This window comes from Convolutriloba macropyga, chromosome 3, assembly GCF_964194025.1.
Source record: "Convolutriloba macropyga chromosome 3, txConMacr16.3, whole genome shotgun sequence".
NCBI classification, from domain to species: Eukaryota; Metazoa; Xenacoelomorpha; order Acoela; family Convolutidae; genus Convolutriloba; species Convolutriloba macropyga.
The window spans coordinates 45,586,616-45,642,377 of NC_134470.1; the positions used below are offsets into that span (position 1 = coordinate 45,586,616).

A 55,762-nucleotide genomic window follows, 5' to 3' on the forward strand; every position below is an offset into this window, starting at 1 on the left:
TCAGACGACGTCTTGACCTAAAAGCGAAATTGAGTACAATTGCAATGTGAACTAATTTTTTCTGAGTGAGAAGTTTTTTGATCATGCGCTGTGGTTAATGAATGACTTTTTGACTTTGAAGATTAGTTTTTGACTGAATGCCCTTTATAGATAACCGTTTTTAGAAGTTTTTTCGCCTAAGTGGCCTTTTTTTGCTTGTAATTTGAATTTTTGTATAAATAATTTTTATTCGATGCTATATTGAAATGTAAACCACGGAAATTGATACCACAGTGCTTTGTAGGGCCTGAAAATAATGTGTATGAAATTCAAAATTGGCAAATTTTTCTTGATTTTTTTGTTAATTTTTGGCTTTTTTTCTATTAATTTCTTCATTTTTGAATCTTTCAGCCGTCTTTTTGTCCAAAATCAGTTAACATGGCAACTTCCCTTTGATATTTTATTTATTCAACGCCTCTTTCTACCTCGATGTAACTTTGTTTTATAAAACTGTACATATGCTAATCCAATTTTGGTAGTTTTTTGTTCCATTTTTTCTGTTTTTTGTTCGAATTCTGGTTTTAATTACTAGAAATAGCTTTTTTGTGCAACACGAGGGACTTTAATTTCGTTTCAATAAAAATCAACCACTTTTGGCGTTAAGTTTTTGCTAAACAGTTTAAAAGTTTTTTCGTAACTGCGGTCTCAAATTCTTTGACCATTTTTTGCAAAAAGGTTCAATGTTTCGTATGTTTCAATTCTGCTATATAAGTTTTTTTTGTTCTGTTCAGGAGGATGGTTCTTTGTCTTGGATGACTCGTCGTCTTTTCTATGTCTCGAATGCTGAACAATGAAATATATTCGTTTTTCTTGATTTTTCAATTTGATTTTCAACTTTCAAAAATCGAGAATTAGTCTTTTTGGTACGGTGTTCATTACATTTTGTCCATATTCATCATATTCCAGTTTAAGTCATTCTAGTTTTGTCCTGGCACCTACATTTATATTCGTTATATCGCTTTTTTTCAGTTGTTAAAAAATTGAATAATTTCAGGTTTTTCTTAGATTTTCGTCATTTCTTTAGTTTGCAATTGATTTCATTCAACATAAGGCAGTATAGAGAGTTTTCTGTAAAAACTTTTCCAAAATTTCCACTTGATATTATTTATCGTAATTTTCTTCCGGCCTAGGTATTGTTTTTAAGCGATTTTTTGACTTTGATATTTTTCAGTTGATAAAAAATTGAATAATTTCAGGTTTTTCTTAGATTTTCGTCATTTTTTTGTTTTCCAACTGATTTCATTCAACATTAGGCAGTATGGAGTGTTTTCTGTAAAAACTTTTCCAAAATTTCCACTTAATATTATCTATCGTAATTTTCTTCCGGCCTAGGTATTGTTTTTAAGCGATTTTTTGCCTTTGATAATTTTCAGTTGATAAAAAATTGAATAATTTCAGGTTTTTTTTAGATTTTCGTCATTTTTTTGGTTTCCAACTGATTTCATTCAACATGAGGCAGTACTGAGAGTTTTCTGTAAAACCTTTTCCAAAATTTTGATCTGTTATTATTTATCGTAATTCTCTTCCGGCCTTGGTATTGTTTTTAAACGAATTTTTGCCTTTGAATATTATTCTGTTGCTTATGTCTCTTCTATGAGTAATTTATTTTTGAATTAGTATGAAATCATGTCTAGAATATATATACAACAAAACACTATTTGTTCTTTTTTTTCTTAATTGCAGTGATTAGAAATCTAAATGTAGTGGTTTTCTAATTTTTAAATTTGAGCATTCTTTTTGAAAAATCTAATTTAGTTTCTAAGATTTATCTGCCGTTTGCTTTTGCGAATTTTTTGAGATTAGAATCATGAATTAGTTGAGGGAAACTGATAGACCTGTCAGTTGTTCAACCCATCAGTATTTTGATTATCCTAATTATTTCGGACTTTTTAACGTTACCAAACGTTTTCAATAGAATAAAATTTTGCTGCATTTTGTTTCTCTTGGTGAAAGTGGTTTAACTTTCGCCAATTTTTAGATCAGACCTGGGGAGGTAATGAATTATTCATATAATACACACTTTAATGGCTTCAGCAGACGTTTTGGTTTCTTTGTGAAGTTTTGACGCTTTGAGTTGCTTCAGGAATTCTTCCGACTACGTTTTTTATTTCGTCGTTAAGATTTTTGTTACAACCATATGACGTCACAACCACTTTTTGTTCTTTCGTTTAAGCAATTTCAACTGAAAAGCTTGCCCGACGTCATTTTTTGCTCTTAGTTGAGCGAGTTGTTTTTCATTGGCGTGATTAAATTTTTGATCACACATGACTTACCTCACTCTCAAAAATGATTTCCCTTTGAAATTGACTTTTAATTACTATAATTCAAAGAGATAAAGTCAAGTGAATTTGTGTGACTCTAAATGAAGGTTATTTGAGAGCAGCTAATAGAGTCAGCAAAATTTAATAAAGATTTTTAATTATAATATAACATATCAGCCTTCAATGAAAAGACGATTTTTTTCTGTCTGTCTTTTTTACTGTTTTTTTGAGACTGCAGGTCTACGAAGCTATTGCGGCTATTTTCTGGCAATCTGCCAGCTATGTTTTTATTTGGAGTTCTCGGTGCAAATATAACCAAGTGTCACACGCCTATTTCGTGCCTCATAGTTACGTGATGTTTATCTTATAAATATCCATAATAAGTGCTATAATTTATTTCATATTCAGATAGAACTCAAAGCCATTGATAGCCAGTATTTCTATCTAGGCCTGTTACCCCTTATTTAATTATGTTTACTAAAAAAACCGCAAATTGACAGTTTACTGATAAACATATCAGGTGCCTAAAAGCCTAAGTATTTGCCTTTTTGAGTTCGCTGACGATGAATTTGCATATTTGGTAAAAAACTTCATGAGAAATAATGTAACTGGTGAAGTAATTATCCTGATAAAGCAGGTGCTAATACGGAAACTGCATATGTACTCAACAAACATCAAAAATCGTAAAAAAGCCGGAAATTGCCCAACTTGTAGATCAGTAAATATTTGCGAAGGACCAATACAGCTCAAGGAACGACGACCACCAGAACACCGGAGAACCAAACTGACGATCAGTTGACAACAATCTTTTAGAATTTAACCAAAACTTCTGTAACTTATCTCCGAATATTGTCACTTCATTTCGCTAAAATAATTAAAGATTGAACTGGAAAAATCTTTAAAATTTACTAAGTAAAAGAGTCTTCCTTAGAGCTAATTGCAACAGGCTGAAGCTTTGAATATAATAGGCAAATTAGTGGATATATCACGCATTCGAACCGCTCAATAAAAAGCTATTGCTAGATAATTTTATTCAAATTATATCTGCTAAAAACCGCACCGTGAAACACCAAAATAAGTCCTTGTAAAATGATAATTATGCACATTATTTGCTTCAAGCAATAACCTTAAAATACCACGAGAGAGACAGTCAGTTTGTAACACGGTGACAGGAGTTACTAGCTGTTTCCCAGTTTAACGGGCCGAAATTCCGATAAACTCTTTGATAAACTCGACATTTTCTTCCTTTCGACATTTTCTTTATTTCCTTCAATTCATTACCTCAGGAAGCTTCAGCCAGTATATTTTACACATTTTCCGAGCAGGACAAAAATGCAGGAAGCAGTAACAAATGAAAGAATGGGTGGAAATTGTGCTTGTGTCTCTGTGGACTAAATGCAACAATAATTCGAAAGTATTTGAGTGAGCAACAACTGGAGTAAACTCAACCACAGCCGCCACAACGGACGAAAACAACACAGGGTATTTACAAACGAGGATATTGTGAGTAAATGAATTTGTAAAATTAATTTTCGTGCTTTGTTTATGTCAATTTATAAAGAACAAATTCTCCCCGCTATCAATAATTGTCGAGCTTCCCCCAATTTTGCAGAACATATTGAAAGAAATAACATTAACTATACACCAAACAACAATAAGAGGCAAGCTCAGATGGTAACTGCTTTCTCCTCTTCAGTTTATAAGTCCATTGTAATTTATGTGCTAGATAAAGATGATAACGTGTTGCAATTTATTGGACAACAAAAATGCATAAATCAAAAAGCTCGCAAGTTTGGCCTTATTCGAAAAAAACTACAATCAGATAGAGATATTAACCTTGACAACATCATTACTATTTATCAGATAACCTAAGACTAAGCCAAATTACTGAAACAATAGCCTAAACATTAATGAAAAGAGGGCAAAACCAAAATTTATACAGAAAAATAAAACATTTATATTTAATTCCCCCACCCAGCTCCGGAGGTTAATGAACCAAACAGTGACTTCGGTCATTATGCTGTTGTCTATCTGAGTGCAGCTTCCACAAGTCCTGTTTGGTCGTGGTCCCACGATTTTTCCTAGACTAAGGGGCACTCTTTAATGGTGAGACTTCGGCGGCCCATACGGTTTCAACGAAAAGGCTATTACCAGCTAATTTTGTTCAAATTATATCTGCTAAAAACCGCACTGTGAAACACCAAAATAAGTCCTTGTAGAATGATAATTATGCACATTATTTGCTTCAAGCAATAACCTTAAAATACCACGAGAGAGACAGTCAGTTTGTAACACGGTGACAGGAGTTACTAACCGTTTCCCAGTTTAACGGGCCGAAATTCCGATAAATTCTTTGATAAAATCGACATTTTCTTCCTTTCCACATTTTCTTTATTTCCTTCAATTCATTACCTCAGGAAGCTTCAGCCAGTATCCTTTACACATTTTCCGAGCAGGACAAAAATGCAGGAAGCAGTAACAAATGAAAGAATGGGTGGAAATTGTGCTTGTGTCTCTGTGGACTAAATGCAACAATAATTCGAAAGTATTTGAGTGAGCAACAACTGGAGTAAACTCAACCACAGCCGCCACAACGGACGAAAACAACACAGGGTATTTACAAACGAGGATATTGTGAGTAAATGAATTTGTAAAATTAATATTGGTGCTTTATTTATGTCAATTTTTAAAGAACAAATTCTCCCCGCTATCAATAATTGTCGAGCTTCCCACAATTTTGCAGAACATATTGAAAGAAATAACATTAACTATACACCAAACAACAATAAGAGGCAAGCTCAGATGGTAACTGCTTTCTCCTCTTCAGTTTATAAGTCCATTGTAATTTATGTGCTAGATAAAGATGATAACGTGTTGCAATTTATTGGACAGCAAAAAAGCATAAATCAAAAAGCTCGCAAGTTTGGCCTTATTCGAAAAAAACTACAATCAGATAGAGATATTAACCTTGACAACATCATTACTAATTATCAGATAACCTCAGACTAAGCCAAATTGCTGAAACAATAGCCTAAACATTAATTAAAAGAGGGCAAAACCAAAATTTATACAGAAAAATAAAACATTTATATTTAATTCCCCCACCCAGCTCCGGAGGTTAATGAACCAAACAGTGACTTCGGTCATTATGCTGTTGTCTATCTGAGTGCAGCTTCCACAAGTCCTGTTTGGTCGTGGTCCCACGATTTTTCCTAGACTAAGGGGCACTCTTTAATGGTGAGACTTCGGCGGCCCATACGGTTTCAACGAAAAGGCTATTACTAGCTAATTTTGTTCAAATTATATCTGCTAAAAACCGCACTGTGAAACACCAAAATAAGTCCTTGTAAAATGATAATTTTGCATATTATTTGCTTCAAATCTTAACCTGAAAGTAACACGAGAGAAACAGTCAGCGCGTAACACGGTGACAGGAGTTACTAACTATTTCCCAGTTTAACGGGCCGAAATTCTGATAATATCTTTGATAAACTCGACATTTTCTTCCTTTCGACATTTTCTTTATTTCCTTCCCCTTCATTACCTCAGGAAACTTCAGCCAGTATCCAGTACACATTTTCCGAGCAGGACAAAAATTCAAGGAGCAGTAACGAATGAAAGAATGGGTGGAAACTGTGTTTGTGTCTCAGTGGACTAATTGCAACAATAATTCGAAAGTGCTTGAGTGAGCAACAACTGGAACAAAATCAACCACAGCCGCCACAACGGACGAAAACAACACACGGTATCCACAAACGAGGATATTGTGAGTAAATGAATTTGTAAAATTAATTTTCGTGCTTTGTTTATGTCAATTTATAAAGAACAAATTCTCCCCGCTATCAATAATTGTCGAGCTTCCCCCAGTTTTGCAGAACATATTGAAGGAAATAACATTAACTATACACCAAACAACAATAAGAGGCAAGCTCAGATGGTAACTGCTTTCTCCTCTTCAGTTTATAAGTCCATTGTAATTTATGTGCTAGATAAAGATGATAACGTGTTGCAATTTATTGGACAGCAAAAAAGCATAAATCAAAAAGCTCGCAAGTTTGGCCTTATTCGAGAAAAACTACAATCAGATAGAGATATTAACCTTGACAACATCATTACTAATTATCAGATAACCTCAGACTAAGCCAAATTACTGAAACAATAGCCTAAACATTAATTAAAAGAGGGCAAAACCAAAATTTATACAGAAAAATAAAACATTTATATTTACTTCCCCCACCCAGTTCCGGAGGTTAATGAACCAAACAGTGACTTTGGTCATTATGCTGTTGTCTATCTGAGTGCAGCTTCCACAAGTCCTGTTTGGTCGTGGTCCCACGATTTTTCCTAGACTAAGGGGCACTCTTTAATGGTGAGACTTCGGCGGCCCATACGGTTTCGACGATATAAGTCTGACGATTTGACCGGAGCTTTAGGCATAGGTTCGTAAGTAGCCGATATTTAATATTTTCTGAACAAATGGTTTCTGTAGTTTTTTTATGATCTCTTTTGCTACTAACTTCTTTTATGTCTATTAACCAATTGATCTCCCCATTAGGTTAAATGTGCTATTTTATACTTTAGAGCGAAATAAGACTGATTGAACGATAAGTACATAATCTAAAAGGGTAAAAAATAAAATGGCACATGCGTTAATCAACAACACATGCTTCTCTGGATCAGAAACGGACAATTTTAACGAGTTTGAACAGTTAATAACGGGCGCAATCGGAGTCGCAGCAATAGCAGCAGCACAATAAGCGAATTTTCTACACTTAAAAGGAGATGCCTTAAGATAAATGCTAACCCTACCAGAGGCTACCAGACTAGTTTGGGTGGGTAGTATAAGAGCCCTGAGAAATAGATTCACACAAGACGACTTGAGACAAATCAGAATAATAAAGTTAGAGAACCAAAAGTTTAATTTGAAGACAAATACAGTGAAAAATTTCTTAGTAAAGTTAAGAACAGACAAAAATAAAGCATATCCACCACCTGAAATAGTAGTAGCAACAGCGAGAGGAGGTGATGGTGGAGCCCGTAGATTCGAAAGAGAGAAAGCAGCAAGAGAATCTGCCCTTCAAATGTCAGAAAATAGAGAAAAAACGAACAAATAAACCGTTTTTTTTAAATCTATGCCAAATTGGCTTAAGCCTAAGCTGTTAGAAAGACCAGATACAGACACAATAGATCAGTTAAGTACCTTAGCTAGCCAACAGATATCAATAAGGGAGATGTGCAACAGAAAAGAGTACTTTGACGACGGATTTAGTGAAATAACAGAATCAAACAGAGATAGAAAGTTGAAAGCAATAACTGTAATTTCTAATAATCAAAAAGAACTTGAACAGACACTTGAGCAGAAGGCAGTACCTAAAAATGAGCCACCAGAACAAGGCCCAGTAAAAATTTTTACACCACCTTACCCATAACAAGTCTAAAGAAAAGGTTATAAACAAAATTTCCGTCCGCAATACTAAAACTATCAACCAATTTATCACCAATACAGCCCAATTATCGTCAATTCCAGCCAAAGTATCGGCCTCAGCAACAGTAGGCCCCGTTCTAATAATTACCGAGATTTAGACAACAATTTAACGCTCCTAGACCATTTCACTACAATGAAAAGCAACAAACTCGGAACTATTGGACCGAACCTTTAGATAGCCCCCAATTTGTTCACCCAGCTTATGTTAATAGACCAATTTATCGCTTCCAACAGAAAGTACCCCAGTAAATCTTCTCAGACAGGAAATAGTTTATGATAGCCCTGCGCCAGCACAAAACCGATAGCGTAGTCAACAAGCAAACCAGTTTAATCGTGCAAGTGCACCTCAGAACAGACATATGAGAAGTTTGAATTACCCATTTATTCAACAAAAAAACTATAACGAAAGCACGTCCAGTCCTGGTTTAGATAAAGTAATAGAACCAGTTTATAATGAAGATAACAAAAAGCGTAGAAAACGCAAAAGAAATAGTAACAAAAGTAGAACGAATAAATCTGCACAATTTCGGACACAATTACCTCAGCACGTACCAAAGCCAGTAACACATGTTCAGCAATTACTCAGCATTGTCCCTCTTTTAGGCAGAACATTATCCTAAGTTCAATTTAAATTTAATGAAGAATTAGATAGACGCGCACTAATTGATACAGGAGCATTTGCAAACGTGATAAGAAGAAAGTTTTACAAGGAACTATTTAACAAAAAAATATTTCAATAACAGAAATTGAATTCCCTAATCAAACTCTACAAATGAATGAAATAAAGCCAGAAAAACAACCCAGAGTTGTAAAGCGGAAAAAATTTGGAGTATATACAAAAAGCAAGTATTACATCCAAATCAACAAGAAACTCTAGAATGCAAGCTTCAAGATAAACTGAAATCATTCACTGATCTTTGTGGAGTGACAAATCCGAATGAAATCTTTGAACAAGATAGCAAAAAAATTTTAACGTCTTCTTTAAGTAAAGTTGCTGAAGATAATATCTTTACATTTATGTTCTGAACATTACTGAACACCCAGTTACTATAAATAAAGGTGAGGAAACACCCAAATTCTCGTTCTTAGCATCAGATCAAACAGAAAAATTGTTGGAAGTAGATCCCCGGTTAATAAATGTTGTAAAAATGAGCAAAAGTTACTTAACAGAAATAAATCAGCTATCCAAGTCACAGATACCCCAAAAAGAAAAGCCCAACCAAAAAAACTAGCCCACGGATATAAAAAATTGTGGTTCTCGACGCCTGAAACGCGCCTTGATCCGACAAATTTGTCGCACCTGCAGAGTGAAATCTTTGAGCAATTGCTGACACTGCCAGAAATGGAAAAATTAGACACAAAGGGTAAACAAAAACATCAGGACAAAATTACTTTTCTAAGCAAATTCTCGTGGGAAAAATTTGCCCTCAATGACAAGCAAAAAGCTGCAGCAGGTGAGCCATTTGTTGAATTCAGTGATATCTTTGCAAAACACAGATTTGACGTCGGATGTAATACAGATTTAAAAAAAAAGTTAACTCCAGAAAGAAGCATACCAATTTATGAACAAGGCCCTCCAACGCCTGCCCATTTGAGAAATGAGCTGCAAGTAGAATTAGCATTAATGCATTACTACAAAGTGATTACAACTTTGTCTCAATCAAGATATAGTAGTCCCCTTTTTGCTCAACGAAAGAATTCAGGAAGACTTAGACTGTTAATTGACTTGAGAAAAGGAAATCAATTGCTGAAAAATGACTACGTGAATACGAATTTCCCGATTTCGAACATGAGTGATGCAATAAACTACTTTGCCGGGAAAAAATTGTTCACAAAACTTGATTGTTCTCAAGCATATCACTGCGTGCAAATGGCAGACGATGTATCAGTGCAACTGCTAGCATTTAACTTTGCTTCAAGAACCTATGCATATAAATGTTTTGCCCAAGGATTAAATAAGTCAGTAACTGGATTTAGCTCCTTTATTAGAGATCACTTTGACCCATGCTTAGCTTCAGGAAATTGTACCCTGTCTTTGGTTGATATTGAAAATACAGTAACGAATTTTGAACAATTGGTACCCTTTTACGAGAAATATTTATTTGTACACGTCAATCAGGACTGAAACTGTCACCCGAAAAGTGTGAAATAGACACAGATACAATGAAATTTCTTGAAAATAACATCAGTGCAGAAAAAATATCACCTGAAAAGTCAAAAATAACCAAGTTCCTTGACAAATTCAAAATGCCGAAAACAACAAAGCAAGTAAAGCGATTAATCAGCTTCACGCAATTCTTCTGTAGTTCCATCCCTAACCTAAGTGAGAAACTAATGTAATTTTACCAGCTCCTGAAGAAGGATGCAGTAATAGGAACCACAGAAGAACTTGTAAAAGCAGTAGAAGTAATAAAGAAGGATCAAATGGAAGCTACAAATGTAACGTTGCGACTGCCAAAGCCCGGTTTAAAGTATGTAATTCTTTGTGACGCTAGTTACCACTGTGCAGGTCTTTTACTAAGGGTGGAAGACTAAGTAAATGAAAATGGAAAGAAAGAAAAGAAAACATACGCTCCAGTGTCGTTTGGATCGCATTTGTTTAATCCAACGCAATTAAAGTTCTCAATCTACTACAAAGATTTCCTAGCTTTGTATTATGCGATGGACTACTTTTCACACTACTTTTGGGGATCCAGTAAACAAGTAATTATACTCACTGACAACAAAAGCCTCACGCAATTCGTTCAATCAAAAGTATTAACGCCATCTCTTTGGAGTTGTTTAGACAGAATACTTGCCTTTAAAACAGTAATTGCTCACATTCCTGGACGTGCTAATTACGCAGCAGATTTCCTCTCCAGAATGGAGAATGACAAAACAGCAACATTGTCTTTAAAATTAACAGATAGAATTCCTGTTAGAGAAATAGAAATAGACACAGAAGCCCAAAATCTTGATGTTGAACTGAATGTATTATTTGATACTGAAAGTTTAGTGATGAAATTATTAATGATAAACTTGATGTACTTAAAAAACTCGGATACCATGTTGAATACAAAAAACGACAAATTAATTTCCCAATTACAGAAATTCAAGGGCTATTAAAACTAAAAAGAGAACAAGATTTAATTTCAATCCAGTATCCAAATCCATTAGATGAGTTCAGAGACATCAAAGACAATTTAATTAGCCTCGATTTAGCAGAAGAGCAACAACACGATGCAGATATTGGAACATTAATACGCTGGATTCAACAAAACGTTCAACAACTAGACTTAAAGTACGCTTCAACAAACTTAAAAAGTATCACAAACATTGAAATAGATTAATTCTTGAAAGAAATGTCTTATACCGGAACTTTTATGATGATGGAGCAATAGTACTTCATAAACATTTCATTGCAACTGAGCATTTGTGGAAAGAGAAAATATACAGATTCTATTACCCAGGTTTCACTGAACATTTTATCAGTTTCATTAAAAATTGCCTCACTTGCCTTCAATTAAACAAATTTCCGAAAAACCACATCACAACAAAGTTGCAACCAGTCAGTTCATTGCAATCATATCGAGGAGACATGCTCCAAATTGACTTAGTAGGCCCCCTAAAGTCCCCACTTTTTAAGTATGTTTTGAGTGGATTAGATCTTTTCACAAAATACCTATTGGCAGTCCCATTAACAAATGGATACTCCGAGACAGTAGACCGAGAACTAGTAAAGCTATTCTTCCAACACAGCTACCTTCCTCAAACAATACTTAGTGACTTAGGAATAAACTTTACTTCGGAATTAATGTCAGAATTAGCAAGTTTATTAGAAGTAAAGATGAAGCATGCCTCACTATAGCATCCTCAGACCATTGGTGCAGTAGAGCGATCTCATGGACCACTAAAACGGATTTTGAAGCTCAATACCAAGGAACAATGGAAAGATTGGCACAAATATGTTAATCTGGCAACGTTCATCCATAATACTTCATATCACTCAGCAACAAATTTTTGTCCTTCAACTCTATTCCATGGCAGATAACCAATAAGACCCCTTAATATTAAATTCTCAAGAAAAATAGTGGATGCAGTAGCAGTAAATTCGGATTTCGTAGATGAACTGCAAGACGCTGTGATGCAAAAGTTCGGAGAAAACAAGGAGAAACTTACAACTGCATATTAGAAATACAAAAAGTATTATGGCCAAAAAGCTTCAGCAAAACCCATTCCAGAGAAATCATTCTGTTTACTTTTGAACGCTAAGCTGCTAGAGCAATCAACAATAATTGCTTCCTAAGTTCAGAAAAGGCTACCGCCGTATAAAGTGGAAAAAGTCCATACTGATTCTAATTATATCATTCGAAAAGTAAACATAAATTACACAATGTGTCCATCGTATTATATTGAAGCCAATTAAACCCAGTGAAACCACTGAAGACCTCAAAGTAGTTAATCCTGCAAATTTCCAACCTGATCAATCAAGACGACAACACATGGAACCAGATCTCTTTGATAAACACATCCCATATTTAATTAATGAACAAGAAAAGGAAACACAGAAAGCAAAAACAGTGATACCAGACCCAGCCAGAGAAACTATAAACGTTCCCCTAGGTGGACGATTAGCAGGACCAGCAGCAATAGCACCTCCAGCACCAACTCCGCCCCCACCAAGGGTAGCAGCACAAGCAGTTAGTCCACGAACAGCCCCAGTACATCTTCCGGTGTTTGATTCTTCAAGTTCAGACGAAGCAATTCCAAACCTATTTGAAGCAAATAGCAGTTTGGATGAAAAGCTAGCTGACTTGAATCTAGACGCCGAACAAAGATTTAGAATACCGGTTGATTCATTAATCGTAGATGAAATCAGGCAACAACAACCAGAAGTTCGTGTCCCTCTGATATCATCTTCCTCATCAGATGACGAAATGTTTTCACCTCTCCAACAGAATCAACCAACAATAGTACCACCTGATATTGAGTTTCCTCCAGAAACACACGAAGAAAAATATGCATTAAATGAGAGAAAAACAAGAGCCCGATCTTATCACCCAAAACGAAAACCAGAAAAAGGTGCGCTTAAATCGTCAGAAAATTAACGAAAATGAAAAAAAACGTGGCTTTAAAATAGAAAGAGAAATAATATTGCATAAAGAGGATAGAACAACCCCTTACCTTACCAATCGATTTAGATAGTCAGGCAGTCCTTGACCGAAAAATGCACAAACCAGATTGGAGCAAGAAGAAAAACGTGAAGCAAAAAAAGCATCCGCACAAGCAGCAAAACAATCAAATACACCAAGTAGAGAAACGGAATTAGATCAAATTACAGCAAGCAAGTATAGCAAAATATTCTGGGAAAAGCCCAGTAGCCCAGTAAACAGACCAGTCACTAGATCACAAACAAAAAACTCTTCACCAGGCTCATCTAATCAAAACTTAAATCATTTTAGTCAAGAAAGAAATGCAACCTATCTCAGTTCTCCGACAGATATCCTACAGTCTCCACACTCTTTTGCACACTGTATATCAGCAGACCTTGTAATGGCAAAAGGATTTTCTCCACAAGTCAAAAACTGGTACCTAGCGGCACCAAGAGCAATCAAACTTTAATATCCACCAATTATTGGCTCACTTTAAATATAATTTGACCCAAATTTTGAGCGTTGTCTTCAGTTTAGTAATCAAATTTAGTCACTATCACAAGCCCACACATACGAATCTGTATTAGCAGGTCTTTATGAGCTGAGAGAAATAGCAATAGAGGCAAGAATCTAACACTTAAGTCTTCCAAAAATCGCCAGTGGCTATGATAACTTGGATTTTAACATCTTTTTTGAGCTTATATGTCAAATCTTTGACCCTCTACCCACAACTATTTACATTCATTGGAACGTACAGACCCAGTACAGTCTAGCTATGCGCTCTATCCTCCCCAAAAGCCCAACAAGACCGAGCAACATGGTCCTAAAGTCCAAAAATTGCCCAAAAATTCGGAAAATTTCGACCTTAAAATCTAGTTATTTTGATATATCTCGAGAACCACTTGTCCGAACCTGGATTAACCTAGTGTTATGAAAAGCTCCTGTCCCAGCTATAATCGACTTAGTCTGACCCGTTCTAGGGACCAAGAACTTAGCCTAAATTTGTTAAAATTGATCAAAATGTAGTGTAAATTATACTCCAAAAATATGCCAAAATTGCCCCAAATGCCTTCAGCTACTATTTCGAGCTGCCACCGTCATCGTACAATCTCAAAAAATTATTAAAACCCGATAATTCCAAGTATATGTTGAAAAATGTAAAAACGAAAATCGCGCTTCTGCTTCAATTCACTGCTTCAAAAATTTTGTCATTTTATTCCTGACTTAACCCGGTTGATGCCTCTTATACCCCCTAAAAACCTAGTGCAACCCCCCAATATTCTAGTAGTACCATAAAAACCAGTCCCAGCTCACCCTAGTACCAACCGTGAAGACATAAACCCAAATAAGCTCTAAAATTGTCCCGATTTTGCCAGCAAAATTTTAGTTATTGCCAACTAGAATCAAAGATATTAATTTCAGACAAAAACTAACTATACCATCAGCTCTCCCACATCCATGTTTTTTAGAATATGCACTGCCAATTCTCTAGTGCCAAAACAGGCTGCGAAAAGACTGCCAAAGTACCGAAAATCACAAAAAATTGAATACAGTTCTTGAAATAAGTGATCAAAAACTCATCTTAATACCCGAATATGCATAATATAATTGTTGATTTAATTAGTCATACTCATGAGCAGTCCAGCCATAGCTATTTGAACCATTTTTAATAAGTTTTACCTAGACCCATAGCCTATAACCTATCCTCTACCTGAGCCTTTTCAAAAGACCCAGGTTCACTGCAGCAAAAACGTTATAACTCGTGAAAAAAAAGTTGAAACCACCCAAACAATTGCGCTGCAGAAATTTTTGAGCCGATAAAGTGATTCACAATTTTTGGGCTGGATGCAACGATCTTTAAAATCGCGTGACAGCGGGCTGCCCATTTTTACAGACTTTTTGAAAATTCACGAACATGTTCATGAAATCTGAAATAGTGACGAAAACCTGATATCAATAGCTTACAACATCCGCATGCTCAAGTTCTGTTCGCTCATACTAAAGGTAATGAAAATTGATTAAAATACTGTTTACATAATAGCAAAAAATTGAAGCCTACCAAACTCTTCTCAATTTAGCCAAAATAGCGCCAGATTTAGACCAGAAAACAGTACCAAATAGACGATTTATGAGCTCATATCCAATTTTCAGTCTCTCTAGTAGTAGTCCCAGCGTAATAAACTCATACAATTACACCGAAATGCATAAATGTTGAAAAAAGTGAAAAAATCGGAATCTGCACTTATCTCATCAAATTCAGTCCAAAATTCAAAAGTAAAAAACTCAACATAATTACCATAAATCATGCAGCAAACCGCACCAATAGCTGCCACATAGTAGTCAAAAGTATAAATCTCAATTGTTGTTAAAAGATAATCATCGTCAACCTATGTTAATTTATGCACCAAACATGGCGTACCATATGCAAAAATCAAGCAAATTTTTCAGAAAAACTGGAACAAATTACTTGTTAATTATCTCCAAAGCTACAAAAACGCTACTCCCGATAGCTACCGATACAATTAATAGCTGATAGCACCTGATTTAGGCCACTAGAGCATCGTCAGACCGCCACACGTCTTGAAAAAGCTCGATTAGTGGAAAAATCATGCCTAAAAATTAGCCTTTTGGCCTCAAAAATTAATGTTCTGACCCGATAAATTATTCCAAACAGTATAAATCAGTAAATAGTACCAGGCACAGACAGTACCATTTAACCATCCAGTATCGATATTATATGAACAGTGATGACTTATTCAACTCCAAATTTGATGATTCAAAAATAGCCAGGTTCAGATCACGAAAAAAATCAAAAAGTCGCAAAAAACGCAGAATTTACGCCAAGTTTTTGTGCTGCGGGGTTTTTTTAGCCGTTGAAGTGATCTGCAAATTTTGAGCCCGATTGGAGCAATTTAAAAATCGCGTGACGGCGCACAGCCCAAAGATTCGCATTTTTCGACTTCTCATACATGAATAAAAAAGTTGATCAAAAAAATTTCCAAAATCTGAATTTATAGATTAGTTGTTACCCCCTGGTGTCTACCGAGTGCGAAAAGCCAAAAAATTTGCCCAAAAGAAAAATTCACATATATGTACCACCTGTATTGATGCGGAAAAATGACCAAAATTACGAAAAAAATACATGTAAAAATTAGTACCAAATACTCTTCCAAACCAGTTCATATCACACACATCTGTTACTAGCAACCAGAGCAAGTGTCTAAAACCCTTAAAATCAGCTCATAACCAGTATTTCACAAGTAAAGTAAAGTAAATGCTCAAATATGAAAAAAAGTCAATATATCACCATTCTTGCACTCTCACAAATATGTCATCATATATCTACATACTGCCACATTAAAAATATTACCACATGCTCACGTGCATCACAATTAATCGATGCACCAGTGAAAACCAAGCATAATTGTCATAATTAAAAAATATCACTGAAAAACTCTATGAAGAATACAACTGAACCAGTACTAGTCTCTTCTAATTGGTACCCCTTGTCCCAGAGCACCACTAAGGCACTAATTGTCAACCCACACACACACCAAATAAAACAACAAAGACATGAACAAACCTCCACTTCTTTCACTGACATTAATTTACCAGTTAATCATTCACTACTTCTCCCTTTATCCCCTACTTATGCCCTCATTTCTCTCCAAAAACGAAGTTATTTATATACTAATTACTACCATATTACTAACACCATGTGAGAGATATATTAGTAGCACCAGCCAATATTGCATCTAAAACTACAATACTAAAATCAGTTTAAATAGTCTCTTATACAGTCATAAAAATATTACATAATTATACCACTATTAATATAATTAAATACAGTAATATTAAATTATAAGTTAAACCGCATCTTCCCCGACAGCTCCCTCCGCTTCCTTCACTTCCCTCCTCTTCTTTCTTCTATTTGCCCACACTCCCAACAGCACATATACTAATGATAATAATATGATGAATACTAACTAATATAATAATAATCCACCACTCAGTTCCACCACCACTCCCACTGTCAATAACAATATAATCTACTGCTGCCATATTACAATTGGGATGTACTAGTGTAGACCAATGAACAGCGTTCCTTCCAACATATCAGGTCCCATTTACACAACATCCAATATTAAGGTTTGATACGGTAATATTAAAGCACATGGTGCAATCTTGTGCGCAAAATAATCTGAGAAAACTCTAAAAAATTCAACCCCCCAACCACAATCTCAATGGCCTTACACCTACAATTCAATCAAACAACTACACTACAACATGTTAATACACCATATTTAGTAGTAATATCAATAAATACACACATCAACACACCTGACCTAAAACCAGAGTACACCTGAAACAAATAAATACCACATAAACGAGTGCCAAATTGAGAAAATTAGAACTAGAAGCCTGAGTAGATTGAAAAAATGAGCAAATAAACACCGGAAAGCTAAATAGAAACCAGTTTAACACCTTGAAAAGCCACATCAGCAGAAAATTGTCCTGAATCACAGTTGTCATTATTGAAACACGAAAAAGTTACATATTCATTAATGCCGAGTTTTTAGTTCCGTTTCCCCGCTATAACTTTACAGTACGACCTCAAGTAGTGACTCTACTTCATGAACTCTCGACAAAATGGGTTAGTCAATAAGCGTTTTACAATACTACATACAATACCACATACAAAAACCAAACAGATGTGTTCAATGTTGATTGGCTTTACATGAAGATCCTTAACGAAACAATTGAAGCAGAAATTGAAGTCTACAAACTGAGGAGTGAGACTGAAAAATTCCTTACTAGAGTCGAAGAAGACCCCAGAAATCGACAAAAGAGAGCCGCTTCCCCCGCGATAGCAACAGCAGTCGCCGGAATTGGACGCTTTGGCCCCGGAATCGCTATGAGCAGCGGAGGATGCGGTGAAATTACAGGAACTTTCGGCTCTTGCAAACGAACGTCTCAAAACGCCGAAGACATCGATAGATTAGCCAACAGTTTTAATAGTCTTAACAACCTCGTCATGGAAATCCGCGCCCAAACAGTTGAGAAATTCTTTCTAGTTGCTGACGAACTTGCAAACGTTCACAAAGTTCAAAACGAAATGCAAGAAAACCAGAACATAAAGTAGAAACTAGTTCAGGAACAATTTGCAATAATTGTAGATCATAACTCGAACGGAAAAGCAATCTGTATGGAAATGCAAGCATTGCAACAACAACTTCACTTCAATTTCGACACAGCAGCTTCATTACTTCTTACCCTTTATGCAGACACAAAAAGTTATCGAGCAGCCTTATACTCATCTAGAATTAATGTTATCAATGCTATTCCAACTTTACTTGATAAAAGACTTCCAATCTCTTTAGTACCGCGTAAATCTTTGATAAAGATCCTTGATGCAGTCCATGATAGCCGAAATTACGCCCCAGATCGTCTAACTTTGGCAATACCCATGACTGAAATACTTTCACATTACGATGCGAAACTTGTACAAGAGATTTCAACAGTAGAAGCAGGACCTTTACTGACATTAGCCATTCCCTTAGCCTCTAGCCAGACAGTGTTTGAAGTTTATCGTGCAAACGTAATCCCTATGCCCCAGAAGGACTCAATTGAATCCTTACAATGGGCAATTGAGGGGGAATACCTAGCAATCTCAGAAGGTCAGATGGAAACAACAGTACTGACGAGATCTCAATATGACAACTGCCTTAGATCTCAGTATGACAACTGCCTTAGATCGCCACAATATCGAATATGTCACGAGACGATGGAAACCCATCTTGGGTTCTCCCTGTGTCTAGCAACCCTCAAGTTTTATCATGCCATTACAGCAATAAAAGTATGTGACACAAAAAGGTAGTGTTACCTAATCCAGAACGAGCACAGAACCATGGATACGGAATTTGGCTACTAGCAGCAGCTTCAAGCGATTTTACCCTTAGTGAGATTGGTACGGACGAGAGTGGCCGACAAACCAACTTTCCTCATAAAGGTTGTAACATCTCTTTAATCACATTAAAATGTGGACACACAATGTTCAGTGACCACATTAAAATTAGAGCTGATTTACAAAGTTGTCAGTACCTCCCAGCAAAAGGGATAAATGTTAAATTTCCTGATCTACTTGCACAATTAATTGATTCAGTACTCAATATCAACGAACTACCGAAACATGAAACAAGCACTGATGCAAATCTTGATTTACTGAAGAAAGTTAAAACTCTAATTCATTTATACAATCAAAAAGTCATCAACCCAAATCACTACACGACATAGCAAAGCCATTTTCCACCGAAATGAAATCATTTAAGCCAGCTTTAACCGGCAAACTTAAATCTTACGTACCAATCAAGCTTTCTCTCTCATTAACAATCATTGTCTTTATTGGAAACATAGCCTTACAAATCCTCTGCATGTATTTATACCATAATGTAGCCTTTGTACGACGAATGGTGCCAATTTTCACGAAGTTTAATGAAACAAGTGTACCGCTCAACCCAGTATTTTCCGTAGCAAAACATCTGAAAGCAAATCTCAGAAAACAACTCAAGAAATCTCCAACAGTTATATCACCAGAAGAATCATCGACGCCATTCAATGCCAGCTACCTCCACCATGTAACTCAATACAATTGAACCATTCGATACAGAAGACGTACTGAACAACAGAGCTTCACCCTGAGAGGAAAGTATGCTTTGAGTTCTTGAAAGTCTTAATAAGTTCGACAAGTTTTAATCTTTTAACCGATTAATTATCCCTTCAATCATTGAATTCTATTCATCAGTGCTTTAAATAATCAAACTAGCGATTCAAACCACGAAAATTAACCACTCTTACAGACAGTACATTTCTTCCATTTCATTCAAAGTTTAGAGCCCTATTTCGGTGAAATAAACGTTCTTATTTTCAGTGCTAATCTCAATGCCTTCTCTCGACCTTAACTTTAACTTATGTTCGCACTCACCATTCTGCATTAGCGCTTCTTAACCTCTTAAATGTTCCTTAACAGCCTTGGTTCTTGCCTAAACTTTGTTCATTTTTTCCTTTATCTCAATTTGTCTTAACTTAAACTTTTTTCTTTTAAACTTTTAAATATCTTTAACTTTAATGCTTTCCTTCGAAACTCTTTTCTAAGAAAACATAAATTGAGTGGCACCAACAAAAAATTGTGTATATGCTTATGTTCGTACAGATTATATGTTTCATAGAAAAATTGTAAAACCCATTTGATTCTCAAAATTTTCATGGAAAATTTTCATAAAGTCCGGTTGTGTCACGCCCCTATTTCGTGCCTCATAGTTACGTGATGTTTTTCCTATAAAAATCCTTGATAAGTGCTATAATCTGGTTCATATTCAGATAGATCTGAAGGCCATTTATAGCCAGTATTTCCATCTAGGCCTGTAACCCTTTATTTGTTTATGTTTACTAAAAACAACCGCAGACTGACAGTTTACTGAAAATCATATTAAGTGCCTAAAAGCCTCAAAAATTAATTTTTTCAGTTCGCTGACGATGAATTCGCATATTTGGTAAATAACATCATGAGCAACTATGTACTTGGTGAAGTAATTATTCTGATAAAGTAGGTGCTAATACGGAAATTGTATATGTACTTAACAAACATCAAGAAACGTACAAAAGCCAGAAATTGTCCAACTTGTAGATCAGTAAATATTTGCGAAATACCAATACAGCTCAAGATACAGCCCTGCAGAACGGCGACCACCAGAACACCGGAGAACCAGCCTGACGATCAGTTGACAACAATCTTTTAGAACTTAACCAAAACTTCCGTAACTTATCTCTGAATAGTGTCATTTAATTTCGCTAAAATAATTAAAGATTGAAATCGAAAAATCTTTATAATATACTAAGTAAAAGAGTCTTCCTTAGAGCTAATTGCAACAGGCTAAAGCTTTGAAAATACAAGGGGGCAAATTAGTGGATTGACCACGCATTCGAGCCGCTCAATAAAATGCTATTACTAGCTAATTTTATTCAAAATATATCGGCTAAAAATTGAACTGTGAAACACCAAAATAAGTACTTGTAAAATGATAATTATGAACACTATTTGCTTCAAATATTATCCTCAAAAAACCACTAGAGAGACGTTAAAAGTCAGTGCGTAACACTAAGTTTGTTTTTTTTACTATTTTTTGGAGTCTTTTGTTATTCGGGGCAGACTAAAGCCGCTGTCCAATGGCCACATTTGCCAAAGATGTTTTGTTAAAGGAGAAAACAAAGTCAAGAGAAGCAAAAGCTGGAATGTTGTGACAAAAAAAAGGCTTCCGTCATCAAGAAACAAGCGCTTAGTTTCTTAATTCGTGGGCAAAAGATTCAATTTGCGGAATGAATTCATTTGCAATTTATTTTCTGTCAGCGTATCTGTTTAAATGTTCTTTTATCCAAGTTTTGTTCTCAAAAATTTTTACTTAAATATATACTAAAGTCGGACGCGTGCAAATGTAACTAAGTTTGTTTTTTTTCACAAACTTCTAGAGTTTTATATTAATGAGCAGAATAAAGGACCTGTCTAATGGCCACAATTGGTCATAATATGTTTAGTTATATGAAAAAAATGAAAAAGCAAAACTCGATTGATGTGACGAAACAAAAAAATGTTAGCAAAAAAGGGAAGCCTAGTTTCGTAATTCGCGGCAAAAAATTCAGTCTGGGGATGATTTTGTTACAATTCAAAGATTTAATTCTTTTTTTAAAGATTCAATTTTTTTTTAGGATCTGAACAAGCATTTTCATGATTTTTGGAGTTGTGATTTTTGTCAGGCCCAAACAGTGAATCGAGTGTTTTGCGGCGAGATATTTTTTTCATTCTAATTTTAAAGTTTCGTGATATAACGGTATTTAAAAAAAATGATTTCTGACATGGATTTTTCGTTCTGAGGCAATTTTATTGCGGCTTTTTTCTGTTTTCTTGAGTTCTTGGATCGCATATTTCTCTAAATGGTTTTCCCGATCCCTTCTAGATCTGGGTTTTTTGTTTAGTCAATGAAAAATCATTTTTATTGTAGACCAGCACTCGTCATGCTGTTTTGTAAAATATTTCTCCCTCTTCGCGTACCCGGTCAACAGTCCTTTTTATCCTCGAAAATTTTTTAATTAATCATAAAGCAACTAATTTCAGACGAATTGCTCTCGCACAAAATTGCTACCTGGAATTGGTTCCCTCCAAGGTATCCCGAATCAAGTCTAAGTTTATAATCTCTTAGCTTTACCGGTCGTATAGCTTTTCGTGCATGCGCGCATTTAAAACCCTTGCTTACAATTTTCTGACGAGAGAAATTTATGAAACCCAAATATCAAGGAGTCATAAGTGAAAAAGTAACTTCATAATTTTATCAATCAAGCGAGCAAAAAGGAAGTTTTTAAACAAAATTCGAATAAAAAACTTTGCATAAGAAAGACAAACAAGGTTACAAAAATTGCTTGAAATTTTGTCCGCGAAAAAAAACGAATCCTAGAGTTGAGCCAGCAGTGTAAGCTGCAGATTTCTGACACATCGTCTCTGACGTGCAGCGTACAAACTTTTGGTATTATAGTTTTCTAAAGTGTCTGGGAGAAGATTTGTGTTTTAGTTGAAAACAACACAGATTGTAATTGAGGTGTCCTCTAAGTTATTATCTAAAACAAGATTAGTCACGGAACAATTGTAATATATTTAAGCTTTTCTAATTGTATAACGGAGTCCAAAAGACAGAGAAGAGAAGAAACAGATACTGAACAAACAAAGGTGAAAAATGCAAACCCTGAGTATTGCCAGGATCATAATTGTTATCCTATAATAATAGGTGCAGTAAATTTAGTTTTTTGGGTTTTTTTGAGTAAGTCAATTCAACGATCAAGTCCTATTGTTCACATTAGGTTGATGCATTTGCTTCCCTTAATTCGCTCTTTGATTGTTCAGTTTCTCGCTTAGCAAAGAACTTTACTTTTGCTCATGTTCCTTTTCGGATTTCATCTTTAATTCGCTTCTTGCACCATTTACCTTTTAATTACGCTCAGCGTTTCCAATTCAAAACAGCAGTTTGAGTTGCGATTTTGCTCAGCAAAATCTCATTCCTTTTGGAAATGATTTCACCTAGCAAACGACATTGCTTCAATTTCAGTACAACATGGCTCAATCAGCTAAAGGACTAGCACACGAATTGGACTCTTTTTTGGACAAGCATAGACCATATCCTCCTTTTCCTTGGGAAAATTGGCAAACACAGTTCAAACGTGCTGTTCTCGTGAAAGAATATATTTCCTTGGATACTTTTTTGGACCTCAAACTGATCAGCCGCAATTGCCACCCGAACCCGTCTCAAACCCATCTAAATTCACCTTGATTCACTTGCCCACTTTGAACGCGAAGGAAAACGGAAAAAAAAACAAAACAGAAATGGCAGGACTTTATCGAATTCAAAATTTTATTTGGCGATAAACCACGGCAAACAGCCGATCGGAAGACGGTAGCCACTTTATTCCGCAGCATCGGGATGAAAGGACGTGGAGCTTTTAATGGTAAGAATCCGCACTACGAATTAAATCAACTCGAATGTATGCATCTTACCTGATTTCCGTAAGTGCACCTGTAGTGCACTTTCGGAAATCAGGTAAGATGCATGCAATCGAGACCCTGACATCACTTTTGATCACTATGCCTCTTTGAATACAAAATAAGCTAAGGGTGAATCTGTTCAACAATTCCAAGAAAAATTTAAGTAAAAATGGTGATCTTGGTTCGCAAAAGAAACAAAAATCAAATGTAGAAAATGAAACTCCCGGAGTTACTCTGAAGACCAGTTGATCTACGACATGTTCTAGAAATAGGTGTAAACATGGAACTTGAGACGCTTAAGCAACAATCCATGAGTAAATGCTGTTTGGTTCGAGTATAGAGACCGCCTGTAACTCTGATAAGACGATCAAACGTGAATTCGTTAATAGGCTTCGAGATAACAAAATAGAAAGCAACGTCTTTCCAACAGTACGTATAAGCAAAGTGTATGCAAACGTGTTATTATAAGGCAACGTGATAGCAACTGTCTAATTACAAAGCAACCTACGAAGTATTAACGTCCAAATTAACCAAAGTGAAACGTAGAAGGCAAGGTTTTTGATGCTCCTTTACAGGTTTTTGTCTGATGTTATTGACGTCAAAATCGGTTCGTATTCAGTCAGCAATTGTCTAGATACCCTAAAAATATCAAGCCGAAAACCACCTTAATCTGTACATATCGTGGTTATATTTACTTAAAGTTAGGTAAAACGAACTACATTAGAAGGGATTTTATGCGTTTTGAAACTTTTCGTGCAGCTAAGATTGTTCATTTCATTGACGCAGTAACAATCGTCAAACGAATTCAATTTCAAATTTAGACATTCAACAATCGTTGTACGATTGCGAGTCAAGTAGAGATATTTTAACAATCTTCGCACGATCGCAACTGCGCTTATTTACTTAGTAACATCCTCCGGCCCCGATGTTGCGAAAACTGGTACAAGTTTTACAAGCGGACAGACGAGCGAACTGGTCGGCGTACGTAAGACGAAAGGAGCGTGCAACGCTATCGGTGCCATAACGGAGTTCCACAATCCGAGCGGTGGGTAGAAACCCTTAGAGTTGGTTTCCTTAACTATCCAAACCAAGTCACCGGTCTTAAGGTGTTTCTCGAAAGGTTGTCGACCACTTAGAGCATCGATTCAGCGGCGGTACGTACTCTCTGATCCAACGGGACCAAATAGCGTTAGCGTACGATTGAGCACTGGCGTAACGTTTACGATGGTCAAATTCATTATTGCCGACAAGAGACGTTATAGCGTTCAAATCTCACGGATCAGCGCTTACGGGTGTTAAAGGACGTGAATTGAGAGCGTGCTCAACTAGACAAAAGGTAGTATGCCGCACCTCATACGTGAAGCGACTGGTGCCATAAATAATATACAACACGCACTTGAAGATGCGTACCAACCTCTCCCTGGTACCAACCTGATGTGGCGCGATGGGTGGATTGAACCTCCACTCTATAATTTTGTGAGCAAACCGAGCAGCAATGTTGACAACGTTGCACTTTTCAATACTTTCCCGGAGTTCTTTCGCCGCTCCAATGAAAATAGTGCCATTGTCCGACCAAATCATGGCAGCTGTACCCCTCTACGTGACACAAACCGCTCAACTTCCATAACACAATAACTGGTGTCCATTGATGTATTTATCTCAGCATGGACTGCGCGAGTAGTAAGACAGGTGAAGAGGAATCTGCACCTTTTCTCAGTAGTACGGAGTACATTAACATAGAACGGCCCAAAGTAGTCAACACCGGAAGGGAAGAGACTGGTAAGCAAGTCTCTTCTCAGGTGAGTCCGACATGCTTGGTTGCATAGTTGCATCTTGGAGTTCTCGGTATCTGAGACGGTGTGTTTTGATGGAATGCTAAGATGATCTTTGTTTTAGTACTGTATAGTGTTCCTGCACAATTGATCTTAGGTACTCAACGCCCTGATGGTAATGCTTTAAATGGATATTAACAATTTCACAAACGGGTGACGTGCATCTAAGATGATTGGGTACTTTACTTCAAGCCCAGCTTTCATTAACCTCTTGATGCAGCCCGAGGAACAATTTAGTTCTTTTGGACTAAGGAATGGTGAATGTGGAGCAATTCGGCTGCTCGGTTTAACAGATTTATTGTCAAGATCCTTCCTTTCGGTTTCAAAAGACTCTCCCTGCACCAAGTACTGGAGATGACGCTCGGCTTTGTCAAGCTCAGTAATGTTACCATCGAGGTTACGGTAGCCAGCATGTTTCGGCAAAAGTCGGAGAATGTATGCGGCAATACGCAGTACTTTTGATAAGAACTGAATTAATTGGGAATAACGACCGAACCGTGGTTGTCTGTTTTTCAACAGATGTAGCCAGAGATACAATGTCTTCTAGAGTTACTGCTTGGTTGACGCCAAATTTGATGTTATAAAATCATGAAAACGTGTGAGCAGATCTTAAAAAGACAGCGCCCCAATAAAATTCAATTTCTTTGAATTGTAAAAAACCACTATTTTCCCAATAATAGCTTCACTTCACTATCGCTTCGCGGTTATGAAGTATCAGTTACGTTTTTTGAGGTTGAACTCAGAAAACGACAAAACAATCTAACTCATGTTTGGGATGCAAAAATTTACAAGATCCGAGAGCAGGGCATTCTTTCAAACACGGTTTCAGCTTTGCTGTTGAGAACATTGCTCGATGGAGCATGACAGGTTGACCCAGAGCTACTGAGCTCAAAATTATGAAGACATTTGTTTATAAACATTTCTGACAATTGTTTTAAAAATTTTGAAAACATTTTTCAAAATTATGAAAACATATAAAACATTTTTTCAAAATTGAAAACATTTTATTTTTCAAAATTATGAAAACATTTGTTTGAAAAACCTGGGTCAACTTGCTAGCAGCACTGTTGTTAGGCAAAATATCGGTCAAAATAGTAACTGTCTGTATTCATTGTTACCTGCTACCGACTAAACTTTGCTTTGGCAAAGATTTTTGCTAGCTTAGATTTCAGGTTTGAGAAAAAACTTTCGGCGATTATCGAGCATTCTGGTTACCATATTTCATTTGCCAAATTATGTCGATTTCTCGTTCTTGAAGTTATTGCTGGAATATGTGCCATTTAGCGGTACTATTCTGGCTCTATTAAAATTATCCACATCGGAAAAATTTTGCCACAGCAGCTTTCGGAGATAGTCGGTTTTTTTTTCAAATTGACAGAGCATCTGGTACTTTTCTTATGATGATTAAGACAAACTGTATGGAATGAATTACACGTTTTGTCACAAATTTGTCAAACATTGTTAGTCGTTAAGCTGAATTAAAACTCGCTTATTGTCTGTTCACATTGGGTATTGTCCTTAATCGGCACTTATTCGTGACAAAACTGAAGCTTCACAGCAATTTATTACGCTCAATTCCTTGGGTTCAATTCTCAACCGAGGTTAAAACAATTGACTGCCAAACATTCTCTTCAACAACAAAATACTATGCAGTAACTTCTATCAAATCTCATCGAAAAATTGAAACAAAAACGTGTTTCGACTTAATTTGATGTAGTTTTGCTGTAAAGATAGTGTTGCTGGCTTGATTTAGTTGAGAAGTTTGAGCTGCATCTGCTGAGCTCTCTCTTCGATTGCCTTCCTTGTTTTCTTGGAGCACCTGGCTGCAATCTGGACAGCAAACTTCTGGTTCTGCATCATCAGGGGCTCAAGCTCTTTTGCATTGAACACTCGAACCTAAAAGAGTAGGAACAGGCGTGAATTCAGATTTACAACAAAACGAAAACAAGGTATTCTATTTCCTTTTTCTATCATTCTTGTTTCATTCAATAAAAACAAATTTTCAAGTAAAAATTAACAAGTAGTTAAATGGTTCAATTTAAAATGTGTCTTCGCTTGTCATAACCATGGTTCATTTTAAATATCAGAGTTTATAAATGGCAATACATCATTCCGATTTCCCAACTCAGTGGGATTTGGTCGTCTCTAGCTGCAACACTTTTCTTGGCTTCTACCATTGCTTTAAGTCTTGGAACTTCCCACTTATTACCATCATATTATCTCTTGAATATCATTAGGCAGCAACTAAACATGCATCTCAAATATAATTGCAGGTTCTTTTTTAGGATCTGTTCCGCTGCCTCCCCAAGGCCTTGAATAAATTCTGCTTTCACAAACCGACTGATGTGAAAAGTGTAAGTTTCGAAACGGATAGTGGCTTGTATAAATACCCTAATAAGAGGTGAGAGCACTCATTTCAATTTAGATTAACATTATTATGGAGTATGATTATTAACTTTGAATGGCCACATCAAAGAAATTTTTGAAGATTCAGTCATCTTTTACAAAACAAAAGAGTCTTCTGGTATCTCTTAGACACCAAGTGCAACATACCTTGTAGAACTTGTTCGGCAGCATGAATCTGGTCCTCTTATCACTTCCGTATCCAATGTTGGGCATCAGGGGCTTTCCCTTGAACCTCCTTCGGACACAGTTGTCAATTCCTTTTGGCTTCCTCCATCCTGTCAGCAGTTTCCTAGGGTACCTGTCGCTCTGGTGTCTCAAGAATTTCTTAGTCCTCTTCTTCACAATCTTCCCCTTGAAACTGGGCTTCACTGCAATTTTGGAAGTCATGCTTTACAAGATCTGAAAATGGATTTCTAACATCAACTGATACGTTGTAAATCATATTATGTGAACTGACACCAGACGCGTGACTCCAAAGATGCATGCGGAGGTTTCTCATCAATCCAGTAACCTCAGGGTCGATATCATTGTTTTAAACGGAATTAATTTTAATGAGGTACAAGGTACTGAGTTTTTGACAAATAGTCAACATTATTTACATGTGTTTAAAGAACACATATAAACACCACTAAAATGTTTTAAAATTTCAACTACGAGCTAAATCGAATTGTGAAATTTTATTAATCTGTTTAGGCAACGTAAACGCCTCGGCATATAATGCATAGGAGCTGAGCTGCCATATGATTTATATAAAGTCAATATCTAAGACGTTAATTAATTGGAAAAAATTACATACAAAAATATACCGCTAAAATGCAACAATTTATTCATGCAACGGCAAACAAAAGGGACTGAAAAGTGTTGTTTGGATGTTGTTACATGCCAAAGACGAAGATGAATATTTGACATTTTCATAGTTTCTCTTGTTTCTCTAGAGTTGATTGTTCAATTTCTGAGAGCTGCGTTGGGCAAACTGCTTCCAGAATATCGTGAATACTGAAACAGAACACTGATATATAAAATTGGATGCGAATTGATTTCACGAAAAAAAATAAAGCTAATGAATCCAATGGTGAGTCACTGGACAAGCTAACATGCTTCAAAATAACGTATCAATTCCACCGGCTAATCAAAACATACAAGGCAGATTGCCGAAAAATAGCCGCCATTGATTCCCATATCCCCGATTGGGATTGAAAAAACATAACAGGACAGGTCCTGAATTACAATCAGAAGAATTGTACTAACCAATGACCTGACAATTAAAATGTTTACAGCAACGTTAAACTAAGGGTCACAGCCTATGGCTCTATATGCGCGAAATGACAAACATAGCTGGCAGATTGCCAGAAAATAGCCGCAATAGATTCGTAGATCGGCAGTCTAAAAAAACAGTAAAAAAGACAGACCAAAAAAATTCGTCTTTTCATTGAAGGCTGATCTGTTATATTTTGAACAAAAATCGGTATAATTTATTGCTGCCTCTATTAGCTGATCTCAAATAACCTTCATTTAGAGTGACACACACCAATTTGACCTTATCTGTTTGAATTAAAGTACATAAAAGTCAATTTCAAAGTGAGGAAGTCATTTTTGAGAGTGAGAAAAGTCAAGTGTGACCAAAAATTTAATCACGCGCATGAACAAAAAAAACTCGCTCCACTAAGAGCGAAAAATGACGTCTCACATGCAATTCAGTTAAAATTGCATGAACGAATGAACAAAAAGTGGCTGTGACGTCATATGGTCTAACAAAAATCATGACGACGAAATAAAAAAACCAAGAGAAGGCCAATAATAGCCCCAGCTATCGCTGTGCGGCTATTAAAAATAATGTTTTATCACGATCTAGTGTTTTAAGAATCTCTAAAAATACGAACACTAAGAAAATATTGACCCTACACATCCTTAGAATGAGTTCACAATAAAAACAAACTGATGAGAATCAATGAAAGAAAAAAAGAAAGGTAAAAACTAAGGAAATCGGCAAGAATCGGAAAATTTTTGTAAGTCAGTGTTGCAAAAGCAAGAAAACCACATAACTACATGCCAAAATCCCCAACCACAATTTATAAAGTTTAAGAAATAATTAGAAGAAAACTTAGACAAAAAATTCCTTTGCAGCCGTACGTTCTTATGGCAGTTCAAATGGCTTAAAAAAGGACGATAGAACTACAAATGAAGTCAAGATTCACACATTCACGTAAATATTTCAAAAAACCGTATCTCAATCAATCAAAACGTTAGCGCAAAGTTGGAGTCGTTAAGTTAACCAAAATAGCAGCACAATGGAGGGCCGATGAGAACTCATATTATGTAGATGAAGCGATCAGAGTACAAGAAAAACAACGAAATCCTGCAAGACATAAATCAACTTTAATTTAATCAACTTTAAGAGTGTCAAAAATGAGAAACGCTTGCTATGAAATCAAGAAACTGCTGAGGTTCAAATATTTATCACCATCAAGCAATGAAAATTGACCTAAACGAGACAAAATGATCAGACAGCAAAAATAACCGATTTTTGCAAAAAGTCGCTAATAGTCATTGAAAACAATTACGTAAAAGTCACAGAAATCAGAAAAATTCAACAACAACTTTTTTGAAAGCACGGTATAGGTCATAGAAAGCAATAGCTATGGACTAAAACAAATAATTCGAGTAAACAAAGAAGCGTTCTTAGAACTGATGCATGCTGTCATTAATGAGACTAAGAGAAGACAAATAAGTGAACAAAAACTCAAAAAAATTTGATAAAAATTATTGAAAACAATTGTGTCAAAATGATAACTAGCCTCCAACGGAAAGAAACAAAATTAATTAAAATAATCAGCATTAGCAACCTATGAGACCTGACTTTAATGTGATTAAAAGAAAAGACAAAGTGCAACAAACACTCGCAATAACTCAAAAATTCACTATCAGTTTTTGAGAACAAATAGTGTCAAAGTCATGAAAACAACTAGCTATAATTTGAAATAAATTACCTTTATCTATGTCCCAATTTCAAACAAGTAAACGTTATTAACGATCCTAAGTGATAAGGTAACAGAAATAATTTTTTTTTAAATGTGACAAAAGTCAAATATTCGCTAAAATTTTATAACAACAAAGTGCCAAAGTCATAATAGGCAATAGCCACCCATTGATAAATTCAGGCAATTGTAAACAGGCGCAATTAACACATATATGTATCATATTAAAAGCATTTAAGAGATGAAACACTGAAAAAAGTCAAATTGGCGTACTTGAGAAAAATTCGCTCTCAAAAACCGAAAAATTGTTCCAACACCAATTTCTCACCACTTTAGGTAGCCTTAAAAATAATTACGCATCAAAACTACACGTTTTTTGCTCCTCTTACTACTTCAGCGTGGCTAAAATCACAACTCTAAATTGACTTCTCATTGACCTAAAAAAATGTGAAGATCTTAAAAAAGAGAGCGCACCAATACAATCCAAGCACTATTTTGATTGTATTTCTTAATTACACATAATCCTGTTTCGTAATGACAAGACACAGGCATTGGTATCAATACCAAGGAAGATTACAGCACAGTTCAAATACTGGGCCTCTAAAACTGGTCTTTATGGGTTCATCCATTCCATTTTCTTCATTTTTACATACTGACTCTGTTCAATTTAGATTGCTTTGTAGAGCAACTGCTGCTTAAAAGCAACTTGAGCAGAATAAGAGACAAGCGAAACTACGGGAGAAAAAACGAGCAAACTGTTGAACAAGCTGCAAATTAAGGTAAAGCGAAAAAATGCTTTTGTTTGAGGCAGGAAAAAAGCATAGCAGTACAAGTAATGAATTACAAATCAAAGAATTGAATCAACTATTAAGCTGTCTACCGTTATTTTTACAGCAACAACAGTCTCAGATACTCAACTAATCGTGTGAGTTTACATAGGAACTGAAAAAAACTTTCAAAAACTATGAGATGTCAAAATCATGAAAACCAATTAACGAGCTGTTTACAATGCGCACCCACGAAGAGCACACACAAAAAACGAAACAGACTACTCTAATTCTTTTTCACCTTGAACCATTCAACATTAAAAACCGTATAACATCTTTTAAAAATTCCACTAATGGAGAAAGCGGCAAAATTATTGAGAACAACAAGTGCTGGCAACATTAGGAAATTCACCAAAATTCTTAAAAAACAAATGGTTTGTCAGTCAATAAACAATTATATAGTAGATAAAAAAATTAAAAGGATCCAAATTTTATCCCAGAATACCGACGAAAACTGAAATTTTGAGAAACCGCGAGACGAAATTTTGAGAAACCGCGGAACTACGAGATGACAGCAAAAATTACATCAAACACGGGAAAACTCAAATTTCCAATAAAATTATTTGAAGAGTCTCCAATAAAAACATTTTTTATGAACTCAAAAGATTATTCACATTCACTTATAACTCAGTAGCAATCGATTAGTTAGTCACCAATGAGACTAAACGAAAAGACAAAATATATCAAGGGCAAAAATAAAATGAAAACTTTTTGAAAAAATAGTGTCCAAGTAACAAAAACCATAAAATATCAAGTTGAAAACTATAGACTCATTTATTGCTCTTAGAAAGCCAGGGAACTTGTCTTTAAGCAGAATAAATGATGATATTTCAAAGAAAAACAAACGGCGATAATACTAAAAAAATTCATGACATCAAAAAAGCTATCAAATACTAAAGGGGTTAACAAGTTCTAAGTCAAAACCAATGGGACTTCTCATTAATAAGTCTCAGTGATCAGACGATAAGAAGAACAACAATGCATTCCCCAAATACAACCAATTAATGTCGGCGAATTGCTCGATTGAAGATTGGCCTTACATTCTATTGTAGGCTGCTTCTACATTGGTTTTATTAAGGACCTTCACATTATGTTATTAGAGGTTACAAACCAACTAAGAGCAAAAAAAACATTTCGAAACAGAATTAATTCGATTTTTGGTAGTAAACAGCCATCAATTCAGCTGCATAGAATTATGAAAGAGTAATATAGATCACGCAAAAAATCAGAAATCAAGCGTGATAAAAGTCACTCGAAAAGTCAAAGCGTTTGCACAAAAAGACGCACATGCTAACAAAAATTTCCTCAAACTTCGTTCGAGAGCAAATTGAAACAAGCTTAAGATTCAGATGAAAGCCAAAAAAATGAAAATCTGACTTCGTTCTTTTTAAAAATTACTCTTTAAAGAAGTAAAAATTCAAATGAAAACAGGTTAAAAATATCTTTCACAACGTCCAAGAAAATGTTAAAAATCATCATCTTCAGGAGTTTGACCGGCGAAAAAATTAATCCGGAGGTTTACAAGTTCAATTTACGTATTTCAGCAAGCAAAACCTTTTGCTCGAAACTATAATAACTTCAGCATTAACAAGTCAAGACAATAAATATAGCTGCCAGATTTCCAGAAAACATTTTCTGATAGCTGCTCTTAAATAACCTTCAATTAGAGCAGCACAGACTTAGTTGACCTTATTTCCTTGAATTAAAGAAACCAAAAATCCTTTCCATAGTGACGAAATTCATTTTTGAGAGAGGTGTGTGCTGCTGACGTCATATTGCGGTAACAAAAACTTTATTAAAACCAAAAAACTAGTAATTAAAACCAAAAAGATTAGTATTTGTACAATTTCATAAAAAAATAGAAATACCTCATTAGGTTAAAAAGAGGCGTCCAATTAATGAATTATCAAAAGGAAGTTGACATATACACTGATTATTTAAACTCCGCTCGGCGATCCATAAAAAGAAGCCAAGAATTAACTGAAAAAAATTGAGATAGGTGCCCATTTTGCACTTTAAACACATTAATATGCTCCCAAAATCACGGGTACAAATTTTAGAGGGTTATATATAAATGCTGCATCGATCAAAAAATTATATCTACAAAAACCAAATTACAAAAAAATGAGCCAAATGGATGAATGCCAAACGCTTAAACGGTCGTCTGCATGCGCCTTTCAAAGTCGAAAAGTCATATACTGAACACAGCTCATGATTAAAAAAAATCGCTTTTAGGTCAAACCACCATTGTACAAATAGTTCTTCCGATTAAAAAAACCTCAGGAAAATCAATAACCCTTTTCGGGTCTTAAATACTAAGAGAAGGCCCACAATAGCTCCAGCTATCGCTTTGCGGCTATTAAAAAATCATTAGCTTCAGAACCTACAGCCATATTAGAGAAATGATTTAGTGAATATATGTGATCACAAAAGCAGCACAAGGGGCCTGCGAAAAATAACACAAATTAACCTTATTAGAAGCGATCTGGGGCTGTTTCTGAAGAGATGGTAGCCTGACTGCTGCAGTATTATTGACACCCGAAATGGGAGTGTCACTTCTTCCTCCACTAGCTGAACCCAGTTGGAATCCTGCTCCCACTGCTACATTTGCATTACTACAAGCAACTGTTTCTTTCCTCTGTGGCTGTTGAATGATCAAAATTATGTACTCTTCCCCAACTTTCAAACGTTATCTCTGGGCAATGAAAAATGCTATAAAGACGGTAACCGTCACAACAAATACTTTTCTAAAACGGATGGTAAAACAGTATCCGTTCTAGATGTTTCGAAAACAGGTATGAAACCTCACATCTTTCAACGGGAGCAGATTAGCTACACAGTAACTGCCAGATTAAAATTAGGCATATTTGTAATATTGCTTAAGGAGTGTCAATAAAGAAACTCCAATTAGCACAATTTTGGGTACAGCATCAAAAATCGGTACATCAAAGTAATCATGTTCCCAAAGGGTTGAAGAAACAGTTGCCTATTGCTGCCCAAGAGGCCCCCTTGTCCCCCCGACGATGGCACCAACTTGGTGGACTCGTGATGACGTAACTTCAATTCAGATAGACTGTCGGGGAGCGATTGGGTTGTCTCTGAGCCCTGCTGCCTTGCATTTGGAATCCTATGAACACCACCTGTACCTGAAGTTCCGAGCCCTGGATTTCCCTTGTGCGTTGAGGAAGGATCGTGGCGCTTCAGAACAGATTGGAACTGGGACAACTCTGCCAGTTCAACTGATTTTGATGTCTGTTTCTGTTGCACACCTTGATGCTTCTTTGAATCACTATTCGTCTGCTGGTCAGTTGTCAAACGTAGCATCGAACTGCTGTCTTCCGAGTTTAGCGCAAAATCATTACTAGGTCCTTGATTCTGGTTTTTACCTCTGGGTGTATGGGTAAATTTGGGAGCAGGCATACTCTGCCTGTTCAGGTCCATATTTGGAGTAGTTCCTTCCAGCAAGCACTTGAGACTCTTCAAGATGGCAGCTTTGCATAAATAAGCTTAATATGAAGCCAGCACTGCCTGTGCTTCTAATAGCTAATGACAATACGCGAATGCATGGCTGCTGTTCATTAGAAGAATACGCTTTTATCAATGTAAAAACGGGGAAAACAGTAGACAGCTCTCTCGCGTGCGTACGTAAGAGATGCTTTAAAAGCACAAGGATTAAAACACCTGCAAGAATTCGAACTACGCTTTTTATATTATCCTCAATATAAACACCATCCTTACACTGTGGAACTATGGAGTACTTCTAAGCAAATAACTCGAGAAAACTCTACAAATGATAAATTATTTAACCACATGTACCATTAAATTTCGGAAACTTCTCACTGAAGAGCAGTAAACAAATCCCATTTTCCAGTTTAGCTCATACCAAAGCTATTTAACTCTAATCTACCTCAAAACCAGAAAACTGTCAACTCCAGTCAAAAGTTTTGAAGATCACTACTGTCTTGGCAACCATTGTTTGCACAAAAATTGAAGCTGGTTGTAACAACGCAAGCGTGCTGCATAATTTATGCTGCGAAAACGCCTGAACAAACAAACTGCGCAGGAGCTGAGCAGCAAATTATGTTAAATCAGTACCTTTACGATGAAAGGGAATGAAAAAGATCAAATTTGTTTCATATCAGATCCAAAACTTATCATTAAAGAATCCAGTTCAACAAACCTATATGAATTACTATACGCTGCATAAACGCCTGCTTATCAAATAACCAGGAGCTGAACAGCAGATGAAAACGTAACCGATTAACGTCGGACGATTGCGCCAACGACCGGCGAGAGGTTGGCTTCGTCAGTACCTAGCTGTGGTTTAGGGATGTTATCTTTAGCTTAATTGAAGGGGCGTGGGGTGAGCAGGAACGCGGCTGGGTAGAGGGGGGACGAACGCGTTTGTTTAAGGGTGGAACGATTTGAAGGGGTGAGGATTGGAGGGGGTCATCCGCCCTGCACGCCATGAAATTATGTCACCAAAACAGCTTCAGTGAATCACACACATACTGAGAGTCTACTAAGCCGAAGACCGCAGCACTAATATAATTTCTTTTAGAGCAATAAACCACATAATATGATAGAGGGGCTACAATATTGCAAAACTAGGGAAAATAAACATTAATGTGAGGCGGAGAGCGGGAACAAAAGAAAAGAGGGATCCATACTTCCCATAATTGACTTTCAAAAATCATATTATACCTCCTTAGAAGTTTTGATGAAACGCATTTTTAGAGGCAAGTACCACACAAAACACATTTAATTACCCTAGGGCTGTACCAGTTTATCCCGTTTTGAGTACGAAAAGTCAAAGTCTCAGATGAAAGATTTTGTTCGAGAGCAATTAAAAGTTAACTTGTTTGTTTCAATAATGATCACAAATTTGCCTATAGGAAACCTTATACAACAATATGAATTGATATATACTGCATAAACGCCTCTTTAAAACATAAGCAGGAGCTGAGCAGTGAATTAGATAACGAAAACTGATTTTCAAACGACCGTTGTATCAGATTTCGGGGCAAAACACCAAAATATCAATGACAAAAAACCCATTTTCATTTTTGCCAGCAGGCTCAGTAATATGCGTTTGCAGATAATATTCCGACACCACTCGTCCACAATTTTAATTCAATCTCTACCAATTACGGAGAAGATAGGAAACTTTCAAAAAATCACTGTTCGAAAACAATTGGTGTATGAGCAAAAAAAAATCGTAATCAATTCAAACCACTATTACCGCATTAGAGAAATATCATCAGATAAAGCCTAAACTAAACAAATTAAATTGTCGTTCAGTACAAAGCAGATGGGATATTTCCTTAATGGGACTCGGTAACAAGTCGACAAAACGTCAAAAGGCAGAAACTTCAAAAGTCATACCAGCTGACAACTGAAAAAATTAATAGGTAGATACATGTCCCCTTATGAAACCAATGTGACCTGTCGTTAGCGAGACCAATTCACGAGACAACAAAATAACAAAAACACGCAACACTCAAAAATTCATAACAAATTTACAAAAACAGTGTTGAAGCCGTTAAAACCATCTGCTGTTGAGTGAAAACATTATATATGTTCAATTAGTCCTCATTTGAATATCAATATAGCCTGTTTTCTGAAGAGGCTACGTGAAAAAACAACAGAACCACAAATATTGACCAGTATTAAACGTTTTTATGATAACTCATACTCACAACCGAAGAGATAAATGACTGCTTCATAAAAAAGGGATATGAACTGCTGAAAACAAACAATTATTCAGATTATTAGCTATAAACAGAAGGCATAGAATAAGATGATTTATACCTCCATAGAAAGCCATTTTGAATTCTCTTTATTCAGAATATGTCATTCGATTTCAAAAAGACATCAAAGACAGTAAGCCCGTTAGACAATGATTAACGAAACTTAGCCATGAGATTTAAAAAAGAACAAAAGCAGACAACAGAAAAATTCAATAAAAATTTACAATAACACTTTATCGGAGCCATGAAAAAATGAGCGTTTCTCGTAAAACAAAACTTTTGTTTATTGCGCCTCAGCTAAGCTCTCTTGGAAGGAACCTGGATATGAAAACTAACTTAAGTTCCGACCCCTTTATGATTTTAAAAATCCACGATCGGGCCACAACTATCTTTGCTATCACTGCGCATTTTTTAAAAACACTTCTTTGATCCCAAGTTTTAGCTTATTACATAATTGGAATAAAAATTATAAAATATCAAAAATAAACGATGCATTTTGAATATATAGCGACTTAAATTAGCAAAAAGCCGGCAAAACTTTAACTGCAGAACACTTTCCTATAGGAAGCAGAAGTAAAAACAACCCTATTCTGAGTAAAAAAGATTAAACAGTGGCGCAACCCTTCGCTATCTTTAAATGTAAAACCAATAACACTTTTAAAATTTTCAGCGAAAATTTTAGCAAAAATGAACAAAAACGATGGAAATCAGCGGAATGTTTACAGAACTTTAGAACTACGATAAGAGAGAGAAAAAAAACCGATATTAAGAAAAAAATTTTTGTTTGACATTCTACGCTTGACGGGCTGTTAATGATACGACTCACAACTCGACCATTAATATATCGATCGGCCAAAATTGACTCAACAAAAAATAATTATCCCGTTTGATTAACTTCATATCAGTATCAATTGATAATTGCTACGTAAACGCCTGCTTATCAGATAACCAGGAGGTGAGCAGCAATACTTCTCTAATAATTCGTCTAATTTTTAAGCTATAAACGATAATCTAAATATGATGGCTCCTGAACAGCGGTCATTGTTTGAAATTTTGTGAGCTCAGGGGCCACAAACAACTTAATATTTATGCAAAAAATAGCAGAGATTTGAAGCACCATTATACATCCAATTCTAAATATTACTCGAATGTATGCTTATTCCAAAAAGGATCGATTTCAAACTCAAATTTTAATGATTGCAAAACAAAGCCATAAACTCTCATTTAAAAACATTATGAACTTCAGATGAAAATGTAGCAAAAAGAATAGCAGAAGAAAATCTACTCAGAGTATCCAATCTTGACATGTCATGAGCCCATTCAACATTGCCCCATTTGGCTATTTGAAAATCTTCCTCTAAAACTGATAGTTTAACTGCACTCTCGCAATCAATCTGCTGCTCAAAAGCCGCAACAGTTAGCAACACTGACTTCAAACTGTCACTTGCAAATTTCAAACCTATGAGAGTATCGAATGAAAATTTGTTCAAGTAATCGGTACATCTCTGTTTACAGGTCTCCGAAACCGATACTATCAACTCTCGAGACGGGTGTAAATTAGAGCCCCATTGTTGATTAACCCACGTAAATATTGGTCTCAACGACGATAACTGGACCTGCATTAGTTCCCCATTTTCAATTTCCAAACTCATGATCGTGTCGCTTTCCAGACGTTCAACTAAGTGACTAACAATATCAGCAGTTTTTAATTGCAACGGATTATCAATGCAAGTATTAATTAGGGATGTAAAATGCATGCTCGTTGGGGCAATGAACTCTTTCTGGGAAAGCCACTCATTGGCTATACTCATGGCTAACGATTCATTCTGCACATTAAGCTGCTTTCCTCCGGGGGTTTTTAAACATCTTTTGTCTAGAAATACGTTGAAATGATGATACATGTCGTCGTTTTTTGAAGCACTATTATTTAAATCTGTTTTCTGGATGGATACTTCTTTGTAAAAGCGCTTCAGTTTCTTTGTAGCCGGCTGCGCGCTCTCAACTTTAGCCGATAGACGCACAGATCGCGTACAACGAAAACAAGTTCGAAATTTGCTAGTAATTAGCGAAACATTCATCGTCTGAAACAGAGCACAATCTGGTGAAAATGAAAGTTATTAAGCAGAGAAATTATAGCCAAAATCTAGAAACCAAAATCTTCAATTGCAACTGAATTATCAAAGAAATTTATAATGCTATTTTTTTCATATTCATCAGATTCAACAGTGGCAGAAATGCTAGTCTTCAACCCTCTCGAAGTCATCAATTCTAGATATGATTCCCTTTCAAACGCCAAACTTCTGCTCATTGTGGTACTTGAACTGTGAATTACACTGCTTGACTTCCAGTTTTTGTTTTGCACATTGCTAGTCGGTTTTCGAAGCGGTGCGAATGATCTCTTTGCTTTCTGATTGCACTTTGATAACCAAAACGACACTGAGGCACAGCAGACTAATAAGACACATGACTCAAAATAACTGGAAGACATCGAATAATTTGAAGTTCTCCCAGCATTAATCAAATCACAGTATACAAAATCATCAAAGCACTGGTGAAAAGTTTCAACAGAGAAACAAACATCGCAAAAATTTTCTTCGACCAGCGATAGAAAAAATTGCGATCCAGAAGATAAACTATCAACTAACTCTGTCAAACTAAATGCTAAAGGATTAACGTTACATTTCCTGCACAACGAATCAGAAACCTCAACTCTTTTGGGGTTTAATACTTTTCCAATTGCATGGAAAAAACCCAACGAAAAATCTTTGTTGTAGTTTTCAGACAATACCGTCTTTGTTGTTCTTGATAGTGTGATAAACTGTGCCATATTGATGGCTAATCTCATATCTCCAGCGGAATTTTCGACAATTTTCTTGATAGCATTTTGCGACAAATACTTCTTTAATTTTACAGGAAGCCTACATCCCAACAATTGCAGACCCTTGCTCATATAGGTTGGTGCTACAGAATTCATGGATATGGTGACAACATTATTCAGCATAACAAATTTGTTCGAAAATGATAACGCTCTGCCATGAGCACTCTCGGGAAGCTCAAAAATTATTGGAAGAGGTGTGCTATTGAAAAGGAATTCAGATAGAATTGATTCAAGCTTCTCAAAAGCCATGAGAAAAACATTTGGCAAATCAGGAACCCATAAGCAAGTTGACCTCTGTGTCGACAAATCATATTGTTGTTGCGATTGGATATCGATATCCAACGAGCTCAAAATGAAAGATTTAAACTCATTTAACTCGGACTCGTTCGTAAGTTGATCCGAAAAGATATTGCAGCCAGCTCCAATCTTAAACACTTTTAGATTGCAATTCAGTTGTTTGGAAACAGCTCTAATAAGGCTAGTTTTCCCACAGCCATTAGGACCTTTGATAATAATAACCGAAGCCTTCATGCTATTCAGACATTCACGTAATGAGTCTGTCGCATTCTGAATTTTCTTTGGATGTATACTTAGTTCAGGGATTGACTGAGCATGGTGCGTTTCAAACCACAAGCCACTTGTAATCCAACTTTCGGAAACAAGGGAGCTCTTTTCGTCAAAGTTTCTTTTCTTTGTCATCTTTTGTTTAGCATTACTGCTGTCCTTCAGTTTAGTGGGCTCATTGCCTGGCTCAACTGAGGTGAAATCCGCTTCAATCCAACCTCTTTTTCGTTTCATGTTCTCTGCAGCACTACGTCTTTCTGAAGAGCTCATTTAACAGCAGCTCACTACATCTCTGAAAAACAGTACCTCACGAAAAATAAATTGTCTGAGTAAATGATTCCGTTTTAACGCATCCTCTTCTGATAGATAGAAATGATTTCAGCATAGTTTTAGATCGCGCTCCAAACCCATAATTTGCAACTTTGTCAAGAAAGATTTCATGAGAAATTGAGTTGAACGCTTTTGCTAAGTCTAAAAAAAATACCAATAACAGTGTCATTATGCTCTACGAGTTGGTTTATAGATTCAGTTAATGAAATGACAGGGCCATTCGACTATTTACTTTTAAGAAATCCGATTTGATTTTTTTTCTGGAAAAACATTGTTCTAAAAACATTTGCTAAATGCAAATTGTAAATGTGTTCAAACAGACATTTTACTACATTTGAATGACCATGCTGGCAGGAATCCAGGACACGTTGCTTTGTTCTTGTTAGATTGTTAATTACATTATACTTTTTCTCGTTTCAAACCTGAATGAAAATTCTTTCTCAAACACAAACTTTGATAACTCAGTCTTTTCTGTAAAAGAAAACAATTTGTCAAATTAAAATTACTTCCAATACTTAAAACAAACGTTTTCGAACTTTACGTTCATCGTCAGGTTAAAACTGTTTTACAAATTGTTAAAAGATAAAAATGAATATGTATTTACATTTGTCTGAGATGACAATTAAAACAATTCTAGGAAACATTCTAAAAAATTCAATCGAAAATTTTTCCTTATATACAATATTTAGCCTATTTACAACACATATTTACATCTGTTATCAATTTACTTAAAAACATTCCTATTCCGGATTTTTCGATTTTGTCCATGTTCTTGTATTTTTAGGGTTATTCCGAATTTGCCCTAACCATAAGTATCCCTCTTGTGGAGGTTTTGCAAATTTCGTTTTGTCATGCACAAAATATTTTTTGCCCTATGCATTCTCATTTAGTCAAAATTATGATTTGAACTAATATTTTAGCGTGAGTTCCCTCCCCATATATTCGTCGCGTGTGTTTAGTGCCGGCTTCAGCTTGCTGATATATATAGCTTCGATGATCATTAGTTTTTCTACTGACCGACAGGCGTCCAGAATTCTCCATTCAATGTCATTCGTGGCGCCACGACATTCAACTAGATGTTGACCCACCTGTGAATCCTTCTTTTGATGTTCTGTTATCCTTGTGGTAACATGCCGGCTTGTTTGCCCAACATAGATGGATCCGCATCCATTACATTTAATTTCATATACCACGTGGGATTTCAGATCTCTATCAAAGGATGATTTCAGGGTGGGGAGGCACGGTCTTAATTTTCGCGTTGTAAAAACTACTTGCAATTCGCATAGTTTCTTCAATTTGCTTGCGAAGTTTTGAGTGAGGTTGCCTCTGTATTGTAGAAAAATAGTTGGCTTATCATTAGATTTAGTCTTGCTTTTTTGATGCTCTTTTGGTGTTGTTCTTAATTGGTCTTTACCGCCACTTATTATTTTTTCTAGAGTCTGATTCACAATTTTTGAAGACCATTCCTCTGGATATTGATTTTTGGTCCAGCAAGATTTGTTCTTTTCAAGTCTTTTCAAGTCTTTTCAGTCTTTTCTGTTACCCCTTCGTATCAACCTAACCTGGAGAAACAATTATTGGAAGAGTTAGCCACCTGTTTTTTTATCATATAAATTGATATGTCTGTTCTGAATTTGGAAATTGTCTTTATATTTTCCATTGTTGTTTTTAAGTGAGGAGGACTCTCAAACATTTTCTTGGTGCAATTTATGCTTGTCCCTAATTGTCCATTAGTGGCCTTTCTGATTTTTTTGAATGTATTATAAGCCGGAAGATCCGCCTTCTCATTCCAAATATTAAAAAGTCGATATTTTTGTTAATAAGTTGTAATAGTTCTTTCGATATCCACTTTTTTGGACTCTTCGTCGGCTCTTCAGTTTTTATGGGAGCTAAATTATTCAACACATTTTCAAACAAATCTCAAAATATTTGGAATAAGGAATTTGCAACTTTGTGATGATGCACTGCTCTCCAATCTGTTGAAGCAATTGGAGAGCTCGTGCATGAATGAGAAAAATTGAATTCGATTGAGAATTTTCTGTTCAGCTGATAAACGAAAGATTAATTGGAACCTAGCCGTGAATTTCTTTCAATTAAATTTCAAGTCCTTTTGCAAAAAATGACATATAGATTATAAGCTTTAAAGCAGCCGCCCGTGCGCAGTATTGTACATCTTTCGTTAATTGAGCGTGAAAGTACTAGTGAAAACGAAGAGGTTGAATTAATAAGTAGATTATGCAGAAGAGATTATGATATAAAAATAAAGTTCCTTAGAGTGGTTAGCTCGACTGAATAGCTGGAATTTCATTGACCGAATAAAATCTTTTCCTTTACGTTGGTTCTTCACGGTTGTGAATTAATCAAAATCAAGAATGATATGTTATTTTTATTAATATTTCTCGAAGCCCGAGCTCTGTCTAATCAAATGTGTAGTTAGTTTCCTGACAACTACCTACATTGTGTCAGACATGAACAGATCAGAAATTATTTTTTACACTAAATCTCTGACCTTGAGGACAAAAGCTGTTAGTAATCATTTTATAACCGTGTCACAACCACAATACCTCCTCTTAATAAAGATAGAGTGGACCACTCACTCAAAAAAACCGGTATTTTTATATACAACTTTTGTTACATATATACCTTAATCAAAAAAGTGTAATTTTCAGAAAGAATATTTTATGTCAGTTTAAGTTGTTTGCAACGTTCTTGGACACTTCCAGCCCAAAAAAATTTATGCTTCTCGCGCCGCATCAATGGACAGAATTTGAATAGGCTTTTTAATTGTCTGGAAGAACGCTTCATCCCCACCAGGATCGATAGGCTCATCTTGTGTTATTTTTCTTGATTTGTTCTTCAGAAAAAGAACATTTCCCAGTCGCCATTAATTTGGCTTTCTCGTTTTTCAAAGAATTTTTCTGTGTATCTATGACAGTATCCTTTCTTTGACCTTCATTGGCGAAATACTGGTTGTAATGTTCCAGCTGCTGAAACTCTGACCCTAATTAATTATTCTCTTTCGCCAATGTCTCGGCAGCTTTGCTCTTTTTAGAAGCATTGATTTTACAGTCGGCCACATCTTGTTTCGATAAATAAACTGATTGATTTCTCCTGTTCGGTTTTTTTTGGCTGCCACTGCTTTTAGATTATCTCCTAGCGCGCCAAACATGGCGCTCAATTTGTCTTTTGCTTCCTTAACTCCTCTTTGACCTCATCACAATGGTAGCTTTATTATTGTAGAAGCTCGACAAGATCGTTATGAAGTAAAGAGTTGGTACTCTTCATTTTCTCTAATTGCAGGCACTGATTTTGCAGCTAAATTTCAGTCTGTAAAGCTCGGGATCGATTACGATTAGTCTGTCACCAACCAATGAAATTTGGCGGTTGCCAGAAGTTCTAACGTAGACAACTTCTGTGTCCGAGATAGACAGGATTCCACTCGGTATATGACAGGAGAAATCTTGGATATAATCTTCCACAACTCGGGCATAAAGTATTCATATTCACAGTTTTGTGAGGTCTCGCTGCCTGCTTTTTTGAATAAAAACCATTCAGCTCCAAAACAATTCATCCATTTTTTGTTGTTGAACACAAGACCTATTCATATTATTAGTCTTGTTCTCAAGACCTTTTCTGGTCTTGAACTAAGGACACATTAATTTTTTTTGCCAAGATGCTCCATTAATGACTATTCCTAAAAAGATAAACAATTTAGAAAAAAAATCACAATTTGAAATGTCAAGTAGACTTTTAAAACTGACACAGCAATATACATAGCTTTTAACCAGATGTAAAAGGTTGCGATTTTCAAGTTTTTAAAAAATATTTGTTTACAGAAAGTTAATGACGTGTTTTTCGTCTATCTTGTTATGCTTTAACCTTGGTATGCTTTTCAACTGATAATTCTTTTACTACTGTGGAGATTTTTTTTCAAACAATTTGACTCATTTTGAAGTCATATGTTTAGAAAAGGCTACGATGTAGGTTGTGATCACCAGCATTTGAGTCATTGTTCATTGGCCATTGATAATTTTTGTGATTGAACTTCTTCACTGTCTCACCATAATGTTGATAACTTCTGAATTGACAACATTTGGGTACAGCGGGTTGCTTGATTATCGCTGTTCAGAGGGTTGCATGACAATTGCTGTATGATTATAAAATTTTTGTAAAGGGTCCAAGTATCTAATAGAAAAAAATTCTAATCCTTTATTAACCCAGGATTTTCTTCTGTGCAAAAAGAAGCTTAGTTATTGTTGCTATTATCCTGGCACATTTATTAAAAGTAGAATCGTGCTCATTCGTGGTGAATTTTTTTCAAAGGGCGTTACTAAATTTTCACAACGTTTTGGGATATTCAAATCAATGTTTGATTTTTCAATTACGGTATCTCACGTTGAAGTGTTCTAATCTTCATGAAAACACAGTAGTTCGAAGTTAGAATTGTCAATTACGCATGAGAGAAATTTTTCTCTGGTTACTTTAAAACTACCAGTTCCCAGTTCTGATCTTTTCGTGGAATAAAAAATATCCGGAATTCCGGGTATTTTCATTTGCTGTCCACATAAAAGCGGTTTTTTCTCTAATATTTTCATTGTAAAATCTTCAAATCTGAGTTTTTGTATATCTTTCCGCTGATAGAGGCTGTCTTGTTGTTACCGGCAACTTTTGCAGGATCACTCTCATTAAGGTTTTTAAAATTTTGAAAAGTTTGCTCGTTTTCATCTCCAAAAAATAGTTTACTAAATCGTCCTCAAATTATGTGGGTTTGATTTAAGAAAAGTTTTGGAAAACCTAAGGGATCTTTAAAACTTATTATGTTTCTTTGTAGCAGCTTTCCCCAAATGTTTCCGATGAGATTTTTTGCGTTGATTACCACATTTCCAATAAATTTTTCTCCTGTAGGTGAAATTCACCCTGCAAGCTTAGCATACATAGCGGCTTTACGCCATTTTTTTCATGTAGCCTTGACTATGCTCTTCGACATAACTGTTTTCGCTCGCCTGTCATATACATTTTTCGGTTATCGACCTATGTACTCTAAAAGTCATATCTCCAAAATTTGATAAGGCAAAATTTCTGTTCTGTCAATTGTTTCCAAAAGTTCCCTCGTTTAAGGAGTATTTTTACTTTACTGGTCTTGAGTTTCCTTTAACAAAAACGACATCGTCATAAACATTGCTTTTTTAATTCCGGACATCGTATGTGCTGCTCCATACATTCAATAATTTAACTTTATCTCTGGCTGAACTTCAGCATACTTTAAACAGCCCCCTTCTATTGTTTTTGATACCTGAATTTTTTATCATAATTTGTAAAGTGATCCAGAGAATTGACGATTGTTGAAAAAATATTCTTAAAATCGTAATCGTGTAAACTAATACAAAGTGAGGGAAAAACAAAATTGGCTAGCATTGCCAGATACAATCACAGTCATGTTCCATCACCTGATGCTCCCAACGAACTTGCCTTTCTTTTCTAGTATATGTTTCCGTCTAAAATTTCCTTAAACAAAAACATCATTAGTTTTCTCACTATTGAAAAACTTTTCATGCTCAGTAATGTAATTATTTAACATCTCAGGTACCAATTTTATTCGGCTGCTAGACTTTCTTTGGTGCCTTCTGATCATTATTAATTGTTTTTTTCAGGTTTTTTGTATAACTCTTCTGCCTTTTTTCCAGGTTTGGAATTTTTGTTTGTGCTGTTTTCTTTCCAGTGTTCTCTTTAGGCCTCGAAGAGGATTCACCTCCGCCCTCGGCAACCTTGTTTTCCATCAGGGGCTTTCAGCTCTGATCCTTTAACTTGACTTCTTGATTCGTCATTCGTATCAATTAGCAAATTATTAGCATTCTGGGCGTCACTTTTATCTCCTCACTTTAAATTACTTTCAATTTCTGTGAATGACTCTATCTCAATTATTTCGTCATCGCCTTAGCTGTTCAATTTTTTTTCTGCTCCTGAACTGTTCTTTTTGTTTCGCCCCAGGCCCAGTTGTAAATGGTTTTATCGTGATTGACATTTTTTGATCGGTCATAATGGATATTAATAATTTTTTTGTTCTTCATCTGCCACCATGGAAATCAAATCGTTTATGACATCAGGACCTACAATTGTGTATGGTCCTCTATAGAAAGAAATACATCTTCTTGCTTCGTCTCTTTTCGCCGTTCTGTTGAAAACTAACACTTTTTCCCCTATTTTGTAGTTCGATGCATATTCACTTCGGTCATAAGAGTTTTTTGGTGTTATTGTTCCATATCCATAAACTTTCGCATCAACTGATGAGTTTCCTGCAGTTATTGTCGCATTGCGAAAACATAGTCACTTGGTGTTGCATATATTGCGTTCTGTGGTGTGCTAAGGATGCAGTCTATAGGTAGTGACTGTGAAAAACACAACGCCACATACGTTGAACTGTATTTTGCTACACTATGGATTGATGATTGGCAGGCCATCATCACTAATTGTAAAAAAAATGTCCATTCATATTGGTATTGGCCTACGTATTTAGAAAGGCATTCTTCTGGTGTTCGGTTTGTTCTTTCAATCATTGCCTTCCCTTGTGGGTGGTTGGAAGTGGTTACTGTCTTCTGTGTTCCTAGCTCTTACAGAATAATTCCGACATTAAGCTTGACCCTTCGTCCCTGTGCAACTGTGTAGGTTAACTGGACATCCGAAGCTCACTATCCAGTGTTCAACAAGAGTTCACGCAACGTTTTTTTAACTATTGGTTGGGCAATGCTATGGCTTTGTAACACTTAAAAAATTGATATCCGATAAGCAATATGTACTTGTTTCCCTGAGACTCGGGAAGTGGATCAATAATATTGAGAATTACCTGACGAAATGGGCGACTAGGTTTCCATTTGCGAGTGAATATCAATGTTTCTGATTGGTGCTTTCCCTTTTAAGGCACATGGTACTGCGTTCTGTCCGACTTGTTACGTCACGTCTCAAGCACGGCCAAAAAATCTTTTCGCAAAACCTTTGATATGTTTTCTCCATCCCAAAGTGTCCTGCGCTAGGAGAACCATACAACAGTTCTAGCACTTGGGACATTCTGTCCCATGGTACCAGCATTTGGTAAACAGTTTTAAAGTTATGGTTGGTTTGGTGTTTTTGATGCCAAATACCTTCTCTGAGACGAAGATTTGCATACAGAATCCAGTATTACCATAAATCCTTGGAAGCTCCAATTTAGTTCTTCGCTTTGTGAGTAGTTCTTCGCTTTTTAGTGAATCTTGCAGTTTTAAACTCTGCAATTTGTTTAATTGCCAGTTTAGACTCTAATAGTTGACATTGTCCTGCTCTGAGTCCATCGTAATGGTATTAACGGAAGCTGCCTCTTCCTCATCTTCGGTGTTCATGCGCGATAGACAGTCAGCGTGTGGGATTTTTTTTCCTGTTCTACTCTATGCATGATGTCAAAAAGTTGCCCAATTTTTTCTAACCATCTTGCGATCATACCGTCTTTGAAACTGTAATTCCAGACGAGAGCACTGTTGTCAGTTATAATTAGAAAGTGTTGCCGAGTAAATAGTTTTTAAAATGTAGCGTAAAGTGAGCAATTGCGATTATTTTCTGTTTAATTGCTAAGTATCTACGTCGACTTTGACTTACAGCCTTGCTAGCATATGCGATAACTATATCTTCAGTTCATTGTTTTCGTGTACGAAACGCTCCACTTCCTTTTATCGAAATATCTGTTGTTGAAGTACACGGGTCCGCATTGTTTGGGTATCCTAAAACCGCTAATTCCTTCTAATCGCTCTTTCCTTAATTCGGCTACCGCACTATTACACTATGTACTCCATTTGAGTTGATTAGATTTATTCAGTCTGTTTAATTGAGCGTGGTACTAATGAAAATATTAGGAAAAAGAAGAAGTTGAAGTAACAAACAGATTATGAAGAAAATATTATTAAGCTAAAATAAGGTTCCTTAAATTGGTTAGCTCTCCTGGTTGGTTGAATGCTTACTGACTGATTAAAATTGTCTCATTGCTCAGTACCAATAAACAGTTTTACCACCGTGGTAAATTAAACATTAATGAGTTCAACAAAGATATGCCAATTTTATTGATAATGCTCGAAGCCGAGGCTGTGTGTAATCAACTATTTACTTTGTTTCGGGACACTTATCAACTTTATGTTAGCCATAAATCAGTTCAGTATTAATTTCTCAGACTTTGAAGCCCAAGGTTTTCAGTGACTCTCTTCTAATCCTAAGACACTCACAGCATCACTTCAATTTCAAAAAATTTGTAGTTTTACGTATATATATAAACTTGACCGCTAAGAACTACAGAAAACTGTATATAATTGAAGTTATTAGTACGCTGGTGTTTTAGTGTATGATGCAAAATCTGTCTCTATTAAAAACTTTTATAAATTGTAGGGTTTGTCTTTTTTTTTTAGCTCGAGCGTGATTAGGAAAATTCTAAGTAGCCGCTTAGCTGTCTTTCATGAAAAATTGCGGAGACCAGCGGTGTTATAAAAGCCTTCAAGTTTTGACTGTTTTCCTCGAATGTCTTCCTTGGCAAAAAAAAATATCTCATACTTTGTGCAAAGTGCTTCAACTTTTGTCATTTCCTCACAGAAAAATTTTATTGAAATTTTTTTTTTATGTTTATGAAGTACAAACACTTCTCAATTTTGTATTTAGTCCAGGTTGTTTGCCTGTATTTTTGGAATCTTAAATATGTTCAGCAATTGCGCTTCTTGCATTTTTGTAAATTTTCCTGTGTTATAAACTAGGGTTCAAAACTCATATGACATACGACATCATCAACCATGTCATTTAGCGATCTGGCTGTAAACAAATGTGATTTGTTTTCGAACTCTTTCATGGGTTCAGTTTTGACTTCAGTTTTTCTTGTTCTGTTAATTTTTTCATCAACAATTTTCCAATAATTGACAAATTTGCATCGATGAGTGTGTTCACCTGCTGCAATTAAAACAGATTTTTTTGAAACTTTGGTGGGAATTACTGTAAAGTTTTCCCAAATTTTAACGCGAAGTAGCTCATTTTATCCTGGGATCCACGTACAATTAAAAATGTATAAGTGCTTTTGCCTAATAAACAAATAAAGAAGGGGCTATTTCAATTTGGTCCCCAGAAACTGACGAATAGCTGTTGACCCCTTTTTATTGTATATTATAATTTGGATAGGTTCTCCCAGTTTCTTATAGGGTGTGTCGTCTGTAAAATACATCCACTATCAATTCAGGTCGTTATCAGTTTGTCTTTAATCATTATTTTTGCAAACAATGCCTCCATTGGCTGTCTCCGCCATGCTGTTTTTACGTAGCCCGCTGAAAAAGAAACCCTACAACATTCAGCTAATATTCGTTAAAATATAGATTTGAAGTTATTTGTTCTCCCACATTCGAAACAATTCCTGCATGGTTTCTTCGACCGCTCTTCTGGCATTTTTCTTTTTCAAACGTCACTGATGCTTTTGGCTGCTCGGCACAACTCTCGTGCGACAATCTCGACTTCTGCTTTCGCCTCGTGGTGTTGGTGATCTTCTTCTACTGTCCTAATTGGTTCGACTATCAGCGCCGCGTCCTTCTATTAAAGCTTTTGTATTTTCCAATTCTGTCTGCGGTTCTTCTTGAACTTCGATCCCTACTATGCAGAAAATCTCCAATGAGAAAATCTCCTCGGATGCAGAAAATCTCCTCTATGCAGAAAATCTCCTCGGACACGCTCCTCCAATGAGAACTTCTGATTATCTTGTCTATTACGTAGTCTAGTCTGCAACGGTCTCATTAAGTCTTTATTCAACTGAAGTAATTGAGAATTTTCAATTGATTGGATGGCAGAAACACGGGGCTTATTGTCCTCCTCCTCAATTCTTGTGACCGCTTCTATTTGAAATGGTCTTTCTAAAGTTTTGTCTAAAACGGTATCCACGTCACCTAAATTCTTTCCCAGGTTGAGTCGCACCCTGCTAATTTCTATGCCTTCGAAGAATCTCCTCCAAGTTAGATGTTGTATTATCTCAGTAGACTCTTGGGGTAGCTTTCAAGGCTAACGTCGGCAAATCACAGCAAAAAACTGTTAATTTTTCACCAGGCTGATAGACTCTTCTAGCTATTCTCCCTGAACATTGTCGGTTTCTCCATATAAACTTGATTGAAAGCTTTTGCGTTCCCGTCATAGCTCTAGTGTCCTCCGAAATTGTGCGATAGAAAATAATAGCTGACCTCTTTAACCTTATAGCGAAATAATGCGGCCGTTCATCAGTTTGGATCTCGACGCCGTTTACTGTTTCTTTTCCTTGCCGAATTTGAAGTTTTGACAAAAACTCACAATGTATAACATAACCTTTGAATTCACTCGATCCCATAAACGGTTCCGGTAAAAGAGTTTTTGAGGAGTGTCGCGCTATCCATTTTATATTTAAATCTGTTTTTATTCAATTTTTTTCCAAAAATCTGTTCGAAACTCGAAATATTTTTGATACCCAATTTCAACAGCTTTTAATTTTTATTGACGGTGTATTTACTGCTTTGATTTGTCAAAACATCTCGAATTCACATATATTTATGTATATATATATATATATATATATATATATATATATATATATATACATATATATATATATAAATAAATAAATAACTATCCTAAAAAAATGCACGACCCGATTTATTATAATTGAATTTTCAGGGCTACTAACTTGAAAGAATTACGTTGACACCTATTCTCACCGAGTCCCTACAGTATTTCACAATTCCTCTTTACGGTCGATCTCCCAGCAAAAAAGTTGATTGCTCTGTGAAAGCAGTACAACGTTCAATATAATTGGATTGTGATTTTCTATTTATTTTTACTCTTTTTTGCCATTATAGCAGTCATCCATGCACAATATTTTGTAAATTTAGTTAATTGAGCATGGTACTAATGAAAAAATTAGTAAAAAAGAAGATTTTAAAGTAAGAAACAGATTATGAAGCAAATATTTTTAAGCTAAAATATGGTTCTTTAAAGTGGTTAGCTCTCCTGGTTGGTTGAATGTTTACTGACTGAATAAAATTGTCTGCTTGCTCAGTACCAAATATCAGTTTTACCACCGTGGTAAATTAAACATTGAAAAATTTCAACAATGATACGCAAATTTTATTGATACTGCTGTTTGTAATCAATTATCTACTTTGTTTCGGGACACCTATCAACTTTATGTCAGCCATAAATCAGTTCAGTCATAAATTTTTATACTTTGAAGCCCAAGCTTTCTAGTGACTTTCACGTCGACATGCGTCATCGCAGGCACAACAAACAGCTCAGAAGAAGAGCAAAGCTTATTTTGCATCGAATGAGGGATAGAACGTCAGCATACATATCCAAGTACTTTTAACTATAATCTCAACTACGATTCGTTTAATAGCTCGTGCTGTTGAAGTTGTTTCCCTGCCTGTGTAGGCAAAGATTAGTGGGTTGCAAAGTTGTGCCTGACGTCTATCCAGCATTGTTCGTATATGAATTTTTTTGATTAATACGTAATACTTGTATGCATCAGAGAATTTTTAAGGGCAGGACTCCACTTCGATTATATTTGTTTTTTGAATGAAACAAAAAAGAACTCAAAACATCCCAATCAATAGCATGAAATTCATCCAAATTGACATCGCAATTACAATCAGCTGACAAGTTTTTGGCAAAAAAATTCATTTTGATCCTTTAGTCTTTAATCGGTTCTCCGCTAAACGTTGGAAAACCAGTTTTAGCCGTTTCAGATTTTCGTCGAATTCTCTTCCGAAAACGATAATCTCATCTAAATGAACTAGACCCATTTCGAAAGATAAGCCGGCAAAAATTAAATCCATTTGTAGTTATACGTATATATACAAACTTGACCGCTCAGAACTACAGAAAACTGTATATAATTGGAACTTATTAGAGTACGCTTGTGTTTTTAGTGTATGATGCAAAATATGTCTCTATTAGAAATTTTTATAAATTGGCAGGGTTGTCTTGTTTCTTAGCTCGAGCGTGACTAGGAAAATTCTTAAGTAGCCGCTTAACTGTCTTTCATGAAAATTGCTGAAGACAAAATTGCGTTAGATTTGCTTGTTCACGTCGACATGCATTGTCGCAGGCACGACAAACAGCTCAGAAGGAGAGCAAAGCTTATTTTGCATCGAATGAGGTATAGAACGTCAGCATACACATCCATAAGCTTTTAACTATAATTTTAGCTACGATTTATTTAATTGCTCGGGCTGCTGCAGGTGTTGCCCTGCCTGTGCAAGCAAAGATTAGTTTTTTGCAAGTGTTGTGCTTGACGTCTATCAAGCGTTATCCGTAGGTGAACTTTTTGATTAATGCGTAGTACTTGTATGCCTTCGACAATTTTTAAGGGCAGGACTCCACTTCAATTATCCCTAATTTTTGAATGAAACGAAAAAGAACTCAAAACCTCCCAAACAGTTACAGGAAATTCATCTCAATAGATATCGCAATTACACTCAGATAAGGAAAGGGTTAACAGTTAAAAAAGTAACCCCATTGTTGACAACATACACCCGCATTTTTTTAGATTTTGTATCATTTATCATAGATTTTTAGTTTTTTGTATCTTATAATAGTTTTTTTATAAGACAGAAAAATTACTTGAAATCAGCTTTGTATCCTTGTTCAAAAATGCAATCATTTTTTTGACCTAGTATATATATATATATATATATATATATATATATATATATATATATATGTGTACAAAAGTTTATATAAATTTATAAACATATATATATATATATATATATATATAAATTAGATAAATGTAATATATATACATAATATATTATATATATTTAGCTAAATGTTATATATATATATAATAATGGTATTAAAGATATTAATGATAATAATGCCATTAATGTTGGCTTACATAGTAATGATAATAATGAATTTAATGACATTAAGAAATATGTATAATGTAATTTTGCTAATAATGATATCATATCATTTGCAGAAACTTTCAAATGTATAATTTCAGGACCTAGTGAATGATGAAAAACATATATTATACAAAATCTAATTATAAATTGGCTAGACTTTGACAAATTATACATCATCTGTCCTACAGGTAGTCGATATGAAGATGAAACCGATGTTATTCATTAAAGATTTACCTTCACCTGACCAATTACCTAAAATGTTAAAGAAACCAAAAACATATGCTAAGTTTTGAGCTAAAGAACAAGCTATAAATAATTTTTTTGTAGAGGCAGACAGAGTAATTGCCAATAAGTGTGTAATATCTAAAATCCGTTTTCATCTGATAGACAGAATGTTTGGGAGCGTTGTAAACTGTTTCTCTTGTTTGAAAAAAGGGGTATTATTATGAGTACAATACATGGTGATATTTTAATTGATCGTGATATAGCAAATGATAACTTTGCATACCTATGTAATTGCAATCGGAGAGAACCTTATAATTGTTTGTTATAGATATGTAGATAGAAAGAGATAGATAGATAAAGACATCATCTTAATAACGAAACAAGATATAATTGGAATGACAAAGTTCATTTATGTAGCTAATTGAAGTTTAATAATATTATGATTAACATTTTATTAATACTACGGTTAACATTATGATTGATATTTTTATTATCATTATTATCATCAATATTATTGTTATTTTTTATGTTTGTTATTATGTTTTAATTTTAGTTTTAACACTTATGACTTTTAATATGGATAACATTCATAAATAAAAGTATGATAACTTTTTATGATGAAAGTTTCCACTAAAAATCTTCGGTTGTTGGACTCGTAGACACTATATTAAGTGTTATGTAGAACGTAATACATCACCATCAAAGTCAAGAGATCTTCAATGTTTATCTCAAACATTAAATTATTTGTACCCTATTATTTCTTTTGTTACGTTATGTTATAAAACGTTTGTTGCTGCAAAAATTATCATATAACAATTTCATTCAGTTAAATTGAAAGTTTATAGATTATCACTACCTGTACTTTTATTTTTAATACCAGAAAAAAACAGTGATTACTAAATGTATAAAATCCCATCACATCATCCACCTTAACTGCAATATTTTTCACCTGTTGAATGATTATGTTTCACTAACCCTTTTAATGATGCAATTAAATTATGAACACCAAAATTAACACAACCACCAAAATTTATCTTACATTTCATTATATTCTTTTTGGCCTTAATTATAACATTACTATCAGTTTCAACGTTTCTTATAACTGCTATAACAGATGATTCCTATGCACCTATAAATCCTATTAAGTGTTATGTAGAACGTAATACACCACCGTCAGAATCAATTGATCTTCAAGGTTTATCTGTAACACTAAACGAATTGTACCCTATTTTTTACATTGTTAAGTTATGTTGTAAAGCGTTTGCTGCTGCAAAAATTATCATATAACCTTTTCATTCAGTTAAATTGGATGTTTATAAAATATTCCTACTGTACTTTTATTTTTAATAGCTGACAAAAAACTCAGTGAAGATCAAATGTATAAAATATCATTATATCATCCACCTTAAGTGCAATAATTTTTACCTGTTGAATGATTATGTTTCATAAAACCTAGTAATAATGCAATCAAATTATGAACACCAAAGTTAACACAACCATCAAAATTAATCTTACATTTCATTGTATTCTTATCAGCTTTAATCATAACAGTACTATCAGTTTCA

The 55,762-nt window shown here is 35.4% G+C and overlaps 4 protein-coding genes across 4 annotated transcripts; all 4 read right to left on the reverse strand.

Moving 5' to 3' along the window:
• Positions 1-26,942: 26,942 nt before the first annotated feature.
• LOC142337083 (large ribosomal subunit protein eL32-like) lies at positions 26,943-28,147 on the reverse strand. Its single transcript, XM_075386153.1, has 2 exons — positions 27,885-28,147; positions 26,943-27,227 (listed from the first exon to the last, which is right to left on the reverse strand). Exons 1-2 carry the CDS (start codon positions 28,122-28,124, stop codon positions 27,081-27,083), a joined length of 387 nt encoding a protein of 128 aa, XP_075242268.1. The 5' UTR covers positions 28,125-28,147; the 3' UTR covers positions 26,943-27,080.
• A 345-nt stretch (positions 28,148-28,492) lies between these two features.
• LOC142336235 (uncharacterized) lies at positions 28,493-38,317 on the reverse strand. The gene is made up of 3 exons (XM_075384913.1): positions 34,526-38,317; positions 34,010-34,154; positions 28,493-28,733 (listed from the first exon to the last, which is right to left on the reverse strand). The coding sequence occupies exons 1-3, from the start codon at positions 34,978-34,980 to the stop codon at positions 28,683-28,685; spliced, it is 651 nt and encodes a 216-aa protein (XP_075241028.1). The 5' UTR covers positions 34,981-38,317; the 3' UTR covers positions 28,493-28,682.
• Positions 38,318-38,460: 143 nt separating this feature from the next.
• On the reverse strand, positions 38,461-39,400 carry LOC142336234 (ATP synthase mitochondrial F1 complex assembly factor 2-like). The gene has a single exon (XM_075384912.1). The coding sequence runs from the start codon at positions 39,365-39,367 to the stop codon at positions 38,510-38,512; it is 858 nt and encodes a 285-aa protein (XP_075241027.1). The 5' UTR covers positions 39,368-39,400; the 3' UTR covers positions 38,461-38,509.
• A 31-nt stretch (positions 39,401-39,431) lies between these two features.
• Positions 39,432-41,187, reverse strand: LOC142336232 (uncharacterized). Its single transcript, XM_075384911.1, has one exon. The coding sequence runs from the start codon at positions 40,999-41,001 to the stop codon at positions 39,433-39,435; it is 1,569 nt and encodes a 522-aa protein (XP_075241026.1). The 5' UTR covers positions 41,002-41,187; the 3' UTR covers position 39,432.
• Between the last annotated feature and the right edge of the window lie 14,575 nt (positions 41,188-55,762).

Coding starts and splice junctions, on each gene's coding strand:
- LOC142336235 (XM_075384913.1), bottom strand. CDS start 34,980: ATGGACCTGAACAGGCAGAGTATGCCTGCTCCCAAATTTACCCATACA. Junction 34,155..34,525: donor GGCCTCTTGGGCAGCAATAG/GCAACTGTTTCT, acceptor AGTTGCTTGTAG/TAATGCAAATGTAGCAGTGG. Junction 28,734..34,009: donor CCCAGATCGCTTCTAATAAG/GTTAATTTGTGT, acceptor GTTCTGTTTCAG/TATTCACGATATTCTGGAAG.
- LOC142336234 (XM_075384912.1), bottom strand. CDS start 39,367: ATGAATGTTTCGCTAATTACTAGCAAATTTCGAACTTGTTTTCGTTGT.
- LOC142336232 (XM_075384911.1), bottom strand. CDS start 41,001: ATGAGCTCTTCAGAAAGACGTAGTGCTGCAGAGAACATGAAACGAAAA.
- LOC142337083 (XM_075386153.1), bottom strand. CDS start 28,124: ATGACTTCCAAAATTGCAGTGAAGCCCAGTTTCAAGGGGAAGATTGTG. Junction 27,228..27,884: donor TGCCGAACAAGTTCTACAAG/GTATGTTGCACT, acceptor CTACTCTTTTAG/GTTCGAGTGTTCAATGCAAA.